Here is a 64976-nt window from a genome sequence, read left to right as displayed (position 1 = left end):
CAAGAGGCATTTAACCCCATCAATATGTAGTGGAATACATAATTTAGGAAAGTACTGTCATTTCCCGCATGACATGCTGTCAAGGATATACTTCAATTTAGCAGATTTGGTGCATATGCTCTCTCCAGATGTCTTATACTGTTCCAATATCCTTGCAAAGCAACTGCAATTAGAGCCCCCCAAAAACAAGACCTGAATTATTCGAAAGATTAATGTAACATAAGGGTTAAAGGGGTATTATAAAATGGATAATTCAGGTTTTAAATATTAATTTTATGAGCAACGTTGTAAAATACTAACCATGCATTATATTAATGCATTAAGTTGATATGTTTCTTGGTAACCTCAAACAGTCAGTTAGACTAATGAACGATATAACATGGCAAAATAATTGCAAATTCTGATTATTTACAGTACATTTACAAATGCAATTTTTTAACTTTGTTGTTTTTTATCATATTGCATCTTTTTTTTTTCTCCCCAATTTGGAATACTCAATTCCCAATGCGCTCTAAGTCCTCGTGGTGGCGGAGGGACTCAATCCGGGTGGCGGAGGACGAATCTCAGATGCCTCTGAGACAGTTAATCCGTGCATTTTATCACTTGGCTTGTTGAGTGCATTACCGTGGAGACCTAGCTCGTGTGGAGGCTCACGATTTTCTCAGTGGCATCCACCCACCACATGCCCCACCGAGAGAGAGGACCACATTTTAGCGACCACAAGGAGGTTAAAACAACGTGCCTCTACCCACCCTAGCAACCAGGCCAATTGGTTGCTTAGGAAGCCTGACTGGAGTCACTCAGCACGCCCTGGATTCAAATTTGCGACTCCAGGTGCGGAAGTCTGTGTATTTACTTTCTAAGCTACCTAGGCCCCTATCATATTACATCATAAAGGAATAGTTAACTCAAAAATTCGAATTCTCTCATCATTTATTCACCCTTATGCCATTTCAAACTCGTATTACTTTCTTCTGCGGAACACAAAGATATTTACTGATGAGAAGATGCATGATGCTTGCGCAAAGCAATGTACAGTGCATCTTCATGCATCAAGCGTGAGGATGTTTAATCAAGCTTCAAATCATGATATAGGTTTAGGTGTAGGGTAGGGAGGTAGGTAGGTTTTGTCTATTTAACTCGATAGAGCATCATGTTTAAAAACTAGTCTGTTTTTCAGCTCATTTGCTTTTTATTACACAATCAGTTAGGTTTAGGGTAGGGACCACGCAATGCCCTTTTGAAAGAATTTCGCCAGTCACGTAATTTTCATGAGATTTCTCAATACACGCGTTTACAGAACTACAAGTTAAGGCAGAGCTCTATCTCTTGCACATACGCTGCAGCTTACACAATTACATCACTGTTCACAACAACACAAGCTATTTAGACACTCGTTGACAAATGAGTTTTTGAGCTCTTAATGGATTATGCTGTAATTGTGCCAGTCAGTTTTCAACAGTCTTTATGAGATGGCTTTTGGTTGTCTGTTTTTTTTTTCCCTCGCTGATGTTAACTGGTACGCTTGCAGCAGCTGTTGTCAGGATTATCTGTCAAAACAAGAGGGGACGTTTTGTCAGGGAGTTGCAGAGGGCTGAGGAAGGATAGGCAGTGTTGTGACTGCCACAGGTGCCTGACATGAGGAATAATGAAAAGTCCCAATCTGCATCCCTGGGCCTGTCACTCTGGAATGCCACAAAGAAATTTCCTCAAGCAGGAAAGGATAAGACAGAACATGTTTTCAGAGCTTTGGTTTATGGGCAAACGACAGCCAGATGACTGATTTAATGTTAATGAAAGACAAACAATCCATTTGTTTGTGGCATAATTGGCTCTGAAATAGAAAGGTTACAAGATGAGAGGATCAGTGTGACAGTTGCCGTAATGTGTCAGCCTGCATGAGCAGGAAATGAGAACAAAGGGTGAAAAACTGGATTGGAATATACACTCGAGAGTATTTAATGAGGTTGTTAACTTGAGGGCAGGAGTTGAGAAAGAGGGCATATGGGTTTTGGAGGGAAGACAAAAAGAAGGCATAAGACATTAATGCTTTTGAATGGAAACTCTAATATAATTTACCAGCTCAGTTCATGCTATTCAAAATGGTAATCGGTGCTTGCAATGTGCTACAATAAAATGACTGACACATAAAGTATATCTTTTAACACTAGTGGATTACTTACAATAGCTTGAAATTTAGGGTGTGATCTAAGTGCAAAGATATTTGTTTGAACAGTCAGAAACGGTCCCAGTGTCAAATTTATTTTTTTTACATGGTGCGGCTCATTTAGTTTAAATATCCAATAAAACCAATATACAATTACAATAGGCTACATTCAGTGTGCGTGTGTTTTTTTTTTTATCTAAACAAATGCTCATGTATTAGGAATTTAAACACCTTTGTGAAGCCAAGGGTTTAAAGGGATATTTCAGTATTATTGATGCTTTATATCTATTCAATGATGTGCTGTTATTCATACCTGAAAATAGCCTTGGTTGATAATTGTGCCAGTATCAGTGTAAAAACTCGTCACTAAAAAAGGTCAGACTTTGTCTCTTAGTGCTGTATTTATCCTCAGAACAGATGTACTGTACCACCCATATAGTTTATTTTCTGCATAAACTGTTCTAAAGTGGTTAAAATAAGTGTGAAATTATTGTAAGTACCAAATTGGAGTGGTGGTGGCGTAGTGGCTAAAGCACAGGGCTGTTAATCAGAAGGTCGCTGGTTCGAACCCCACGGCCACCACCATTGTGTCCTTGAGCAAGGCACTTAACTCCAGGTTGCTCCGGGGGGATTGTCCCTATAATAAGTGCACTGTAAGTCGCTTTGGATAAAAGTGTCTGCCAAATGCATAAATGTAAAATGTAAATGTAAATTAATTCAAGTTTTAATTTGTGTAGTGCTTTTCACAATACATATTTTTTTAAAGCAGCATGTTTTTATAAAAGCAGTGCTGTTTTATATAAAAGTATGTGATCCAAATAATTAAAATATGAAGAATTTGTATACGAGTAGTAATTTACATTTTCATAGTAGTTTTAATTTGTAGTTTTATGTGGAAATGTTACATACGCGAATATATCACTCAAATGTATGAAAGTCTGCAGCTGTGTGTCACTGTGCATTTTTTGATTGTATAATAATAATATAACTGTAACATATTTTCACATGCACATACATCACATTAACAACAGATTTTAATTGTTTTTAAAAAAGACCAATTGATATTTTAATGGGACCAACCTGGATAAATAAAGGGTAAGTAAATAAATAAATAAAATGAATCGTTGTTATATAAATAAATAATTTATTTATTTAATTTATATAAATGATTTTTTTAATTATAAATCAATTGCAATTAATTTATAATAAATAAATAGTTCTAGTTTATTTTCTCTTATTGGCACTAGAATCTTAACTTGGAAGGCGGGCCATCATAGCATGTTTCAAAATTCTTAATTTCGATTTGTTTATTTTTATCCAAAGTGACTTAAAGGAGACCAATTATGTCCCTTTTTACAAGGTGTAATATAAGTCTCAGGTGTCCCCAGAATGTGTTTGTGAAGTTTCAGCTCAAAATACCGCACGGATCATTTATTATACCATGTTATAAATGCCTCTTTTTGGGTGGAATCAAAAACACGCTGATTTTGTGTGTGTCTCTTTAAATGCAAATGAGCTGCTGCTCCCCGCCCCCTTTCCGGATGAGGGCTGTGCCTTTACAGCTCGTGCTTCCGATACTACCAATAGGGGCTGGCTGCAGACTACGGGGCGAGTGGAGCTCCATTCAAAAGTGAACGGAGCGCATATATACGTCACCTCCACTGCGACCGAGCGCATATATATATATATATATATTTATTTATTTAACCGAGCATATATATACACGTGACCTCACCCGCGAAGTGGAGGTGACGTATTTCCTGTTTGAGAGTGGAGCTCCAATCGCCCACAGTCTGCAGCCAGACCCTTCTCGATACTACAGCAACAACAAATCAGAACCAATATGACTGACAGCGTCAATACCGAAGTTCAGCCATATATGTATGAATATATATATATATATATCTGGTCTCCGTGACAATGTTAACTGTCAGTAAGTGTTTTTGGTTTAAAAATAATGACATATCTCTGGTCTCCGTGAATACAATCGGAGACATTGGTAATTTTAGCTGGAGTGGTGGTGGCGTAGTGGGCTAAAGCACATAACTGTTAGTCAGAACTGTTCAGACGGTCGCTGGTTTGATCCCCACAGCCGCCATCATTGTGTCCTTGAGCAAGACAGGTTGCTCCAGGGGGATTGTCCCTGTAATAAGTGCACTGTAAGTCGCTTTGGATAAAAGCGTCTGCCAAATGCATAAATGTAAATGTAAATGTAGCTGCATTAGCCGTGGAATCAGCTAACAAGCACATTCGGAAATTTGCAAACATTCACAAAATATAAAGTGTGATCCTTACAGCTTCAGGATATAAAGCTGGAACACAAACAGTTGGTATTGATCTATGATTGAGAATAAAGTTTTTGAAAATCCTGCTTTATATTGACACTCAATTCACAAAGCAGTCTGGTGTAAAATGATTTGCACAAACATACACACATTTTTGTGTGTTTTGGGGCACATTTCCTTCAAAACAAAACTTGTCCACTGCGTCTTCAGTGGCTCTGATGCCGGGAGTACATGAAGACTCTTATGTTCACTTTTACAGCAACAACAGAACACTTATGAGACATTATTCTTCTCACTGTATCTGCTCCAGGGTGGAAAAAAATGGCGGATTGTGTGTAGATCACTCAGGGGAGGATCTATGATAATAGGGTGGAGTCCGTGACCAGTAGTGGGCGTGGCCTGCTCTAACATAATGTCACTTTTGAGCAAAAATGAAAACCATTCATTTTGACACTGTTTTTGATTAATAGAAATATAAGGAAGAGGAGTGGGTGGACTTTTAACAATAATTATTTATTTTGTGTTCTTTTTTGTTTTTAATTACCTATGTCTTGCTGCTGTTTTTGGTATTGTTTGTATTGTTGTAGACAGGAAGCTCCTGTCACCTAGACAAATTCCTTGTATGTGTAAGCATACTTGGCAATAAAGCTGATTCTGATTGTAGGGTGGTTGTGTGCACACACTGCCGACTCACATTTATGTACAAACACCATGTAAAAGGGAATTTTAAATAGTAGGTCCCCTTTAAAGCCTTTTCACACCGGAGGCGACACGATTATGCAATGCACTGATGAATGACCCTTTCACTTAGAAAGGTTTGCGAATGTTCACTGTTAGCACATTCAAGCCTTTGCTAATCTTAGGTGGTGCTAAACGACAAGCAATTTTTACCCCGGTATGGTAGGTGGCTCAACACACCAAAAAAGCAGCTTGAAAAAAGAAAATGGAATTCTCTACCAGCTGTAATGGTGATTAAGAGTTTGTTGTTGATTTACTGAATGTGAAAGAATACATTCGAGACACTTATCAAACCATTTCAGTTTAACTGCTGGACAATTTGACTGGCAGTATTATCATGTTTACACAGTCTGATGGGTGATTTAGAAAGAATCCAGTGTAAAACAATAATGTTATAGATTAAAACATGTTAGCAATTGGAACAATAGTGCTATACCACTGCTAAGCATACTGTATATATGTGTGTTAAGTAGGCTACATTTGTTTAAAATCACTGCATAATGCACACTCATAACAACAGGGATAATCTACTTGTAGTAACCTGGGGTTATAAGTGCTTTTACTAATGGGCACAATGGTGGCAGTTCATGACTGTGGTTTAAACCTGCAACATTTGCTTGCCAACCTAGATCTTCAAATACTAAGCCCCGTTGGTTTTGTTAGAATTAAAAAATCCACACCTATCCAAATTATAATTTTTTACAATATAGGACATAATTAGGTTGTAACTCCTTTCTCATGCTCTGCCTTTTCGAATAGGACTGAATCACTGATTACTCAGATGTTAATGAAAATAGGATGAACTTTTGCATAGGTTTATGAATGCTATCTTATAAACAATTGAAACAAAGGTAATTAAATGGATTACAATAAAAAATGATCTATGCCAGATATTCAAGTATGGTGTGTGCTACGTATACGTGTGTGCCACATATGTTGTGGAGTGGTGGTGGTGTAGTGGTCTAAGCACATAACTGGTAATCAGATGGACGCTGGTTCAAGCCACACAGCCACCACCATTGTGTCCTTGAGCAAGGCACTTAACTCCAGGTTGCTTGTAATAAGGGCTCTGTAAGTTGCTTTGGATAAAAGCGTCTGCCAAATGCATAAATGTAAATGTAAATGTATACAGGCCCATTAAAGGATGGCTAAATAAAACAATTACAATAATTTGGATCTAAAGAATGGCTCAAATATAGATGGGACTCATTCCCAAATTGTCATAATAAACAATATACAGTGTCTGTAAATCTGTATCACAGTCAACATCGGCTGATTAAAAGAATATATAATTTCACCCTATTTTTTCAAGAGCGTGTAGTGAAACCGCATATGTGGATTTTATTTTCTGACTTTGATCAGTTTTGACGAATGTGTTACTGAAAGGCACGAAGTTTGACAAATGACACCTTAAAAAAAATCCAGCTAAAGTTGATGATGCAGAACAACTTGAATAGGCCTTTGATAGTTTGAGATGTGATGTTTCATTAAATTTGAATAAACATTAACTCTGAAAACAACCAAAGACAAATTAGGTCATATCTCTCCATATAACAACATTGCTGTATATTTTAATCAGGTATTGAACTCTCGTAACGATTCCTTTTTTTTGCTGACCTGAGAGACAATATCCGCCACTTCCCCTCCACTGTCGACGCAAAGCCTAAATCATCATCCCAAACGTTCACACGTCTCTCAATCAAACATCATATGTGTACTTTAAGCAGAGTGACGGATGTATTTTAAAGTTGGAACACCAAAAACAAAAACACACGTTTTCTATGCACGCATGCAACATTTGTGCAAGCCATTTGGAATACTAAAGATAGAGAGAGAGAGAGAGAGAGAGAGAGAGAGAGAGAGAGAGAGAGAGAGAAAAAGGGAGAGAAAGAGAAAAATGCTGTCATCTGAACTCTCTCTCTCAAACCGAGCCCGTTGCTACCCTGCCTGTAATAATAGAGAGGAAATTGAGCATTAAATACAAATCAACGGTTATTAATTTCAGTGTGACAGAAGGAGGGCACAGAAGTTCAGCCTTTTAGCTCTACAGTGCATGCAATTGCTGTTACTTCACCTCTGTAATTCTGGAAAGAGGGGCTGCAAGCATCCAGGATGCCAAGCCATGTTGAAGGGGAGAATGGATTTACACTTTTTGTGATAAACATTCAAAAACGTTCTTTCAAGTCAGTGATCAATCAGAGTTTCTCTCTGCAACTGCACATTATCAAGCACTCTGTCATCAGTAACATGCCACAGTCAGAGAACTGACAGAGAATGATGGTATTGATCAGGCGTAGTGTTAGGAGGCCTTGACCTTTGTCTCATTTTATAAACTGTGGAGGAAGTTGCGCTTGATCCCATTGTTTTCCAAAAGGCGCAGCTAGACACGTCCAGCGCCTGCAAAATGTCAATTTGTTTAGATATGAAGCAGAGACACTGATAGGACCATCTAGGCCTTCACTCATGACATCCAGCCAGACAGGGTGTTCACACAGCCAACACAGCCTGAAAATGGATGAGCGAAATCCTCCTTTGTAACAACTTAAGGAGAAAGCTCCTTTAAAAATAAATAAATAAATAAGTAAAATAAAGCATTAGTTAGCAATTAGTTAACGGAACCCATTCACCATCTAGCAAAAAATATACTTGTCTTCTGTAAATATTATTTTAGGTACGTTTTTCCACTTGTCAAAACAAAGATCTGCAGTTGCCATTAGGCTCTTTAATCTTTGCTTGATTGTCTTAAACACATCAACAAATTTTTCACTCCCACTCTCATCTGGAAAAATGCCTCTCAGTGCAAGCATGCATATTCCAGGAGCAGACTCTTTTCTCCATTGGATTTACCTCCTTTATTCTTAGAAACCTTTAAAAGGGATAGTTCACCCAAATAGAAGATATTTTGAAGGAGGTATGATATGCTTTTGTCCTGCAATGTAAGTCAATGGGTTCCAAAACTTTGAAGCTGCAAAAAGGACTTACAGAAAGCATTAAAGTAATCCATACAACTAGAGTTGTTCAATCCATGTCTTCTGAAGTGATACAATCTCTTTGGGTGAGAAACAGATACAAATTTAAGTCTTAATTCACTTTAAATCTTTCATTGTTTGTGTAAATACTATGTCTGGTTTGTGTACAAAGCTCTGTGCATGCGTGAAAGTGTGTAAATAATCTTCTCTTATGAACACTCCAAGGTGACTGCAGATGTCAAGATTTACTGTGTATAAGGACTTACATTTTGGTCACCCAAAGAGATTGTTTAGCTTCAGAGCGACAGGGATTAAAATAATATTCTGGGTTCAATACAAGTTAAGTTCAATCGACAGTTATCATGGCATAATGTTGATTACCACAAAAATGAATTTTGACTTGTCTCTCCTTTTTCTTTTTATCCCCTTTTCTCCCCAATTTGGAATGCCCAGTTCCCACTACTTAGTAGGTCCTCTTGGTGGCGTGGATACTCACCTCAATCCGGGTGGCGGAGGACAAGTCTCAGTTACCTCCGCTTCTGAGATAATCAATTCGTGCATCTTATCAAGTGGCTCGCTGTGCATGACACCACAGAAACTCACTGCAGGTGGAGGCTCATGCTACTCCACGATCCACACACAATTTACCACCTGCCTCATTGAGAGCGAGAACCACTAATTGCGACCACAAGGAGGTTACCCCATGGGACTCTACCCTCCCTAGCAACCAGGCCAATTTGGTTGCTTAGGAGACCTTGTTGGAGTCACTCAACACACCCTGGATACGAACTTGCGAATCCAGGGGTGGTAGTCATCATCTATACTCGCTAAGCTACCCAGGCCCCCATGCATCCTTATCTTTAAAAAAAATAGCAAACTCGAGTTTACTGTGAGGCACTTACAATGGAAGTGAATGGGGGCCAATTTTTTTTAGGATTTATGAGCACAAAAGTGAATCTTATAGTTTTATAAAAGCTCTAAAAAAATGTGTTTGTTAAAACGTTTGTATTTTTGAGCTGTAAAGTTGTTTAAATCTGATTTTTTAAATGATGAGGATTACTGGGTTTACGTCATCATGGCAACGAAGTTGTAAATTTGGTTCTAACTCTAAACAGAAAAGGTTACTACTCAATTTTATCAATTTTATATTTTTTTGGTCACGTATCTTTTTTACTTCTTGTGGCTATACTTTTGAAACAGTGAGTATTTAAATGTTTCCGGATTGGCCCCTTTGACTTCCATTGTAAGTGGATTACTGTAACCCAGATTTTTGCTATATTTTCATGATTTTCTCCCCTTTTTCTCCCCAATTTGGAATACCCAATTCCCAATGCACTCTAAATCCTCGTGGTGGCGTAGTGACTCAATCCAGGTGGCGGAGGACGAGTCTCAGTTGCCTCCTCGTCTTTGCCGTCAATCCACGAATCTTATCACGTGGCTTGTTGAGCGCCTTACCACGGAGACCTAGTGCATGTGGAGGCTTCACGCTATTCTCCGTGGCATCCACATACAACTCACCAGGTGCTCCACCAAGAGCAAACCACATTATAGCGACCACGAGGAGGTTACCCCATGTGATTCTACCCTCCCTAGCAACTGGGCCAATTTGGTTGCTTGGGAGACCTGGCTGGATTTACTCAGCACTCTCTGGATTCAAACTCACGACTCCAGGTGTGGTAGTCAGCGTCTTTACATGCTGAGCAACCCAGACCCCCAGATTATTGTTTTTTTTTTTTTTTTAAAGGAGGGACGAGACAAAATAAATTTTTGTGTTAGTCAACATTATGCCACAAATGCTGTCGATTGAGCTTAAAAGTCTTTAAACTTGCTTCATATGGATTACTTTTATGCTGGCTTTATGTCCTTTTGGACACCATGGACCTACTATTTTATGGAAAAAAACATAAAATACATCCTTCAAAATATCTTCTTTTGTGTTCCGCAGAAGAAAGAAAGTCATACGAGTTTGAGATATGAGTATGATGGTGAGTAATTGATATGAGAATAAAATGTTTTGGTGAACTTTCCCTTTAATTTCAAGTTCTACATTTCATCTGTACTGCACCTTTACTTGGAATGTATCATACCATATTGTTGACCCTTTAGGAAGGGCTCATATGTGTCTCTTAATGATATGGTGACAAATTTCTCTGACTTTCCCGTGGTCTCAGTTTCAGTGCAATAAATCAGTAACAGTTTCCATAACTTTGACCCCAATAAAAAAAAAAATGCTATGTTAAACAATTCAGCAATTATGCTTTCATAACTTATGTGCATCTACTTGGCACACTGTGACACAAAGAGCACAGTTTTTTCCCCCAGCTGTCCATTTTAAATTAGTCACTGTCAGCTTGGGTTAATGCCGTTACACCTTTCATGGGCAGACCCTGGCAAAGGGAACGAAAAAAGGGTGTGAAAAAATGAAAGTCAAAAGGACCCAACTTCACTCTGAAATTAGGTATGACTGAAACTGCCAAGGGCAAGGTTTGGGGAGAGGCAACCATCTGGCATGCCTGTGTTTGATTGGCACATAGTTAAACAATGATGCAGTTTGACAAATTTCAAGCGGAGCTTAAGAAAAGATAACATAAACACAACAGTTTCTCAGAGTAGTGCATCCACCTGTGTGCATCGCAGCAGAGTGTGAGGTACAGGCTAGGGCTGATGAAGGAAGCACTGGCTCGCTCTTGGATTAAGGTCTTTGTAATGTAAATCACTGTCAGATAAGGGGCCTGTGTTTACACGTACCATTAATATTTTGATCAGCATGTTTAAGAGACTCGGCTCCTTAATGCACGCGCTTCGGCGGGATGCCTTGGTGCAGACTGCCCTGTCGTCGACCGTGTTAATATGTCATCAATCTTTTGCCAGCTTCGGTGTGGCTCTACTCACCGAATCGTGAGATGTGTTTCTGTAAAATGTTCTTGGCAAATTCTGTGTTATTTCATTTAGAGTTTTTTGGCACATTAATACCCAATTAGGCAGCACTGAATGAGTCCTGTAAGGAACTTTAATACTTGAATACAAGCGTATGGGCTGGGTGGGCCTAAAAAAAAATCGACTTACCTTTTTTTTCTTTGCCATCTCTACCAAGTTTTTCCATTTTTGACTCACACTTGAAAGGTTGTTTGGTGTTTTCTTTGGAATCACTTTCATTCATCCTTCCTCCAAAACATGCTGTAACATTTCACAGAAAAACATTGGAGTTAAAAATTGAAGCTGAGGTTTCAATAACTGAAAATGGCTTCTTTTTTTGGCAAATATTCTGTCGTTCCCTGATTGGGGTCAGTTAAGCCATGTACCTGATGTAAAACAGCTGTTTAGGGGTGTAAACTGTCTCTCACTGGCTGTATTTGTCCATTGCAGTGTGATATAAACAGTCTTGATCATTCTAACCGACAGATTGATTAGCTCAGCCACTTGGCATTGTTTCATAATGCTTGGCGGGGTAAAATTCATCAGGCATAACTGGACGTATGTGTGTGAAAAAAAAAAAAAAAAAAAGGGGGGGGAGGGGTCCACTCAATTTCAGTGAGTAATATTTAGCTGTGCTGATAATTTCATAAGCGTTAATACCTTTAAGCTCTTGGATGATAATTGAAGGCATGTCTAATATGGAGATAGGTGGACATTGGAGTAGTTTTCTGTAAATTACACAAATGTATTTGAAGGTTATGTTATTTTCACAAACAGAATTAGTCAGCTGTTGGCTTGGCTGACCAGTGATGTGCACAGACCTTGGCAGGGGCATGAGCAAAAGGACATGGACAGAGTGTGAAGGGAAATCTGCTGTCAATAGCTGAGTGGGTTGGGGGTGTTGTGCTGTAGTAAAGTCACATCCACCTCCTCTTAAATCTCCGGGCTTTTAAAGGCACCTCTGCTTAAAAGGGCACCTTTACATTTGTGAACAAAAGGGGCAGCCCCTGTTCTGTGCACGTCATTGTGGCTGACATTACTAAACGATTACAGCTGTTTAAAAGTGACTCAACAAGAACAATTGACCACATTATATTTAGCATATAGGCTACTTTAATCCTACAGTTACTTACCATTTTTTAATCAGGCTGAAATAAGCAAACCTTTCATAATATTCATATTTGTTTAGCCACAATGCTAAGTGACTAAAATACTCTGCTAAAAATGTTTATCGATATAAAGGACAATCCACTGATCACTTATTGGAGAGAAAGAAAGACATGAAAAAAAAAAAGAGTAGGAACAACGATAACAACGATGAAGACTTTCGATAACAAATTTAAACTATCCATCATCTTAATTCTTTTAAAACATAGACAGTGAACAAAAAGCAAAAATAGAGTATTAGTAGCTCACTGCTATTTTACAGACCGTTCATTTTATAGAGCATTCACGAAATGAAAATGATCGGAAGTCCTGAAGTCATTCAAATACGTGAGATAACATCTCAGACAATAAACTGTAGAACAGGAGAAACAGTATTGTATTATTTCACTGCTCAACCTCTTAAAGACTGACATGCTGTTGACCACAACCACAGAGTTTTATACTGACCCACAGCATGTACTGTTTTTAGAGCATTGGAAAACTAAAATAACACTTTGTGCAATGGCCGTTTCTTATTGCAAAATGTGTATGTGGTTAGAGAAACCCGAAACAGAGCAAGCTAAGTAATATATTATGAGATCCAGACCTTTAAAAGCTGGAAAAGACATAAATCATTGCTAATATACTCTGGCTATAAATTGATGAAAGTGAAAAGAAGTGTGGTAAAGACCTTTCATTGCTGCATGCGGAGTGACTTGGTTTGAAAACTCATGTGGAAGTATTGTTCTGAGTGTTCGATCTGTAATTATATGACTTTGTGATTATTTGACTAATTTCATAGATTTCTCCCCAATTTGGAATGCCCAATTCCCAATGTGCTCTAAGCCCTCATGGTGGCGTAGTGACTCGCCTCAGTCCGGGTGACGGAGGACGAATCTCAGTTGCCTCCGCGTCTGAGACCCTCAATCCGTGCATCATATCACATGGTTTGTTGAACATGTTACCGCGGAGATGTAGCCATGTGGAGGCTTCATGCTATTCTCCACGGCAGGGCCACAATTCCAGCAACTTATTGTGAGAAGCTTGTGGAAGGCTACCCAAAAAGTTTGTCCCAAGTTAAACAATTTAAAGGCAATGCTACCAAATACAAACAAAGTGTATGTAAACTTCAGACCCACTGGTAATGTGAAGAAGAAATAAAAGCTGAAATAAATCATTCTCTCTTCTATTATTCTGACATTTCACATTCTTAAAATACAGTAGTGATCATAACTGACCTAAGACAGGAAATGTTTACTAAGATTAAATGTCAGGAAATGTGAAAAGCTGAGTTTAAAAGTATTTGACTAAAGTGTATGTAAACTTCATTGATTGATAGATCGACAGACAGACAGACAGACAGACAATGTATATACAATTAATGTCATCGTATATTGCTACTAAAATTATTGTCACTGATCATTTATCTTTCTGTTAATAACAAAAAACAAACCTTCCCTGACTGTTAAATATTTTTAGAAGGTAAAAAAGTGGTATGACAATATGGCGTTTCCCCTTCGTTTCAATTTTGTTGGATTTACAATGTGGTGAACTGTCATATCAGCCTTTTACATTCTTACGTTAAATTCATATAATACATTACTTTAAAACATCTCACTTAGAAAACATTTGAGCTAATAGAGTATGCATAAAACGTTTTTGAAGCCATACAAAGGATCCCCATAATACGGATATACAAGAACAACACTCAGATCTTTCTGCTAAGTATATGCTTGTCTTGAACTTGTTACAGAAAATCCAGAAATGTATATCCTCACAGCTCTAGTCATGTCTTACATCTGAAAAGTCTTTAAAAGCAGGATTGACTTTCGACTTGGATTTTGAAAGGAAGGGATTTTTTTGTGTAATAATTGCTATATAATGAGGGCTTCGGCCACCTCCTGCCACATTGTGGCCATGTTTTTTTATTTACTTGTCTGGTCAGAGCCAATAGCTCCGTTAAAGAGATGGAAAAAATAAGTCTTTCCAGCTCCTGGTGGAATTCGATTTCTTCCAACAGCTGTCTTGCTTTATACTACCATGATGTTAGGGAATCGCCCATCTCAAATCAATCAAACGAGGTTGACATTTCCTGCAAACTGTGCTCAGAGGATAAATGGAGTGGGGGTGGTGGTTGGGGGGGGCTTTAAAAGGAACATCAAATTGGCAGAGGATCAGCTGGAGTGATATTCTTGTTTATGTGCTCCAGTGCCTTCTCACATTAGTCTGATGTCTTTAAGAAGTAATTTGTTGCACTTTATGAAAGTATCAGCACTTGCATGGAGAAATATAACTTTCATGGCTTCATTGTGAATGAGAAATTAAGTATATTTTCCTTAATGAATTTAAGATTTCCGGCTTTTTCTCTTATTCCACTCCAATTTTCCAAAACGATACCTTCTCGCTCATGGTATGTCAAAACATTTTCTGTTGACTTAATGTAGGGAAATTGCTATGATGGACGAAACAGGTCATGACGAAAATGACGGCAAAGCATGTGACTCACACTATGAGCGATCAAAAGCAAAGGCAAAGACAGCACATGTTTCAATACTGTTTGTACAATGATGTAATAAAGCCTGTTACGGTCAGTAGCATGTACATTTCGGTCATTAGGAATTACAAACTATGGCTGTTAAACTTTGAGACACATACAAATTGTGTTTATTTTATAGCTTTGCTCTGGGATAGTGCCTTCTTGCTGGCACAGGCATGTAAGCGAACAGAAACAGTGGAGACCTTATTCACACCTCACTCTCTGGGCTCAACAAGTGAGATCTGAACAGCACCGCCTAGGAGCTTAGAGTGCTCAACCCAATGAATGGGTCATAAGTCTACATGTAGTAATGAGGCACAGAGACCCTTAAACCATATACACTTTAAATTTGAATTTTCCTCTCATATAAAAATGTCATCGCCTTGCCATTCTTCAGAGACTTTTAGTATGTGCTATGAAAAATGTGGCATAGTAAAAGGCATAGATGGCATAACGTAGTCGAATTTAGTCATTTTACTAAACTTTTCACAATGCATTTTCAATGAATATGACTTTTTATTTTAGAATACAGGCTAGGGGTGGGCTACCGGGCTTCCCTGAATGTTTTCAATAAAGCCCTGAATGTTTTTATCATCTTGTAGTGATGTCAAAAGTTGATACTAAAGCATAAACATCCACTGACCCTAGAACTGCCCCTTAATGCAGGCAAGTGGGCTTTGCCATTCCAACATCCAAAAGCAATAATAGCATACTTAATTCAAAGTACGAAACACACTTCTGACTTTAAAATATGCTGTCAAAAACAGTCCAGTGAAAACAGCAGGGAGACAGGGCGAACATTCAAACACTTCAAGCCTGAATCAAGTTTCAGCGTAATTGGGATCATACACAACATGTGCAGTTTTGGCTCATGAGTCCGATTAATCAGAGGGGCTTTAATCGTGGGGAATTCTCCTGTGTGTGGCTGGGCAGACGCTCAACTGTGGGCCCCTAAGTTGAGTTCTGTTTAAGTGTGCACCTTTTGACTCCACAAACACCCACCTCAGAAATTGGGGTCTCCCCTCCATGACTTCTTGCATCAGTGCACAGCATGCCACCACAACAGGGTCCACTTAATGATTAAATTGCATCTCTCATGGAAGTTCCAAATCACCAGATTCCTTGTTGCTGATTCTTCCTGCTGATTGCAATTTATGTTGGAAGTCATTGCTGTCCAACACTCTGCCTGCACGAGGTCCAGACAGGAAAGCTAAGACAAGAGGTTCAACCTAGAGCATTTAGCCGTGTGCTGAACGTATGGAGTTGGCATCATACTCTCTGTAAACACGGTACCTTTCACAACACATGATTGGTCTTGAAAACAGGTAATGAAGGTTGCCGTGGTTGTCAAGTTTCACATCAGTGATTTCCTTTCATGTACTGTTGCTAGATGTGCTGCTGCACCTGTTCTTAATCTGCATATAATTACAACAGCACCTGAATACAACGTGGGTGAATACTGATGAATGAGTAATCTGCTGGACTGAGATGTAGGGAGGTTTTGGGGATTGCAGATATGTATTAACAAATACTAACAATGCTCACTGATGGAAAGTAAAAAATTTGGTGGAGTTGCATTGAGTTCAAGCTTTTTGATCTCCCTAAAAGGGTTTGTCCGATTGCATAATGGTGCAAAATGTAATTTAGGATTTGCAGGATCATTTTAAAATGTAGTTACGACTTGATCCGAGAAACCTGGAATTTATCACGTCCAGGCTGAGAGTCTGTTTCTGGGATAAGGTTTTGTTCGCTGAGTGCATTAGGCATTCCTAATCATGACTTCATCCTCAATGGATTCCTTTCAATCCAAAGGACAATGCACACAGATTTCTTTTTTCCACAGGCTCTTAACCAAAAAACTGAGGGATATTTCAGCACCTGCATAGTATACCCATCTCTTTTGTATAGATGGAATCCATGCTAACGACACTGCAGACTGCAAAGAACATTAAATGTCCTATTAGTAAGAAAGAGCTGTGCAGAAATGAAAAGCAATTGTGCAGGGTTGATTTCCTAAAACTTGCACTGTTGTCACTGTGCACTTAACAGAATTAAGATCCTCATGGAATAAACACTTACACTGAAAAGACCATCCTGTGGTTTATGTCTCCTAAAGTCCTCCACTCTTCTCACACTGCCTGAGAGATCAGCAGGATCCCACTGTACTTCAGATTGGGGGCTTTCAAAACCAATCTACTAAAGAACAATATCCATAGACAAACAGGCTATTTCTCAGAACTTTCATTTGTGTCATGCCCTTCAACAAGTCTCTTAAAGGAGTATTCCAGGTTCAGTACCTCAAGTTAACCTCTATTAACAGCATGTGTGGCATAATGTTGATTTCCACAAAAATGTATTTTATTGTCCCTCCTTTTCTATAACAAATGCATAAATCTGGTTAACAGTGAGGCACTTACAATGAAAGTGAATGGGGCCAAGCTGTAAACATTAAAATACTCTCACTGTTTTACAAGTATTGCCAACATACTATGATTTTAGTGTGATAAAATTGCTTACTAACCTTTTCTGTGCAAAGTTAAATCCATTTTACACCTTTGTTGCCCTGACAACGTTACGCCATAAACACTGTAATCACAGCAATTTAGTAGTCTGAAGCAAAAACTATTTAAACAACTTAAAAGCTCAAATACTACACAAAATTTAGCAGAAGTAGGAAAGTGACTGCTTTTAAAAAATGATAAGCGTCACGTTTCTGCTTTTAAACTTCCATTGTAAGTGACCGGGTTATCAAATCAATGGATTTTATCTTCCCTGAAGGCACAGGCATATTCCAGGACAACAATACCAAAATTCATAGGACTCAAACTGTGAAAGAGTAGTTCAGGAAGCATGAGGAATCATTTTCATCCCAGATAATAACCATTATTTAAATCCAAACAGATCATTATTATTATTATTATTTTTTGGCAGGCAGTGTAACTGACAAAGACTATTTAGCCCAATACCACTTGTAGTCTATTAAAATGAATGGGAGAAATTGGGATGTCCAATAAGGAGGATGTAAAAAAGGAAGTTCCACCTTACAGGTAAAAGAGCCAATCACCTTTTTGATACAGATATCACCTGTCAGTAAACTTGAGAAAAGGTATGTGCGTTATCTGGACCACCCTAAAAAAAATTTTGGTTTTTTTTCTTTTTCTTTTTGTGTTTTTTCATACCGCTGATTTGAAATATGTTCTTTGATCGTAATTGACTGAATTGTGTTCAGGGGACAGCAGTTAATGAAAACTGATTTAAGTGATATATATAGTATAGTATCATGTATAGTATTTAGTCATTGGTCCATAGGCTAATACATTCTTTAAAAGGTTGAGGCCAGGAATAAAAAGACACTTCCAGCTATCAAATGTCCAGCTTGTTTCTATTAAGTGGATTTTAATTTGATTTTAAACAGCAGTTATTCAAAACCACTGCAGCATAAAGGATCAATGCCAGGGCCAAGCACACGTTCGTAGCACCTAAATTGTATGTAATCTCTACAGCACGTTACCAACAGCATTGCAAGTATAGTGCGTAGAAACGATAATAGAGAAACTAAATTCTTGGACTCACTCGTAAATTTATGACGTTAAAATGTGTTCCCAGATGGTTAGAGACAAGGAGACAAAAACTAAACGATATTAATGCATTATGTCATTGCAAAGCCAGTTTAGTCAACATTATATCAGAGAATTAAAAAGTCTAGCAAAAATCAACAAACGATACCTAGCCTAGCTACTTAGCAGTGTGTTCATCCATGCAGGCCCAATAGCCCTACATGTAGTTAAAAATGTATAGACATACCTAACTAACTGTAGTTAGTGTAGTAATTATATTCATGTTTTTAGGGCAATTGGGGCGGCTTGGATTGGGACAACTGTGACTCAGGTGATAGAGCGGGTTGTCCACTAATCGCAGGGTTGGCGATTCCTGGCCCACATGACTCCTCATGCCGAAGTGTCCTTGGGCAAGACACTGAACCCCAAGTTGCTCCCAATGGCAGGCTAGCGCCTTGCATGGCAGCTCTGCCGGCACTGGTGTGGTGTGTGTGTGTGTGTGTGAATAGGTGAATGAGTAGAAAGCACTTTGAAAACCGCTAAGGTTAAAAACGCACTATATAGGTACAGACCATTTAATGTCACAAGCAAGGGCATAGCCAGGAAATTAATTTTGGGATGGCCTCACTAAAAATCGATGGGCCAAGTTTTCGGTAAACTAGTTACCAAATTTTCCTTGACATCAGAGAACTGGTGCATTCAAACAGTTCTTTCACACTTTCAGAAATCAGAATGTATGCATTTTTAAATTCAATTCAAAATAAATATTTGAAGTCAAAGAATAATGTCTAATTTTCTGGGTAGGCCCAGGCCCAACCCAGCTCTCCCTTGGCTATGCCACTGGTTACAAGAAATATGTGACCTGTCATAGCTTAATCCAATTAAATATTTGATATAGTTTTTGCAGGAAAAAAGCTAAGAATTATGGATTCAGCATTATTGGACCTGACAGCTCTCCTAACAATGCACTGGTAACAGGCGTTTCTGATTTGAAACGTTATCGGGAAAGCAGGTTAGTAAGTTGATAGAGAAGATAAGGCTTACATGCCCTACTTTAAATATTAGCTTACACAAATATGGTTAAAAGCTAAAGTAATATACTACATTAGCTGCATTAGTTATGTAGTAGGCGTACACTATAGTGTTATTTAAATAATTGTAACTAAGTAAAGTTACCTACTGTAAGTAGGCTATATCCAGTAAAATAAATAGGCTATAACATTTGGGTTGACCGAGGGTGCTCAATTACAAGATATACTTCACTTTCCACTAAAATACAGTTTGTATAGGACGTATATACAGAACTTTAGATATATCAGTGAAATGGCAGCAACATCAGGTTCAAATGTGTGTGAGCCGGATGGAAGATGAGAGTATGCATCAAATGTTGTAAAATAAAATAAAATAAAATAAATAATAATAAAAAAAGTTAGCCTACAAAACTATACTTTGATCTGAGATATAGCTAACTGTTGTTGTTTTTTTAACATTTGAAACATGGCAAACATGTGTGTTATAAAATAATTATGCTTGAGAAGATCCCCAAAATTATATTCTCATTTTCAGCATAAAAAAGAAGTATGCTGTGGTGTGAGACTGCAAATGCACTAATTATTTTTGGTTAATATAAATATATCCTAATGTGAATTTATATAAGGTCTTTTCGGAAAAGGTGGATGACACTTGGAGCCAGCAGTTCATTTGGGCTGCGGCTTTTGACCCATGCCACACAACTAAATACTGCCTAATTCATGTTTTTTCTGTAATTGTACATAAACCACATATGGTTTTTAAACGATGGACCTGTCCTTGCATTAAAAACGCAACTTAAGGATTTATTTTTGGAGACACTTAAGCAACATTATTCTGCAGCGCATCATTCATTGGCTATTATTCATTTGGCTGCTCGCGCGTGTAATGAATAGTCCGCACATATCTCAGGTATATCTCACTGACTAAATGAAACCAGAAACACGTTAAATTAATTGTACCAAATTTGGGCACAGTGAATATTCCCGCTATATCAATGTCTTATAAACAGTCATATTCATTACACTCATATTTGTCCTCCAGGCTGTCAAGAACTTTTATCAAATATTATACATACAGTATTAAAACATATTAATATGTATTTCCCTGTACTGTTCAATGATGACCTTATGGATCTGCAGCGTTTATGGAATGGAACTTGTTCTTGGAGGTCTATTTTTGTGTTAAAACTGACATTAAATTGAGACGGGCTTAGATGAAAATCCCACCAACTGTGCCGTCTCGAATTTAGTTTTGAATGTCCATCAAAATAGCCGATATTTGCATCCCATCTTATTTTGAAACGGAAAGTTATAGAAACTAAATTGTGTTTTATTGGGCAAGGGTCCCGTCAAGGATGATATGGCAGAATAACAATTGGAATGTGCGTTTTGATAAAACATGTTTCCTCCTAACCATGCGACAAAGAGCACGAGAGCAGACCTAAGGGTTTGTAGTTATTTGGTTATACAGACAGAACAGGGGTCACTGGTTGCAACCTTATGTATTCGACTGTACCTGCAATTTATCAGCCTTCATTATTCTTTAATTTTCCGTTTTGGACATAACGTATTTTTATGATTTTTTATTTTTTGATTTGTGCATAAATTAAAGTGACCACACATAGTACAGTTCGCCAAACATTTTCTTATCTAATTTTGTGATTTGTTTTATTTTTCGATGGCTTGGAAATAAATTATAATCATTTAATATCACTAGCATTGCACTTCATTTTTTTTTTATATAATTTCAAGATTTAGGCATTTTAATTTCACAACAAAATGTAATAGGCTAATATTGAATTGAGTAATGATTAATAAAATAAATAAAAAAAGACACATTTTAAGTTTTATTAATTTAATTTAGTTAAACATCATACAATTAAATTTGATGCAATTTTGTAATGAAATTTAAATGTGTGTACATTTTAAAAATATGTCAACATTTGTTTTTGTTTGTTTGTTTGTTTTTGAGTGTCGTTCTATCGCATACCCGATGTTTATGACCGATAAATCAAGCAAAACATGATGCATCCTAACACATGTTTCCTAATTGTATTGGAGGATAATGCTGAGGGGTCATTTCAATAATGTTTAAATCTTATAAGATGCAAAATCCGCCGTTTTATTTTATATGAACTTACTGCATATTTCAGTAACATAATAAATATGTTTATTAACTTTATAAAACAACTTTCAATTGGCTAAGTCATTAACAAGCATTGTAAAATGTTTAATATATCAATTTGTAATGTCCATTACCTGATAAGCTGCATTATAAACTTCGATATAGGTATAATGTAATACTTTTTGTAATGTCAATAATTAAAGTTATTATCAAGTTTTACCCATCACTTTTTGGCGTCTTGACGCACGTGCGTGAGTGTTTATCTTTAGAACAGTTCCAATGGTATTAATGCAGCAGAAGAAAAGATTTATTAAAATAGCCACTTTCACTGTGCTACAGATGAATACACGTTCGCCACACTGCAAATAGCCCACTTCTTTAAATAATAATTATTGTAGTAATATCCTATAGCTATGATTAAAAGGATTCCTGTGCGCATTCCTTTGAAAATAAATAACCTCATTTCGAAAATATATTGTTACCCCATATTTACTTTTACTGTAAACACGCCAATGTGCGCAGTCGCAATAAGCCATAAACAATTCTGCATAACACAGCCAGCACCTGATGTTGCTCAGAGATATGGAGTAGGAAGTTGAAACAACGTGAAACAAAAAACAGCAACGACGAGGAATTCTTCATTGTTATTATTATGATCATTGGCTACTCGGAATAATGTTGTTTTTTTTTTTTTTACTTTTACTTTGCCATGTTAAAAAAACCTTCACATTGTTACAAAGTCATTAACTGTTTTTGAAAAAAAAAAAAAAAAAACATTTATTATTATTATTTTTAGAAAATTGTTGAGATAACAATGAAGGCAAAAAAAATCAAAATCCAAATAAATGCTATGATAACAGCCTTCAATGCAGAGGAAAAATAAAGACCATTCAACCACTGCTCGGAGTCTGGTCCCACAAGTTCGTAAAGACTTTTCTAGGGCTGCCAAAGATGGCATAATCAAACAAAACATATGCAGTATAAAATCAGGCCTAGTGGTTAGGTCTTTCTGTGTAAGTGCCGAAATAAAGGGTTCGTTGAGCAACGATCCACAGAGGCCGATAATTGCCCTGTTTGCGTCCTGGAAACGAAAGTACTAATCGGGATGGTCTCGTTTATTCCTCTTGGTTTGCATCAGAAAGTGATGAAGTATCGTCGGATAAACGGTCCGCATCTCGAGTCCTCTCCTGCTCCGTGAGCTGCTCACTGGTGGGTATGGAGTTTTTCTTTGGGCGGCCCTTTGGCTTGGTCGGAGATTCTAGTCCTCCTCCTTGCAACACCTACAACAAAAGCACACATCCATAAACGTCCACAGGTCAGATAAAGCCCTTCTTTTTATTATTAGAATATAGAACTTACTATTTTTTTCCATTTCATTCTTCTGTTTTGATACCACGTTTTGACTTGAAGCTGACTGAGGCCTAAAGACTCTGCCAGGTCTATTCTGTAAAAGAGAAAACGACAAATAAGCAGTCTCTCCGACAATACCAACATTTTAACGGCATGAGAACTGGAGGTCGATAATTATGGTTATAACTTATAGGCCTATATCAAAATTATTATTTTTAATGAATTATCCAGTTGCAAACGATCGTTTAATGCACGCGCGTTTAAACCCTTTTTAGATAACTTATTTATAGTCTATCCTTAATTTACCTCGTTCACTCTCATTCATTAAAAAAAAATCATATATATCTAAAATATTTGTTTACCTGTCAGGGGTAGATAGATACTTCTGTTTCTCAAATCTTTTTTCCAAACCCATCAGTTGTAGTTCGGTAAACACAGTCCTACTTCTTCGTCCTTTCTTCGTCTTGCTCACTGCATCACCTCCAGGATCGAGTTTACTCCGAAGGTGGAGGTCCAGCGGGAGATGATGGGATGATGAGCCCACCTGCAGACCCGCTGCCCCGGATAAAAGCGAAGAGCCCAGCGGCGCCCCGAGCGAGCAGGATATAGGAGACATTGGGAACTTCAGGATGCTTGTCTGGTCTGCTTTCAGTACTGGAAGTGAAACAATTGTGTGTTGGCCTTATGATCATGTAGAATTAAAACTATAAGTTAAGACTGAATAAATTAAATCAAAATGTATTCAATATAATTTTGGAGTTTGGGTGGACTTTGGGTGGACGACACGTTCATCATTGATAAAAGTGGAAATTATATGCAAGTTTTGATGTGTCTATGGCAATATATAATGTACTATAAATAGAATTAGAGCTAACACGCATGTTTCAATATTAATATACAAATAAAAAAATTAAAAAAATTCATGATTTTAAGGATCTTTAGGGCCTACGTAAGAACATCTTTTACATTTAGACTTTTCTAAAGGAAATAGTCTCTTAAAACGACAAAGATAGACTAATGATTATTTAAATGACAGTCTCGTTTGTATTACATATCAATGTATGTAATACAATGTGGTGCCATTTTACGCGAAATGGACACAGGTAGGACAACTTTACATATATGAATTTTTCAATGTATTTTCAAATTAGTTTGGATGTTGTTTATTGTGCTTACAGGTTGGTTTTCTTTCCTTGAGAATTAAAAACCACAAAGAAAGCATGAACGCCCTATGCCTGAATTGAACGCGCATTTGTAGCTTGTTGCATTCGAATGCACAGTAATTCATTCGTGGTTTTATCTTCCTTTCCTTCCTCCCTTTCCCCCTTTTTAAGCATGCTTTGTCCATTGCATTGCTTTTCTGGAGATATCAGATTTGATTTGTATTGTCCGCAGAGACAGCTCCCTGTGTAGGCAAATAGAGAGCTTCTCCAATTTGAATGTCCCTGTATTTAAAGAAGGATACGACTGCCATTGCTGGATTTCAAAATGTAGTCTTTGACATAGGTCACGGTACATACCTAAGTGGTTGTGAAATGGTCTGGCCGACAGAAGGGCATGTACTCCATATTTTAGGAGGTCTCCAGCAGGACTCGATACCTTGTGATCCGGATGGTCGGTGAGAATCTCTTCAATCATGAAACTCCTGTACCTGTGGGACCTTTGGTCTGGATGGGCATTCGGGGGATAGTAATGCGCCCCAATTTCCAGAGGATGTTGCATTGTTAAAGTTTAAAAAGTACTAAGTGTTCTCCGAACCTCCTGGTGTAGAAACCTGTCTTCCGGAGATGCGTAAAAGTCACATTGAGGATTCAGATGTCCTTATGATGCACCCGGGCATAAACGTCCTTTCAGTTTTTCGGATAAGATGAAAATCATCCTCACATTTGTGTACAGCTATTGTAATAAGCAAAGAAGGCTTCGACTCATAATACGAGTCAAGTTTTTTCTTTTCTTTGGGGGGGACTTCGGAAATGTGCGTTCCCGTCCACGGAGCTGGAGAGAGAAGTCTATTTCTGTTCTCACCGTACCAACTGAGCTTTGAATCCGGAACACAGACGTCTGAGTTTAAGGAGGTCTAACGCAACGCCACACCTCCTCTTCAGCATGCTTGGACACCCTCTGTAAATAAAAGGGAGAACACAGAGTCAAAATATTTTTGGCTACTTTTTAATGTCTTTTAAAGTCTCGTTTTATATATCAAATTAAATAGCATATATTTTTAGATTTGGTTGATGTCCTGAACCAATTCCGTAAAAGGTTTTAGCTGCATAAAGAAATAGGATATCATTTTCAATATCTTATTTAAGATTTAATGGCTTTCGAAAATAAAACGGAAAATATTCCCCCACATAACAAGACAAAGTTTTTTTTTTGTAGCAAAAGTTATCACGCATTTGAATTTCGATGTTGATGAATAGAAATGATAATCATTTTATTTCAAATATACAAATTAAGGGACTGAAGTCTGAACCAATTACGTTCATCATGACGCAAAAATGCCAATTGAGCGTCAATTGGATGATTGTGAAGAATAGTCTTCTGACTGTTACGGTGTAGCAGTTCTCCTTAATTAGACATAAGAAACAGATAAATGGTCTATTAAATGGCGTCAGACACCACTTTTTCTTGTGAAGTTGTGATAAGAGAAAGAGAAACTGAAAACGTTGTATCGTGAAGTTATTCACCACCATCCAAAAATTGTGTTTTGAGTTTTAGTTCATGTAGCTAATTTCATTATGGACAGTCTTCATTTATTCAACATGATGATGATAATCCAAATGTAACAATCTTAATATTGTTGACTAATTCCTTTAGAATACAGGGTCGTATTTTGAGCATAATAATACATTTTTACTTATAATTTTTATTTTAGTTATTATTAATTTGTACCTACCTAGAGTCAAGGTAAATATAATAAATAATATGATATACATTTTTAAAATGAGATCCTGGTCCGTGGTGAAGCGCGTCTAATTGTCTGGAATTATTATGGTTGACCGTTTTAGGGTCTTTTGAAACAAAGGACATTTATTTTTGTTCTCTTTAAAAACTGTTTAATAATAGTAATCAGGCCCATCGTTGACTTTTAACAATAATCGTATTCCTAAAAAACGTCATTATGTAGCATGTAGGCTATGTCTATTTTCTTATTCTTCTTAATCATGCAAATGATGTTGCATCACTTCTCACAAATCTAAAATAATAATGATAAAAAAAATAGTACGCCATAAGAGTTAGGATTTTTTTAAACGAAAATCCTGCTTTAAAAAAAAAAAATGTATCCCCTTTTCTCCCAATTTGGAATGCCCAATTTCCACTACTTAGTAGGTCCTCGTGGTGGCGCCGTTAGCCTACTCACCTCAATCCGGGTAGCGGAGGACAAGTCTCAGTTGCCTCACAATTGTAAATTGTGTTGCGTAAGTATGTTGTTTACTGTAATTGGTGTATGTCTCGTCACTGTCATGACTGCTATGTTGCTCGGAACTGCACACAAGAATTTCACCTACTGTTGCACTTGTGTACATGGTAGTGTGACAATAAAGTGATTTGATTTTGATTTGATTCTGAGATGTCAATCCGTGCATCTTATCACGTGGCTCGTTCTGCATGACACTGCAGAGACTCACAGCATGTGGAGGCTCATGTTATTCTCCATGATCCACTCACAACTTACCACGTGCCCCATTGAGAGCGAGAACCCTTAATCGTGACCACGAGGTTGTTACCGTTTTCAGAACACACACACACACGCACACGCACACACACACACACGTTGGGTTTCCATGTTTTATGGGGAATTTACATAGACATAATGGTTTTTATACTGTACAAACTTTATATTTATCCCCTAACCCCAACAGAAAAATGCTTTCTGCATTTAAAAATTTTCAACAAACATAATTTTGTAGGATTTATTTCCTCATGGGGACTGACAAATTGTCCTCACAATGTCAAACATTTCAGGTTTCACTATCCTTATGGACACACACACACACACACACACACACACACACACACACACACACACACACACCTCATTGTTGATATTAAGAAATATAATAGTGCTCTTCATAGCAGGCAATAAAGCAATAGTTCATCCAAAAATGTAAATTCTCTGGTCATATACTCACCCTCATGCCACCATGGATGTGTATACAATTTCTTCTTCTTCTGCAGAACACAAAGATTTTCAGAAGAATATTTCAGCTCTGTTGGTCCATTTTATGTAAGCGAATTGTTGGCAGAACTTAGAAGGTCCAGAAAGCACATAAAGGCAGCATAAAAGTAATCCATTTGACTCCAGTGGTTAAATCCATGTCTTCTGAAGCTATATGATAAGTGAGAAACAGATAAATATTTAAGTCCTTTTTTTTTTACTATATATATTCACTTTCACTTCCACATTCTTCTTTTGTTTTTTAAACTTGCATGCATTGTGCATGTCGCCACCTACTGTGGCAGGGAGGAGAATTTATAGTAAAAAAGACCTTATGTAATTATTAGACTTATTAAAGGACAATTGATCTGAGATAAACAGAGCTGAGATATTTTCTAAAAATCTTCGTTAGTGTTCATCAGAAAAAAGAAAGTCATAAACATCTGGGATGGCATTAGGGTGAGTAAATTATTTTTGGGCGAACTATACCTTTAAGGTTGAAACAGGACACCATCACCTCTTGTGGATGCACCTCTGTATTTCAGCCACTAGGCGACATTATGTAAACTGTGAATGCCACATTGCAAAGCACCAATGCATTCATGACAGAGCACCAATTCAATTTGTGTGATTTATTTATCATCATCCATCCATCCATCCAACCATCCAACTATGTGTGATAGTCTTATGAAATAAGATTTCATTATGTATAGTGGCAATTATCCTTATTCGTAATTGCATAAACTGTTTTAAATCATTAGTTCATGTATATAATGTGATGTAGATCACCATTAAGATGAGTCAGTAGCCTAATACTCCACAAAGTGCTTTGTGTCCACATCTCCTCAAGACTCACGCAATAGCCTTCATTTGCTCACATGACCATGGCTCGACCAATGAAAATCCTTATCTGTCTCCTTCAACCTGTCACAATGTAACATCCCATTGAACTACGAAACTGATACAAAAGCACGCGACTTTATCTGCCGTTGAGTCATGCATTCGGATTTCACCATGATACAAATGAAAACAAATATCTGCAGCTAACAAAATCGGGATCCAGGCACCGAGGTTGGACACATCAGCTTTAGTGTAAGCCTTTGCTTGTAGCATTATTGTTTAGCGAGCTGAGAGATGCAGAGCAAAATATTAACTATGCAGTCTTTTCATTAATGTATTTGAAACTCCTTTATTTTGCATTTGCGCTTCTTTTTGTTTTGATGTCCGTCGCTAAGCAAAATTGTTATATAAGGATCATAATCATTTAACTGCAACGTTAGATCGACAGAGCAAAAGGGAATAACAATCACGGCATTGTTCTCGTCGCGTGCTGTAATGGGTGTTACAACCAACCAAGAAAGAATGTTAGAAGAGTTGACACAGAAAACAATGCAAACTTTACAGCAAGCTTGTATTATAAGGCTGTAATGTTCTGTTCAGTATTTTGAAAGCTTGCCTTTGTAGAGTGTCACTCCCCCTTCTATTACATAGCGATGTTTAAGAGACAAATTTGATCTATTTTTGTTTTCAAGGACCATTTTTCTCATGCTTCTGATATGCAAAAGATCAGTCTCCTTTTCCAATCTTTTTAGTGCTCCCATGGGTTCCCAGTCTACTGTTAGTTTGCATTGACACTGCAGTGCTTGTTTATTATTACAATCTATTAGCACTTAAACGAATGACTGTCTAACAGTTCCCTAGAAAAGATTTGCAGTTTAACCATGCCAGCTAAGATGCAAGATTTATCAAAACAAATGCATTTATATTTCAAATTGTGTTTGCTTTATATTAGTTGTGCATGATACTAATGTAGTAACATAATAACAAAGCCTGTACACAATGCAATAACTGTGCTGTTTATCCTGCGCCTGAAGGATTGGTATGCAACCTGTGCAAAAAATCATAACAACAATAGACTGGACTAGAGGATGTAAGACAAGTCCTTAAAGGAATATTCTGGGTTTAATATAAATTAAGCTCAGTTGAATGGATTTGTGGCATATTTACCCCCCATAATTAATTTGACGACTCACTCCTTTTCTTAAAAACAAAAAAGCAAAAAGCAAAATTGAGGTTACAATGAAGCACTTACAATGAAAGTGAATGAGGCCAGTGTTTGAAGGGTTAAAAGGCATAAGATTATAATGTTATGAGAGCAATTATATTAACTCTTCTGTTAAAATGTGTTTATTATTTGAAATGTAAAGTTATTTAAATCTGCATTTTACGGTCGTTTTAAGGTTTATGGTGTTACATCATCATGCTACAAAGTTTTTAAATTTAATTGAACTTGACTCCAATGGGTTTCCCGAAGCACTAAGTAGAATGTTAGTAGCACTTAATTAGTACTTTTTAAAATTATTTGTTCGCTTTCCCCCCCCAATGTGGAATGCCCAATTCCCAATGCGCTAGTCCTCATGGTGGCATAGTGACTCGCCTCAATCCAGGTGGAGGAGGACGAATCTCTGTAGCGACCACAAGGAGGTTACCCCATGCGACTCTACCCTTCCTAGCAACCAGGCCAATCTGGTTGCTTAAGAGACCTGGCTGGAGACACTCAGCACACCCTGGGTTTGAACTCGCGACTCCAGGGGTGGTAGTCAGCGTTGATACTCACTGAGCTACCCAGGCCCCAACTTAAGTAGTAGTTAATCTCTATGTTATGGTTCGACTCGACTTTACTCGCTTTACTTTTCTGAGTTTGCTTTTCCACTGCAGTTTAGTGCCGCCTCAACGTGGGTGGGATTATAGGATGATCGTCATATTTGTACCGCCTCTACTGCCGTGACATCATCTTAAATGCGATACAAAACAATAAACAATAACACAACCGCTAGCTGTTAGCTACTAGCTCATTGTGCTGCATAAAGCAGTTGTTGCATGGTGATTTTACACAAGTGTAACATTTAAATTGGCCTGGTTGTTTCAGAAGCAAGCTTTCCAGTAGCTGGTCAACTAAATAAAGTGAAGCTTTCAAGCAGAGTATAGAGTTAACGTAACAAAACTTACCGTCCTCCATCGTGGACTCCAGTCGTGTCTGAGTCCAGGGCACTCTCCCTCCCATTACTCGCCAGTCTAGATAGCATCCATTTGGTCAAAACTCTTCCACTTTTCCTTCATGGTTCTGTAGTCACTTATTTTATTTTTTGTACTTTTCCCTACACTGTTGGTATGTCCGGTGATAGAAGTGTGTGGCCAACAGCTGATACACTTCCTGAAATCCTTTTTTGTTTTGTGACGTTTTGGTCATCGCTAATGAGTGGAACATCTGCACCTCATTTATTGACCACGGTTTTGTGCACTGCATTTCTTTTTACAATTCGAAAGTCGCGTGAACAAATTATACTGTCGCTAACTTTAAAACTAGCTGGTTGATGTCCCGTGTCGCAAATCCAGTGACGCTGGTAGTGACGATTCTCTCTGACCAATCAGTGATCTGCAGGGTTTTGACGTCACATTTAGTATCTGCTCGGCTCGCTTGGAACCTCGACCGAGGTTCCAAGCGACCGAGGTACCTGGTACTAAAAAAAGTACCAGGTACTATCCACAGTGGAAACCCCCCAAAAAGCGAGTTGTACCATGCAGTGTAAAGCCCCATAAGGCACTTTTCCTAAAAGCATCGTTCTCTGAGTAGTTCGTAAAAACGTTCGTAAATCTCGTAAAACTAGAGCTTTAAAATCTTAAATAAATGAAGTACAACTTAACATTACATTGGTACACGTATCTTTCTGGCATCTTTCACAGTTTATCAAAAGACAATAGGACACATAATAAATTGTATTAATCTATTTTGATCCTTGAAAGCCATTGTGAACTATTTCAGAGGATAACTTTTTTTTTTTTAAATCGCTATGAAATCAATATAGGCAGTCTCCGCAGTCTGCCCATGTGACGTGATGGGTCTAAATTTGCAAGACACATGATACTGTATAACATTACATTAGCCTTCTTTGGCATAATTGCTACGTGAGAGCCCGTTATGATTTACATCACATACATTCACTTACATTAATTTATTGCGTCACTTTCCTTAGTCTCTATGAATGAGCATCAATACATCTGAATCTCCCATCTTACTAAAGCCATCATTATTTATTTAATTCAATTCTGTAATAGTTAATACAGTTCGGTGCTTTGACATGGTTACAAACAACTTCCATGTTTGTTTGTTTTTCCTCATTATTTTCATGTTGAGAAGACAACCACCTAGACCTACTGGCCATGGCAAAAGTGATCAGCACCAATTTGTACTGGACAGCTCCTGTAACTAAGCACATATTTTCAACTTTATAACGAGTGATCTACGTGCTGTTTGGGAAACAAGCGTTACTCCAATGTAAAATAACGAGTGACGTTCGTTAAGATGATAATAAAAGCTTAAGTTGCAATGTTATCTGGGAACCCAACGCACATTAGTAAACGGGTTAATCACACTGAAATTGTGTTATTATTCATATTGTTTAGGACTTGTGGCAAGACTTTTGAAACAGTGAGTATTTTAACATTTATGGATTGGCCCCATTCACCTCCATTGTAAGTGACTCACTGTAACCCAACTTTGAGCTTTTTGTAAAGAAGTCAAAATTAATTGTTGTGGTAATCAACATTATGCCACAAATGCTGTCGATTGAGCTTAACTTGTATTGAACTCAGAATATTCCCTTAAAATGTGCCTTCTTGCTTAGATAATAACAACAACATATGTCCTCTTCTTGGATTTGAAGTTCATAGTGTAGTTAAGTTTAAATAAGCCTTAAAGTAATGTAAATAAACTTGACTCCTTGCTAAATGTTTCCCATGATAGATCTCTGCATAAATCAGATGTCGAGTGAAGAAATTCTATTGGCAAGTACTCATCAGTCCCTAAAGTATAGGGCATGTGAAGGTTCACAGTCAAATCCAGCAACAACAGCACAATTTCTCTAAATGGTTCAGTGAGTGCTGTGATTGGCTGAGGCAACACTTGAACTCAAGCTCTGTGGCCATATCTGAATGTCCACATAGGCCTAACTAAACATCTCACTATGATGAAAACATTCAAACTGTCACAGTACTGTGAGAGAAAGTCTGTTGATTAAAGCTACAGTATTATAATACAAGGAGTTAGAAGCCAGCTCCCCGATAAGAGGTGCTCTCTATGTTTTAATGGCTGCCGTGATGAGGCTATATTCACATCAGGTGTGCCTCATCAACCGCTGCCCAAACGAGGCTTATTAAATTGCAGTTCTGCTCTCTCCTGCCCACTCCTGGCTGAATGACAGCCCTCAGAGGCAGAGCGACAATAACGAGAGGGATGGGCGGGTCGTTTCACCCACATTAGTTATATTTAATGTATTTAAAATTAGGGCTGCAACTAACGATTATTTTAATAATTGACTAATCTAATGACTATTAGGACGATTATTCGACTATTCGGACGATTATTACAACGATTAATCATTAGCTCTTAACCTGACTATTCAGCTTCTGCCTTGAGTTAAAAGGTTGTATTAAACGGGCTTACGAGCAATGAAGAGGACAGAATCATCTTTTAAAAATACCTCTAAATGGAAATAAAAACATTTTTATTCAGTTTAATTCAGTAAAAAAAAAAAGAGCGCGTGAGGGACGAGCATCCCTGCCCCAGAGTGTGCATCTTCCGGGTGCCGTTTCAATCTCTCCCCATTAGATCGGGTCTCTTCACGCGACTCATAGAAGCGTTGCTGACCGCATAGAGAAATGCCAGTTTCTGAGTTTATACTTATTTACATGACCTGCTTCCTTATTATTTGAACTTTAATAAAGGATGCATTAAAGATATAACGCCAGGGTGTTTCCTTTAAAGATGCTCGACACACAAGTTTTGCTTAAGCGGAACGGCAACTCCGGTCCGATTCATTTCACAACAAGACTTATGTTTTATTTTTGTATAATTCTCTCATACTTTGCAATCTACATCACCTGAAGCTGTTTTGAATGTTTGGAGTGCATATGTGATTTTTGCTCTCCTAAATCAGGCACAAGCTGAAGTGCTCCTCTTGCACCACCATTAGAGTTTCATATGGTTCATATGAGATCAAACAACTATTCGACAACGAAAATACTTGTCGACAATAATTTTTATTTTCGACGTTGGCGATAATGTCGACTTATCCTTTCAGCCCTATTTAAAACTGTCGATTTCAAAGTGTTAATTTAGTGGGATTAATTATATGGAGTGGTGGTGGAGTAGTGGGCTAAAGCACATAATTGTTAATCAGAAGGTCGCTGGTTCGATCCCCACAGCCACCACCATTGTGTCCTTGAGCAAGACACTTAACTCCAGGTTGCTCTGGGGGGATTGTCCCTGTAATAAGTGCACTGTAAGTCGCTTTGGATAAAAGCGTCTGCCAAATGCAGAAATGTAAATATGAAAAATAACATGTTAAAAAATTACCTCAACTAATCATGTCCACTGACCTGTACGTAAATTCCGTAACAAGGAATGCTTGTACTGTCAGAGATGCAGCACCTTGATGTTTTTGAAAATCTGTAGCAGTAGGAGGCATTCAGCGCAACTCCAGCTGCAAGAAACTTTGTCAAACCAACCCACAGATGATGAACTCTTGCACTCAAAGACAGCTGGACCGAGCACAACAGAATACAGGTGATCTCGAGACGTGATTTTCAAAGTTTGAAACTACGTTTAACTTGACACAGAGCCCTAAAAATGCAATGTTTATGACTTGAGGTTTAATCTTCACTAGCCTCATGAATTGATTATATTATGATTCAAAGGGTAAAGATTTGATTACAAAACGATTCTCGATGCATCACCATATATCTTGTCCTACAGTTATTTTATCAACACACACACACACACACACACACACACACACACACACACACACACACACACACACACACACACACACAGTATTAAATTATTCATTTAAAATTAATCGATCCCTTGCCTCAACCACAACTATTGGTTGCTAGTGGATATCTGCTTCTTTGAGAGTGCAGATGGCAGCTTCTCCTTTCCACACCACAGTTAATAGTAAAGTGACACAAATAGCAGGGTTGCTGCTTAAGAAATCAATCAAGTATCTGGTATGTGACAATGAGTAACAGCTAAAGAAATAGAGAGTGCAAGAGGAGAAAAAGGCATTGAGAAGCAGGAGACTACAAATAATTAGAAAATAAAAACATCACCCACGTCTCCCGAACCGCTGTCTCATCGTTATTTTCAGCAGTTCTTTCCCCTTTCTGTCTCTGGTGCACACATACCTGTAAGCGTCACTGCACTGTTACAGTTTTAATTGAACTCCAAATCTATTAGGAATAGATCGTTGGAGAAAGAATCGCAATGCATCGGAGAATAGATTTTTTTTCTCCCACCCCTATTTATGACTAGACATGCCTAAAATAGGGAGAGGAAATGCAACTGAAGAAAGATGCTCCAGAAGCATCTGCCTGACACGTGATTACATAGACCAACAGTTAAAAATGGCTCAGTTGGAAGTAAGCCAATAATAGTGTTATGTTCAATGATATTTTGAACTTCTAAAGCTGCTTTATGTATATGATGTAATGTATTTAAATGATCAGAATTATAATATTATATAGTATATTAAATATATATTTATTAGATTATATTAGATATAATAATTAAACATCATAATTGTAATTATTATATACACAATATGAAATATTGACTACATGCAATTAATCGGATTAGTCTGTACATATAATTAATTTTATTTCAAATTGTACTCAATTGATCACCCTAATTTAATATAAATACACAAACTGAATGCACAAATTTAGAAACAAGACTATAAAGTATGCATACACTGTTTTTGACAAATCTCTCAGTTTGTTTTACAAATGCTTTGAAAAATAGGTTCAAAGTTTAGATGAAAATGATCGCCGCCTTTGATTTAAATCCAGTGGGTGGCATTCAAAGATTCACCAAAGCTCAGACTCAAAGCTCCTTTACAGGTGACAGCTGAAATATTGTTTACAAGCATGTTGCATGATGTAAATTTATTGAAAATACATTTATGTTAGGCTTATCCATAAAAATAATAATTTTTTTTTTGGAACCATATTTACATTTAACCCTTAAGCATACCTCGGATCTTTAGAGACCTAGGACCTCATTTTACCCCCTGTACCTCATCCATTTTTTGGAGTTGTGCCCACACCTCTTTAGTATTCCTCAATCTATCTCTTATAAATGGTGTAACATGAAAAAAATGGCAAAATTTCTAACAAAAATATGTTTTTATAATGGTTTATGAACCAAAAGTGTATAGGGTCTCTAGAGACCCGATGTATGTAAGAGTGATTTTTTTTTTTTTGCACTTCCATAAATAATAGATTTTTTAATTATTAATATGGCTATTTTAGATATCTAATTCTTTGTGTCTTACTAGAGAAATGAGTAGTATATTCATACAACTAAATAGTAGATCATGTTGACTTTCTGTGCAACAGTGAATTATCAGTATTTTATATGAGTACACAAACATAATATACATGTCATTTCTTACTCAATATGGCGCTGTTTTTTCAGTGATTGACTTGATTTACATTTGACATTGCTATTTGACGAAGAAACAACATCGAAGTAAACTTATAGCAAGTATAACACATGAACAGTATGACATGACTATTGTCATTTGGGTGAACTATTGAAATAATATAAGTTGAGTATCTATTTCGACTCAAATAGTGCAATGTGAAATACACATAAAATGGGTTAGATACACATAGATTACACATTATTATGTGTTGTCAGGGTTGGGGAGTAACGAAATACATGTAACAGGATTGCAAAGTTACAAAATATAAGTAACTGTATTCCACTACAGTTACAATTTAAATCATTGGTAATTAGAATACAGTTACTTTCAAAAAGTATTTTGATTACTGAAGAGATTAATTTGCATTTTATTGTCATTTGTGTAATTTAATATTTAGTCCTTTCAGATGGAAAACATTTATACATATAAATGATGCGATCCAAAGTGCATTTGAACAGCAGTGAAACACTTTCTTATGATGAGTTACATTCATACGAGCAGACAGAGAAGTAAGTTTGAAGTAAGTTTGGAGCAGAAGAAATAGAAATAAACCTTGTGTAAATTGTTAGCTTTATGCTAAGCTAAAATGCTATTTCTAGCCATTTTACATGCACATGTTACTAGACACGATCATATTTTTTTATCAAGAAAAATCACGTTGGATCATAATTACTTTTTCTAGGAAGACCTTTTGATTTTAGGGCAAAAATCGTAATCTTGATAATAATTTATTTATTGTTTTCCTGTAAAAATATCAAAAAATCCTTAAAACAAGATAAATTAGATTTATCTTGTTTTAGAAACAACATTGCATAAGATATTTAGGTTTTTCAGAGAATGTATTTTTAACATGTGTATTTTGTCTTACTGTACTGGCAGTTTTTATAGTCAAAACAAGTTAAATAATCTACCAGTGCTGAAGAAGTAATCCAAAGTATTTCCAATACGTTACTGACCTCGAGTAATCTAACAGAATACATTACAAATTACATTTTACAGCATGTATTCTGTAATCTGTAGTGGAATACATTTCAAAAGTAACCCTCACAACCCTGTGTGTTGCTCAATATGTGTTTGACAGCCAGTTGCATCTCTTTCAGTGTGAAAATAATTATGAATCCTGTTCTTGATTTGTCCTGATTTGTTGCAGTATCTCTTTAATTTATGAAAAATCAAATGATATTGTATTTTATTGTTTTCTAATTGTCTTGAAAATATATTTTTAAATTGTACACTATCTAGGCAATTTGTACATCCAATTTCAGGCAGGTCTCTAAAACCCAAATATGTAAGAGTGTTTAGGAAAATTACCATACACATTTAAGGGTTAAACGTGTGTTTTGGATGAGCTGACAACCAGCAAAATATGGCTTAAAAACTCTTATAATAGAGGCTACTTATGTCCCACACATGCACACATCTGTAGTCTGTGCAATATACACAGAACATATTTTGTCACTTAGCTATATGTGTTTTATCTGATTTGATTCTAGGTTATTTCCATTAGTTTTAAAGGCAGCATTGGCTTCCATCCAGAATAAAGTGAGTGTGATGCCATCTCATGGATTTGAAACAGCAGCACATAATTGACAAGATGATAACCACCTGATATTTAAAATCAAAATTAATGAATTAATGAACAAAAATGTATTTACAAGTGGACATAAAATAAAAATACAAGCTGGAGTTTTAAAAATGTGAGACTTGAAATCATTAGAAATATGCATCTGTTTTCTATCGCTGTTTTGATTAGGATTAGGACAAATCCGTTCCTAATCAGATGAATAGTGCACAATGATTGACTAGTCTCAGGTTGAGTTTTTGGACAGCTTGGAGTGGGGTTTCACTTGGTCTCTGTGAGATCAGTGTGTAAGAAGTGTACGTTACAATGCAAAGGAATCTCGTAATGCCACTCCTCTGTCCTGTGTCCTCTCAGTTTACATCATTGATCATGATGATGTATCAAGTGAATGGTAAAATCATTCATATTTCGTCCAATATTGCCACACAAGCCTTGCACAAATAGGCATTACATAAGGTATTATTGTGCTCCAATTTATCTTACTGTTAAATATCAATAAATCAACTAGAAAAGGAAAGTTTGTCAATACAAACAACATATAGATGGATTGTCAATTTAGATGTGCTTCTCATCTGTTTCACAGCATGTCCAAATCAGGCACACTAAAGAAGTTCCATCAAGTCCTTGTTCACGCATATGTATGTGTTTTTTCCAATTTTCCAATGTAACAGTTATTTCCTTTCAAAACCCGCACACAACTGTCACAGTTTAAACCTCTTATTTCAAGGGTAAGTGGGTGGTGCTTTGCTGCTGTCACAGTTCAGCACGCATCAGGACAGATTAGAGTTTACATGGCAAAAGAAATGTGGTCACATGCATTTTGGACTACCTCTGTATGTGGTTTTTGTGATTGGTCACACAACTGTTTTATACCACGTTCAGCTGAAACCACTTGTAATCAGATCACCCAAAACACATCTTAATACCAGGTGTAAACAAGGTCATAGATAAATACAGTTCACAGAAAGACAGACAGATAGCACACTCAAAACAGTCTGTAGGACTGTGCCAACTTTGCCTCAAGCCACCATAATTAAGCATGCTAAATATTAGCCAGCTGATTGTCACAGTTTTCCATTAGGAAGTTTACAATCATCACCACTCCTACCTGTGATTAAAGGAATGGCAATAACAGTTGCAATGGTAATGTGAGTAGTCAACAGTTGACACTTGATATGTTGTGGAATGTTAGGTAAAATGGACATGTTGCATTTTCTATAGCCTCTCTGTACATAATAGAGCCTGTAGCTTAAATAGCATAGGTGCAAAATCCCTCACTTAGTAGGCTGTATAGACAACAGTGGGGAAGAGCAGCGGTCCCCTCAATACATGATAATGACTATTCCTGTGAGGAGGGAATTCTTGATTGCCCTATGGTTATTGGTAGTAGCTTGAGAATGTAAAGGAATATTTTCCTGAATATGCAAATGTTGTCATCATTTACTCACCTTCATTTTGTTCCAAACATTTATGACTTTCTTCTGTGGAATCAAAAGCAGTTGTTAGGCAGAATGTTTTCATTTTTGGTTGTTAGATCTCTTTTAAAGATGTAATGTGAAATGTATATTTGAACTCGCTCTGTCTTATCTTAAGCAAATGGAAGGAAGACGTAGCCTTGTCGCTAATTATAAATGCCACTTGTCCCTCTGTGACCAGGCAGTGACATTTAGATCCAATGTGTGACACAGCAGCACACTTGTACATTTTCCTCCCAGGAGAGAAAACTCCCAGGCAACCACGCTTGAAACTTACTCATTTTTGTTGTGTCTTATCTGTTTACTCTAGCACCATTGCTTTGTCTGAGGCTCTGACACCATGTTTGCTTCCACCTTACAGTGTCGGCCATGGCAGCGGGCGTCAGTTTGTTGAGTGACCTGCCTTACTGCAACGGCAGTTCAGCTAACAGCAGAGAGCCGACCACTGTCATGAAGCCAGGTATTATACTGCTATTTCTCTAGCTGTGGTTGACTGCTATTTTTAATGGATAAATATTCAATTATTCTATGTAGGAGAGTGTTCTACTGTGTAAAATCACCGGAGTCCTAGTTGTTAGTTACGTTAAAATGTCATTTTCAATTTAACATGTTAATTTAGTGTGATTTAATAAATAAATATATATATATTTTAGGGCTGTCAATTGATTCAAATTTGTAGTCAAATTAATTACACGATGTCCCGATACAAATATTTGCTATATATTTGTATAAAGCCCCTCATATAACAATAATTCAATATATAATGATGAAATAATTATACATTATTTCATACAAATATTAAAAAATTATCCATCCATCCATCCATCCATCCATCCATCCCTCCATCTTCAACCGCTTATCCGAAGTCGGGTCTCGGGGGCAGCTGCTCCAGCAGGGGGCCCCAAACTTCCCTATCCCAAGCCACATTAACCAGCTCTGACTGAAAATGGAGGGTGAAAGAAAGAATCACAATCTTGGGAATTGAGAAAATGACGTATCGAGGCGGAATGATTATTTACATCTTAGCTCTCCTGCTGCTTTCGCTCCGTTGCTGCTGGCTTGGTCGAGCTGGCGGTGTTGCGCGGGGAAGCGTTGTTGTCTTCGCCCAGCTGAGTCATCAAGCTGTGTATCAAAATATACTGAGCAATGGAACGGCTAACTTACCAACTACTGTCCGGCCACGCTCTAGGATGAAATCTTCAAGCCCAAACTACAAGCTAACCAGCTACCTACTAATCACGATCTTACTGGCAGGTGACGTTCATTCAAATCCAGGACCAGTTTGCAAAGTTGAACGAAAGCCATTTTTACCGGATAGCGCTACACCTCAGCTTGTAAACGCCACTGAACTGCATCATGGAAGTGACAATCGATCTGTAAGTCCGATCGCAACTCCACAAAACACTATTCTTAACTTGAATGGCTGTAAAGAACATTTAAACAGAATGATGACTAAAAGAAAGTTTGAACTTTTTCAACCAGTAAACCAGTCTAAAGTATTGTGGGATAAAAGACTAAAACCCAAAGGCCTGCTCGGCGGACATTTGAATATAAGAAGTATTGTATCAAAGACAGAGCAAATTGAGGGTCTGCTGATGGATTCTAATTTGGACTTTCTTCTTCTCTCTGAATCATGGCTAACTGAGTTATCACCAAAGACTGCTTTTGCTGTACAGGGATATCATGTTTTTAGGAAGGATAGAAAGTCAGGTAGAGGAGGAGGAGTCCTTCTGTATGTTCGTAATCATTTTAAATGTGTGGAGGTCCATCTTAATTCAACGCAAGATCTAGAATGTATTATTGTTACTATTGTTTTATCTCCTCAAATGTCTTTTACTGTGGTTGGATTATACAGACCCCTAATTCAACAAAGACATTTTTTGATAAATTGAAATCTGTACTAAAGGAAATTGGTTCAAAAATGGAATTAATTGTTCTAGGTGATTTTAATATAAACTGGGCAGGAAAAAGCTAAGAGATATCAACTTAAAAGCATATCAGATCAGTTTAATCTTACACAAATGATCCTTGGCCCAACAAGGATTACTCAATCAACACAAACTCAGATAGATTTAATTTTTACCAATAAACCTGAAAGAATTACAAAATCATTTAATTTGGTAACAGGTATGTCAGACCACAACTTGACCTTAATCGTAAGAAAGTTGACAAAAAAAGGTTTTTATACAGACAAGAAGGCAAAAGCTTTTTAATATTATACCAAAATCCTTAATCGGCCAATTCGAGGAGAAATTAAAGCACTTGGACTGGAATGATATTATGCAGTCTGGTGACATAGAACAAGCATTTATCAATATGATGGATAGAGTTAATACGACTAAAAATGAATTTAGTAAAAATATATCTTACTCGCGTAAGGTACATTTGCCATGGTTAAATGAACAGCTTTGGAAGCTAATGAAGCAGAGAGACTTGGCATTAAAGGCTGCTCTTAAATCTAAATTACCACATGATAAGAGAAAATTCCAGAATTTGCGAAATAAAGTAGTAAAAGAATTAAGACAGGCAAAAGCTAATTATTTTATTAAATTAATTGAGGATTCTAAAGGAAATTGTAAATTAATTTGGAAAAGTATTGATAAAATTACAAAGAAGGAGAATAAATCAGTTCAAAATTGGATAATACTGGGACCAATCGAAATTAATAGAAGATAAAGAAAAAATAGCTACAATTTTTAATTCCTTCTTCTTGAACTCTGTACAGTGTCTGGCTAGGAAGTTTGGTGCGAGATTTGGAGTACTAGAACCCATAAACAATGAAACGCCTGTCTTCACTATTGAAAATGTCTCAGAATCTACTGTATTGAAAATAATTGATAATTTAAAAGGATCTAAGTCTAAAGATGTTTATGATACTGATGCACGATTTTTTAAAACTTATAAATCAATTCTTTGCAAACCTCTAACACACTTGACAAATCTGTCAATTACAAACTCATATTTTCCAGATTGCTGGAAAGCGGCAGTAGTGACACCTATTTTTAAAGCAGGTGATAGGACTCTTCCATCAAATTATAGACCCATAAGTATCCTTCCAATAGCATCAAAAATTGCAGAAAGAGTAGTTTCTGATCAATTAGTTTCTTATTTAAATGAAAGTGAAGTAAATCTACACCAAATGCAATTTGGGTTTCGAAAAAAATATTCTACTGAAACTGCTAATTGTTATTTTGTCGAACAAATTAGAAGTAAACTTGACAAAGGTGGTGTTGTTGGAGCTGTGTTTTTAGATTTAGCAAAGGCATTTGATACAGTGAATCATAACTGTTTAATGTCAAAACTTCAGAATTTTTATTTATCAGATGCTGCCTTGATGTGGATGAAATCGTACCTCAGTAATAGAAGTCAATGCACAAGAGTGGCTGATAAATGCTCTTCATTTGCTAGCTGTCCTACGGGGGTTCCTCAGGGGTCAATTTTAGGACCGATTTTATTTAGTATTTATATTAATGATCTGCCTCAAGTATGTCCAGGTATAGATGTTATAATGTATGCGGATGATACTGTGCTTTTTACTCATGCAAGAACTAAAGAACTAGTTGCAAACAAACTGTCATCTGCAATGGTGAAAGTCTCAAATTGGTTGAATGAGTCTTGTTTGTCTCTAAATGTAAGTAAAACTGTATGCACGTATTTCACTGCACGAAAACAAAACTCTGTGAATCCAGATATCATATTTAATGGTGAAGCAATCAAATTTGTGACGCATGTTAAATATTTAGGAATAATAATAGACCAACACCTGTCTTTTAAAAAGCAAGTAAAAGGGTAATAAATAATGTTAAATTTAATTTGAATAATTTTAAAAGTATCAGGCACCAGCTCTCTGAATCAGCTGCACTTCTTTTAGTACATACTTTGATTCTACCTCACTTGTCGTATTGCATAACAACTTGGTCACAAGCAGATGCAACTACACTTAAGCCTGTGTACTCCCTTCATAAACAAATTATGAAAGTGTTAGATAAAAACCAAGGGACTACCATCACTGTACTATTTTGAAAAGGTTAAATTTTTTAAATATGAATAATTTTGTTTTTTATACTGATGTGTGCCTGATTTACAAAATTATTAATAACCTTGCTCCACCCCCTCTTCAGGGATGCGTGATCCATAATGGAAGTGCAGGTAGGACTAGAGCATCTGCCAGGGGAGATTTGGTACCGCAGTACAGAAAAACAACCTTTGGGCAAAAAGCTTTTTCAGTTAGAGTAGTGGGGTTGTGGAATTCCCTACCTACAAACATTCGAAGCCTCAATAGCTTCTCAATTTTTAAAAAAAGCTTAAGTACTGGCTACTATCACAACAGATCTGCAACCACTAATGACTGTGTTGTATATTATCTGTTTTATATTCTGGTTTTAAATTTTATATTCTGTACATGTATGTATTGGGATGTTTTATGTGGGGTATATGTAATGTATGTTATTTTATTTGTTTTCCTGCCCAGGGACAGCAGATGTAAACTAGCTATTAGCTAATTCTGGCGCAATTACTTTTAATTGTGCATTGTCCCTGTAAAAATAAACAATAAATGAAATGAAACTGGGGGACCCTGAGGTTTTCCCAGGCCAGTGTGGAGATGTAATCTCTCCACCTAGTCCTGGGTCTTCCCCGAGGCCTCCTCCCAGCTGGACGTGCCTGAAACACCTCCCTAGGGAGGCGGCCAGGGGGCATCCTTACCAGATGCCCAAACCACCTCAACTGACTCCTTTCGACGCAAAGGAGCAGCAGCTCTACTCCGAGCTCCTCACGGATGACTGAGCTCCTCACCCTATCTCTAAGGGAGAAGCCCGCCACCCTTCTGAGGAAGCCCATTTCGGCCGCTTGTACTCGTGACCTAGTTCTTTCGGTCATGACCCAGCCTTCATGACCATAGGTGAGGGTAGGAACAAAAATTGACCGGTAGATCGAGAGCTTTGCCTTCAGCTCAGCTCTCTTTTCGTGACTAACGGTGCGATAGAGCGAGTGCAATACCGCCCCCGCTGCCCCGATTCTCTGGCCAACCTCCCGCTCCATTGTCCCCTCACTTGTGAACAAGACCCAGAGGTACTTGAACTCCTTCACTTGGGGCAATACCTCCTTCCCTACCTGGAGTACGCACTCCATCGGTTTCCTGCTGAGAACCATGGCCTCAGATTTAGAGGTGCTAATCCTCATCCCAGCTGCTTCACACTCTACTGCCAAGCGATCCAGTGAGAGCTGAAGGTCACGGACCGATGATGACATGAAGACACATCATCTGCAAAAAGCAGCGATGAGATCCCCAGCCCACCGAACCGCACACCTTCCCCACCCCGACTACGCCTCGATATCCTGTCCATGAATATCACAAACAGGATTGGTGACAAAGCGCAGCCTTGGCGGAGACCAACCCCCACATGGAATGAACTCGACTTTGTGCCGAGGACCCGGACACAGCTCTCGCTTTGCACGTACAGGGATTGGATCGCCCTAAGAAGGGACCCCATACCCCGTCCTCCCGCTGCATCTCCCACAGTCTCTCCCGGGGGACCCAGTCATACGCCTTCTCCAGATCCACAAAACACATGTAGACCGGATGGGCATACTCCCAGGCCCCCTCCAGCATCCTTGCGAGAGTAAAGATCTGGTCCGTCGTTCCACGGCCAGGATGAAAACCGCATTGTTCCTCTTCAATCAGAGGTTCAACAATCGGCCGAACCCTCCTCTCCAGCACCTTGGAGTACCATGGAGGCTGAGAAGTGTGATACCCCTGTAGTTGGCACACACTCTCTGATCCCCCTTTTTGAAGAGGGGAAGCACCATTTAAAAATGATATGGAGTAAACAGGTGGTACTGCAAGCTTGCATTTCTCAGGAATCTTCCTTATTACAATAAGGGGTCATTGCGATTAATTGCGTTAATTGTTTTAACATGTTATTTTTAATAAAATTAATGACACTGAATTAACACGTTAAATCGACAGCCCTAATATATATATATATATATAAAAAAACAGATGCCCCAAAAGCATCTGTCTGACCTGTGTGTACATAGACCAACAATTAAACAGCAGAAGGAAGTGGGCCAATAATTGGGTTATGTTAAATGGAATGGAAATAAAACAAACAATAATTTAGCCATTTATTTGTATTGTCTAATATATTATTATTTATTATATCATCGCTGTCCGATGAAAAACACGTATCTCCACTTTTAGCAATTTTGACTTTTTACCATAGACAGAATGTGTCTAATGACCTCTTCCTACTGTTTGAATTGTGCATCGAAATGACCAATGAAAAGATGTTTAATCAGGATGTCTGTTTAACAAGTATCTTGTAAGATTGGTTATGAGAAATAGAGTTTGTTAATATTGATGTGTGATTAATTGTGATTATATAGCTCATACAATTCATTTGATTAAAAAATGTGATCGATTGACAAATTAAAAAATAATATATAAAAACATGAGTAAACATATTTTTTCTGGCATTTTAAATGCGATAAAATTATGTATTAAATATGTTCCTTAAATAGGTTTTAATTAACAAAACAAAAATGAAAAGCACAACAATTCAGGTTTTTATAGACTGCATTTTATTGTACTACACCATTCATTATTATCTCACAAATTGTACATTTTGAATTTATTTTCTTAGTAGGATGCACATCTGATTTATTTTATTATATAAGGTAATAACAGGACACAAAATGAGTCCGTTATCATGCCAAGGGTGGTTCAAACATTGTAAAGGCTTTTATCATTATATTTTTTTCATCTAATTTCACAACTCAATTCAATCAGAGTTGGCTCCTGCCAAATTTATATACTGTGATAGTGCACTTCTTTGAATTTCCTCTTAATTAAAATACTGTTGGTTAGTTGAGAAAGCCTCTTCAAATGTTAAAGAGGGAGACTACTTTTCTTTCATGCCATATATCAATGCTGAGTTATATAACACCTTTGTATTCAGCACACCAAATGGAATACATCATTTGAAAAGGTGTAATTCTAGCCTCATTTTGTTGAAGTGCATGCAGTGTTATACAACCACAGCTTTCTCACATAAAACACATCATCCTGTCTCTTTTACCTGAGACCACACACACACACACACACACACACACACACACACACACACAGCTTCTGCACAGCCTCCCACTAACTTTGGACTTGGTCACTATGGAGACCCTCTTTCAAGTGCAACTAATGAACCAGTTGAATTGTATTGGTTGCTCATGCCTCTTTTGTGCAACTGGATGATTGTGTGGCGATGATTCACCACACTGGGGTCAGCGCTTACTTGGTTGAGACAGCAGGAGGATGTGCTGGTTGTATGATCATTGGCGCTCTAGGCGAGAGACATGCAGAGACAGGCTGGCTGTTTGGGAAAGAACCGGCGACACTCGGCCTCTGAGATCTTGCTGAAGATCTTGAGGAGGAGGCTTAGCTCTGCTGTGGAAGCTCTGATTTCCTCTTCGCAGAGGGTCATTGTGGCGGTTAGCATGTCTAAGGCACAAACTGACATCAAGGGATGCAGATGTAATGTCTCACGTTTAAATTTGAGTTACTAAGTCTGATTACTAATTCTTGAAAATCATAATTCTCTCTTTCTTTCTTTTTTTGGTCTCAAGTCAGTGTCCGAGTCCCCACTTCGAAGTACACCAAGGTTGGCGAGACTTTGAGGCATGTCATCCCAGGACATATGCAGTGTTCCATGGCCTGTGGTGGTCGAGCATGCAAATACGAAAACCCTTCTCGCTGGAGCGATGAAGAGCAAGCCATCAAGGGATTGTATTCCTCCTGGTAAGCTGCCTCCTTACTCGCTTGTCAGATAATACGGAGTAGATGGTGGATTGCTTGAAGTGAGCAAATTCATATTTAGTCAACAATGTTTAGAGTCAATGGATCCACCCGAGACACAATTCAGTTACATTGCTAGTTGATAAATATATATTCATTGATGTTCTTTTCCAAGTCAATTTGACCCAGAAACACATTTTGGCTCTAATTGTTTTTGCTTTCAAATGATATGAAGTATTATGTTTCTTCTCCAATCCATTGCCGATATATGCTAATTATATTAAATATAGGCACAGACTTTCCTTTTTTACTTCAGTGCATTTAATTCACAATGTGTTTTTCTGGGTTAAAACAGTAGCAGGTCACAAGTGATATTTCTTCTTTCTTTTGTAATATTTAGGGATGCACCGAAGCAAAATTTGTTTGAAGATACCGATATCTTATTTTTTTTAGAACAACATCTACCAATGCAGACACTGATATTTCACTGATAATTAATTTCACAACAAACAATAACTTTGTTCTACTGCGTTCTTTTATCGGTGTAAGGCCATAAACGTCTTAAGAATAACCTGATCCACAAGGGTCGATTTTTGCCCAGTATGCCGATTTCGTGTGCCTTGTAAACACCTTTACTGGCATTCTTACCAGCTTATCCAGTGTGGGCACATTTTGAGCACGTGCCTCTTCACAGTTTGATGGCAAAAGCAGAGAATAACGTGATTATTTCTAATGTAAACGTGGATTTCTTGCTTTGTCAGATGCGCTATGTCTCCGCGGTAACGAGTTCAACAAGCCATGTGATAAGATGCGCGAATTGACGGTCTCAGACATGGAGGCAGCTGAGATTCCTCCTCCGCCACCCGGATTGAGGTCACTACGTAACCACGAGGACTTAGATCACACTGGGAATTGGGCATTCCAAATTGGAGAGACAAAGGGGAGAATATCAATAAAAAATTTTTTTTTAAAGCTGATTTTTATGACTAATCAGCGTATTGGCCTGCATGTAAACACGCTGATTGTCAACAAATTCAAAGTAATTCCATACAAGAGAGATTTTCTTTCACACCAGCACGAGTTGGCTAATTGTCCAATGTGTTTTTTTGCCCCCTGACTGGAAATAATTGGCCTGATCTTCGGCTGTTTTTAAATAAGTGGCCGGTGTCAGATAGCGCAGATAACTGCTTTTATCGACCAATACAGGTGTTTGGCCGATATATCGGTACATCTCTAGTATTATTCACAGTTATTTACTCAATGTTTTTTTGAATTCTATCCCTTACTTTGTTTGTAGGATAACAGATAACCTGTTAGCAATGGCAAGGCCTTCGACTGAAATCATTGAAAAGTTCAACATCATGGAACAGTTCCAAGCGTATGTTAAACTCCAGCATTGTACCATTAAGTGATTACCAAGCTGCAGCATTGACAGCTTTGCTGACACATTATTTTACTTTCTTTAAGGTGTGGATTGAAGACAGTCATCAACTTGCAGCGTCCAGGGGAGCACTCCAGCTGTGGCAGCACTCTGGAGCCAGAGAGCGGTTTTACCTATAACCCAGAGGTTTTCATGGAGGCAGGGAGTGAGTAACCCGCCCCCACCTGCACACAAACATGCACCTATTTCCCCTCAGTAGTTAGGGGGCTAGCTCATGATATCTCATACTGATGGAATCAGGTTAGGATAATCCTGAAGACTGTTATGACATCAATTGGTGAAGTTTGTTTGACAAGTTAAAGAACCTTTTACTGTAAGCAGTATTTGCTTTCTAAACATGCAATGATCATGCTTGGCAGGAGCTCTTCAGACTCCATTCAGGTTAAGTCTTAGGGGGATTGGCAACCCTTAACAAGCTCTCCAGAGAGTGGTGCTTTGCTTATAGCCAGCACCTTTTGGGAAACTATGCATATCATGTTTTTCCGCAGAGCACAGCATGTCATAATGTGCATTAAATGTCTTTTGAATTAAGAGTCGGCACTGATGAGTTGTCCAATTTATCCTGTTATTCCAATGATCTTGAAGTAGAAACAAGAAAAATGTGTCTGTGGTTTAAAAAAAAAAAAAAGGTAATTGGCTCCAATATTTATTCAGACACATAAGCCACACTAAAAATGTTTTATTGAATTCGATAAGAACATAACCAAGTGGCATCTATAAACAAATGCTGCTAAAGCTTTTCTCAGAAATAATTAACATTTTCTTAGCCGGGCACCAAGGTAAAAACTCTGTTTTTGCTTTTAAAGTGAAATGCCACTTGTTTTGAATTTTTTTTTCTAATGCAGTGGTATTCATAATTTTGTTTGGCCTATCTCTACAAATAGTAGAGCAATTTGCAGTTTTATTTGGCCTGTTATACATCTTGACATTTGTGTTTCACATTTTTCAGTCTATTTTTACAACTTTGGCTGGAAGGACTATGGTGTGGCATCCTTGACTACTATACTTGACATGGTGAAAGTTATGTCATTTGCCATGCAAGAGGGAAGAATTGCTGTCCACTGCCATGCTGGACTTGGCAGGACAGGTCAGTATCTTTGATTTTTGATTCCGCATCTTGAATTTTTATATTTTAACTGAAGATTATTTAGTTATTTTGATCCTGAAATGAGGCAGTACCACACAGACAAGAGCGCTATTGTCCCACAACCGAATCACATCCATGCTTACATTCAGACCAATAGCACGATTGTGAATGTGACATTGCTTTTATACAACAGTTCCACAAACAAATAAATGAAATTAAACAAATTACGTTTTACACATTAATTGGCCAGTTCTTTTCTTCTCCGCCAGCGAAAATAGATCCAAAAGAAGACAAAGCATCAAGCACATCTCTTTTATTATTAAATCCGTATTTTTGAAAGAATCTTTTAATTAAACAAATCCTTCACATTCATTTTCACAACGAATTTCGTTTAATGAATCAGTTAAGTCAATGATTAACTCACTCATGACAAATGCGTAAAGATGTAATCTGCAGAAATGGTCAATTAACAAACGAGTGAATGGTATTAAAAATAAAAAACACTGAATCAAAACCCCCGCCACTATTTGTAAAACGCCAAACACAGACAAGAGATGTGTCCCAGTGCTGTTATATTAAATAGCAGCACTCTTGGAACACTGCTTGTTGAGAATTCGAGGACTGGAACTAACTGTTGTGTAAATTCACTTTGAGACAGTGTAGCAAAATACGTAGACTGCTTATTAGTTACCCTTCATGCCAATACATTTGTCTTTTTATAGGTGTCTTAATTGCATGCTTCTTAGTATTCACATCCCGGATGAGCGCAGATCAGGCCATTTTATTCATCAGAGCTAAACGACCGAATTCCATCCAGACTCGCGGTCAACTGTTGTGTGTGCGAGAATTTGCCCAGTTTCTTGTGCCACTGCGGAGTGTGTTCTCCTGTGCCGAGCCCAAAACTCATGCAGTCACGTTGTCACAGTTCCTGACTCGTCAGCGGCATCTGCTGCATGGCTATGAAGCACGACAAATGAAGAACATGCCAAAGATCGTACACCTGGTCTGCAGGCTACTACTGGACATAGCAGAGAACCGGCAAACTGTGGAAGAGGAGGTGTTGGACATCCCAGACCTCACGGAAGAAGTGGAGAAGACAGTCTCCCTGCTAGCCATCCAACAACTGGGCAAGGAGATGAGGGGTAAAGGGATTCCCATATCCTCACCTCACTCCCCCGAACAACCCAGCGGTCCTCTTGAAGTACAGTGTGTTCCACCTCATGACCGCCCAGTCTGCAGCGACCAGGAGTTTGACGTGCTTTGGAGATGGCCGACTGTAGACGACACTGAAAATTCTCAACTCATCTTGAGAAAATGTCTTAGCTACAGTGACTCAGCCTTGCATAAACTGGACCCGAGAATGCAGGAACTGCAAATTCCCCAAAATACTCTTGGCATCAAATCCGGTTTAAACTTTTCTGAACACTATGCTTCGCAGAGCAGATTAGCTGATCTTCAGAAGTCTGGATCTCCATTGACATCTGAAAGCAACAGCAGTCCCAAAAATGTCTCTTTAACCAGTTCCTGTAGCTCTCTGGTACAATCCAAAAAAGGCCAAATGCCTTGCTCTCCTATCTCCACACAACAGGTACCTCTGAAGGAGGCAAAGCGTAGCATGTCCTATGGATTACTCGGGAGGACCAGTGTGGACAGCAGTTTAATGCTTTTTGTGAGGTCCACAGAACATGCTGGAAATGTTCAAATGTGTAAAGACAGCAAAAATGACCTCAGTCCTATTGAAACAATAACCTCTGATGAAGGAAACATTCCTATTTTAACACTTCAAAGTGAGCTCACACCTGAGACTCGCCGTCTGTTTGTGGCCAAAGCTCTCACGATGGACATCGATGAAGAGGAACTAAAGAAAGCTGTCTTGATGTGGCAGGTAGGAGTAGTACTGTCATTTTTTACGTCCAATGAGCAATATGACAAGATGCTATAAGCAGTACATTGTTTTAGAGATGAATTGAGCCTCTTGGAATTATACACACAGAGCTTAAAGCTGATGTGTGTAATTTTTGTATGTTAAAATTACATCTGTCAACTGATTAAATGTTTTTTATTGAATAAATTACATGACATGACAATTTAGCACATATATAAATATTTGCAGAGACCCCCTTAAATAATACAGTAATTCAATATATAATGATTAAATATATTTAAATAGCTAAAATATACATAATAAATTTAATAATTCAGCTAATTAAAATGATTCACATTATTTTATTTTGGCAGATGAGTAAAGCACAAAAAGTGGCTTTAGAAGGCAATATATAAATATATATATATATTATTGAACATAAGCCTAATATTAGCCTACCGTCTACAGCAGTCCTTTTTGCAAAGGAATACATACATTTGTCAGAGACAGATTTATTATCGGATGCTGTAGCTAGTGTCAAGCAAGCTTGAGTGTAGTTTGTTGTCTGTACAGCTGCACAACGCATTGCCTATAGACCTTATTGACGTTAGCACATCTTTTATTTTTAATGGGAATTACAACGAGGCTGTAAGGGATCGACTTTCCATCTCTTCAATGGCATGAACGGTATAAAGATGTGTAAAGCTCCTAGATCACATATGATTTTCCACAACTCGTGTTGTCTGAAGTTCTTTGTATACTGAATGTTCTTGAACAAATATTTTATCAATGTTTTGTCTGCGGAACAAATATACTTTAAAACTGCAGTACAGCCCATTGAAGAGACTGTAAGTCTACGACTCACAGCCTTGTTGTCAATGCCATTAAAAAAGATGGCGGTAGCATGAATAAAGTCCATACAACTTGAGTTTCGATTACTGCCCCCTGCTGAAAACAGGTGGTACTTCAAACTTTAATTGCTCTGATGGTAGGAATATTTCTTATTAGGATCCAGGGACATGATTTATTGATTTTTTTTTACTTATAATTTTTTATATAAATATTCGCACTGAATTAGCGCGTTAAATAAACCGCGCTAGTTAAAATGATTTCTTATATGCCAGCTTAATGTGCAGACACATCTAAAAGTAAGCTATTTATGGGATGATTTGAGTGTGACTTTGTTGCGCAATCAAAACATTGCTCTGTTTGTTTCAGTGGCCCATCTGTGAATTTCAGAAACGTGGCAGGGGAAGAGTCATTCTTATTTGAGTAAGAATGATTTGAGTAAGAATTTGCGCTATCTGATTTCTTAGGGTAAGTTTGGGGGTTACGGTTGGGTTATAGTTGCTCCAGCCAATCAGGTAGCACTTTATTGATATAAATATATATAAATATAAATGACTTCCCCTGCCATCCTACCCGACAAGCAACATTGACTCAACCAATGTTGTGAGTTTGTGGTGGGACTGTGTGTCATTAAATGATGAGGGGAGATTTCTTTAATCTTTTTTAAAACAGTGATTATTTTAGCAATTCCGTTTGGTGACGATGGTGGTGCAGAAATGTCACACACACTTCTGCTTCAAATTCATATCCAATCTTATGCTTGTTGTTTATAACACAACCTCAGATTTTTATTCTGTAACCTCCTGCAAGTAACAAACGGTTGCTTTTGCATCTCAGGCAGAGCTCAACTCCCGTGAAGGTGCATGGGAGCGATTGTGCACAGAGAGAGATGCTGTGGTGCTCTGCACACTCATGTGGTCTTGGCTAGAGCATTTGAAGGAGCCAGTCATTGCAAAAGATGATGTAGAGACTTTGGCTGGAAACAGATGCAATCCCCAAAATGCTCTGAATTCACTGGACAAGGTACCAAGCTACAGGGAAAACTGTGTCTTTTTAAAATGCAAAATTATTAGACTGTATTAAATGGATAATTTGCAGAAAATACTTAAATGTCTTTGTGATTGATTGTGTCTTATTTAGGGACAAAAGCAAACCCTTCTGTGTGTTCTTGACTGTGCCGCTCATTTGCTTAAAGTACCAGAGGAGGTTGAGATTGCCTTCCTTGATCGTACAATCAAAGCATTTACTTGGGTAGGTCATGGTAACAAAACAGGCATGTTTCAGACTAAAGCAGGGACACTCAAATTACATAGCTCAGGGACTTCTGTTAGAATATGTGGGAGGGACCAGGGGCCTATGAACAAAAAATATCAGGGAAAGGCGTGGTCACATTTACTTTTGAATGGCGAAATTCCGCGGATGAAGAGAGCGTGGGTGGAGGTTGAAAGTGTGTCAAACCAGCAAAGAATTATTGCCAAGCAGCCACTTTTTAATGCTGCACTTTATCCTCTGGGATAGTGAAGTTAAAAAGAAACTCACCGCTAAAATAATATTCCTGTCCATTTTGAATATTAAGTGTAGCTTTGTACAAAGCATTGCCCAAACAGAGGTCACTGCCAAACCAAGCAAATTACTAATGTTCAGCGAATTCGCCTGTCAAACCTGTTTATTTCACCAAACTTGAACTCCTTGCGAAATCTGCGTTTCGCCCACAGAATTTCGCCGTTCAAAGGTAAACGTGACCGCGACTTTATACTTGATTTTCATTTGATTTTATAACGTGTAGTAACCCTCTCATTATAAGCTACATTGATAATAATAGGATCACAACTAAGGCAAATTCCAATTTGCACTTTTGCAACCTGGAAGGGAACTGCAGAAAGGGGATGCAATTTCTTAACAAAAGCCTCTTCAAGCTTGTTCGTGAAGTGTACATACAATGGTCACTTTAGGAAGTAATTTTGCCATCTGTGATCATGTGTTACTGGGCTGTGGATCTTTGCAGACTGATCTCATTGTAAATTCGGCAACAGTAGGTTGAATGTTCTTCTGCTGAAATCGAGCTATGCTTCTCAAAATTCGAATCACTGCCCCTAGTGGTCGAAGCTGGAAGTGTTGAAACATATGGGCTCCAGTTTCTGGGTGAAATGTCCACAGAGTGGTGCCAAAAGAGTTGTAAAGCGAGTTGTTGTTTTAGTTTAGTAAATTATACTGTAAAATAGGGGGCTGTACTTTGAGGATCCCTGTATTAAAAGTACAAAGATGTAAACTGCACCTTGTAAAGTTTTGCAGGTTCAAACCTAAACTCATATAGTTTCTGTTTAGATGGTTTTCTCCAACTGATGTGATTTCTGATTATCTGTTTCATCTTATCCAGATTTCCTCTGATTCAGAGAATGGACAGTTAATCTATAAGACTCTAAAAGATGTCATGATGCCAGTCCTCAATGATATGAGGGCAAAAGCTGTGGAAGAGCTGGAGTTGACCTGTCACTGTACCCACATATCCTGATCAATTCACCAAGATAGTAAGACACTGGATCTGGAAACAGACTTTTGGACTGAATTTTCAAAGGATGATTTACAAAAAGGAGAAAAGGAAGAAACATACAAATAAAAGGCGTACCCTAACAGGTTTAGTAGGGTTTTTTTTTTTCTAGGGCTGTTTTTGTCCTGATAATTTATTTAAATAATGTAATTTTAACATTTTTTAATATTGGTTTATACAGGTTGTTTGCAACAATTTTTGTGTTTTTTTTTTTATAGAAAAATATTTACTGCTATGTGTGTGCCACAAGGTTTGGTTAAGCTATTTTTCTAATTTGTCCTTAATATTTTATTTTCGTTACACATAATCTTTTTTAGCTAACTTGACAACTATTTATTGAGAAGTATGGCATTTATTTATTATTGTTTATATTTGGTTCTTATAAATAGATAGAAAAGCATATCAATATAGAAAGATACTCTTGTAATATACAGTATATTCATATTTGACTTGAGAGATAGATTGTTACATTTGTACATTGTTATTGACTAAACCAAATAATAATATCACTGTGCAACAAGTCTTATTTTATGAATCAATATTTAATGCTTTATTGAATCAAGCAAAATGCCAGATTTGCTTGTTCTTGCCTTTGCAATTTAAAGGTGCAGCAGAGGACAACTGAATGATTTGATTTATAATACAATGCAGTTTATATTAGAGATAGCTCAGCATGGCCTTTAACAATTTTGAAAATGAACATTTGAGAATGTATTGTCAGTTCCTGCTAAAACAAAGCAAATGACTGCCCTATAGACAGGCTTTTGCAGGATGCTCTCTGTCTTTCATTGGCATTATTTGTGACTAATCTGGTTCTTTGAATGAACTTAAAAGAAACAAAAATATGGAAGATGTATGGGTGAAGGTTTGTCATGTGTTTTAGTACTGTAGATGACACTGTAGTGTTTAGAAATTCAACTTTTGACCTCATTTGTCCACTAAAACGCTAACATTGTCTTTGTAAGTAAATATACTGTAGTCAACACAGAATATATGTTCATTCATGATGTCTGTGGATGAATCGTAACATGTTTTCTTGTCTGATTTCAAAAACCTTATTACTGTGGACTATATATTTTTATTTATTTAATCTTCATTCAAGTCTTTAAAATAAATATTCTGAATGTTATCTTTTTACATACTTTCTTATTAGCATACTCATTCACATTTGCATCCATTTAACAACAGTCTGGATATATATACTATTAAAGCATCTTGTTTTATTTGCAACTATGTGTTCCTTATTACCATTTCTTGAAATAAAACATTACCCTTGCAAAGACCTAGGAAGATGTCATCCCTAGGAGGAGAGAGAGAGAGAGAGAGAGAGAGAGAGAGAGAGAGAGAGAGAGATGGTATAAAGTTGCTAGTTCTTTAGAAGTGTGAGCAGTAAATCAAGATTACATCAAGTTTTAAAAGTAGTGTGCATGTCTGAAATGTACAAATGGAGGCCCTTATGTCTTGATGTAATCACTCTAGACATATATAAACATTGTAAACATCTGTTTATTTACTTCTCTGATTCTTCACACCAGAGATGAATGCTCACTGAGATGCAAGGATTTTATTCTCCTGCCAGTTGCTTAATGATAAGAAGCATCTGCATAAACTCATCTCATGGTTCAACAGATTTTGACATAGTAAAACTGGCCTCTATTGCGGTAAATAACACTTCAGACTACTGAAAGAATTTATACACCTTGTCTTTAAAAATGTTATTGCATCTATTATTATCTATTATAATATAAAGTGAAGGCGAGAAACAACAGCATGTGTTCTTACGACATTTATTTGCTGTTCTTTCGTTATTAGGCCAAGACAATGGAGTGGTGGTGGCGTAGTGGGCTAAAGCGCAGAACTGGTAAGCAGAAGGTTGCCGGTTCAATCCCCACAGTCACCACCATTGTGTCCTTATGCAAGGCACTTAACTCCAGGTTGCTGTTATTACAGATTGTCCCTGTAATAAGTGCAAGACAAGTGGCTTTGGATAAAAGAGTCTGCCAAATGCATAAATGTAAATGTAAACAATGGCAGTTGTAAAAGCAGCAATGGGAAAAAAAGGTCTTTATCCAAAGCATTTAGGCTTATAGCAGAGCTTAATAAAAAAACATTTTTCTTTTTTTTCTGCTCTAGCTTATGTACTTCTATTGGAATTTGGTAGTGTGATATTGCAGAAGCTGTGGGCATTTGTATGACTTTGATTGCTATGTTCCTTATTTGTAGGTCACTTTGGATAAACGCATCTGCAAAAATGACTAAAATCATTATAATTCTTTTTTTTTATTATTATTCAGACATCTGAAACTGACTGAATATGTTTTATTCATGACTCGGTTTAGTGAAAGCTGATTGTTTGTGTCAACAGTGAGTGTTTTAATAGACTTTTAACTGGGTAGAGATCGTCTATCTTCTAGTCACGACCTCAAGCAAGAGTGTCTCCAGGTAAACAGCGCCACCTGGTGTTGGATAAAACATCAGCATTACAAAAGGGTCATCAAAAATAAATAACCTGACTTAAAGGCGTTTACAAGAAACGTCATTGATCGTTGCCCTTTCTAACTAACAGCTAACTTCAGGTTGCTCTACATATTTTACAAGGTGTAGCCTATTGTCAGTGTATAATAAGGTTAGGTCTATAGGCAACTGTAAATTGCTTTGAATAAAAGCATCATTATATATATATATATATACACACACACATACAGCTCTGGAAAAATTAAGAGACCACTACAACATTATCAGTTTCTCTGGATTTATAGATATGTGTCAAATTTATATTTTTATTTATTATATAAAGTACTGACAACATTTCTCCCAAATTCCAAATAAAAATATTGTCATTTAGAGCATTTATTTGCAGAAAATGACAACTGGTCAAAATAACTAAAAACGATGCCGTGTTTTCAGACCACAAATAACGCAAAGAAAGCAAGTTCATGTTCATTTATAAACAACACAATACTAATGTTTTAACTTCGGAAGAGTTCAGAAATCAGTATTTGGTGGAATAACCCTGATTTTCAATCACAGCTTTCATGCGTCTTGGCATGTTCTCTAGCAGTCATTCACATTGCTGTTGGGTGACTTTATGCCATTCCTGGCCCAAAAAGTCAAGCAGCTCAGCTTTGTTTGATGGATTGTGGCCATCCATCTTCCTCTTGATCACATTCCAGAGGTTTTCAATGGGGTTCAGGTCTGATTTGGCTGGCCATGACAGGGTCTTGATCTTCTTGACAGAGCAGAAGGAAGCAAGTTTTCTTCCAGGATAACCTTGTAGGTGGCTTGATTCATGCGTCCTTCACAAAGACGAATCTGCCCAATTTCAGCCTTGCTGAAGCACCCCCAGATCATCACCAAAGCCTTGAAGGCCTCTCCAGGTCTAAACATTAGACGACCAGGTAAAGGATCGGTGATGATCTGGGGGTGCTTCAGCTAGGCTGGAATTGGGCAGATTCGTCTTTGTGAAGGACGCATGAATTAAGCCACCTACAAGGTTATCCTGGAAGAAAACTTGCTTCCTCCTGCCCTGACAATGTTCTCCAACTGTGAGGATTAGTTTTTCCAGCAGGACGATGCTCCGTGCCACACAGCCAGGTCAACGAAGTTATGGATGGAGGACCACCGGATCAAGACCCTGTCATGGCCAGCCCAATCTCCAGACCTGAACCCCATTGAAAACCTCTGGAATGTGATCAAGAGGAATATGGATGGCCATAAGCCATCAAACAAAGCTGAGCTGCTTGAATTGTAGTGTCAGGAGTGGCATAAAGTCACCCAACAGCAATGTGAATGACTGGTAGAGAGCACGCCAAGACGCATGAAAGCTGTGATTGAAAATCAGGGTTATTCCACCAAATGTTGATTTCTGAACTCTTCTTAAGTTGAAACACAGGTTCAGTGGACATACAAGTTGGGTTCAGCTGAAGAAAGTCATACACATCTGAGATGGCATGAGGCTGAGTAAATGGTGAGAGAATTTTAATTTTTTAAGTGAACTATCCCTTTAAGACAGCATCCCATATGTTGATTACTACAAAAATCGTTTGGACTGGTTTATTTAAAAAATATAAATAAAATGGTGCTTAGCCTAGGCTATAGTAAGTCACCTACAATTAAAGCGAACGGGTCGTAAAATAGCCAGCGGTTTCAAAAGTATTGCCACAAGACGTGTTAATATGATTTTACTGTGATAAAATCAGGGATTTACCTGAGTTACAGTGTTTACCAGAATAATGTTGGATATAACTTCACACAGATTAGGTTAGTAGGCCTAATCGATTTTATCAAACTAAAATCATGGGAACACGTAATTGTATTGTGGCTATATGTTTGAAACAGTGTATTTTAATGTTGATGAAATGACACCAAACACTTCCATTGTAAGTGCCTTACTGTAGCCTTACTGTTTTCTTTTTTCCTTTTCTCCTTTTTATAAACGAGAAACGAGTCAAAAAAGACCTCGATTAACCCGGAACATTCCGAACTCCGTACACGGTTAGGGCTGGGAATCGACTCCAAAAAGAATCGATTCCTCGACTCCGAGGCATTGGGAATTGAGAATCGACTCTAAAGCTTGGAATCGATTCCGCTGGGGGAAATATTTAAATGTGTGTGACCAGCACTGAACTACTACACATACCAGAAGCTTTAACAGCACTATTTAAATTCACAAAAGGATTATAAAATTACTTTGACACATGACGCAATCACACAAACCCCTTCAACACATCGGACAGCTGCTTTCCAGACCTAAACTGTAGTCTGCCAGTATTTTACTTTGAATCAAATAATAATCCAATAAAATGCCAAATTTGTGATCGAAAATGGTTGTATAGTAACAACTTCACCGATGTCAAAACACCTGTCAGCAACCAGGAGATGACAGAGGACGTAACAGTGAGTTAGCTTCCCAGATCACATCAGTTAATCTTTAAAGTTTAAAAGAAAGTTTAAATTCATAAAAGCAAGAGTCTATCACTTCTCTATTTATTCTCAATATGTATTTTTTTACAGGCCTATCTTTTAAAGCATTTTGCATATTTGTTTTCCATAATTTTTACACAATTTATACAATAAAATTATTCTCTAAATATGCATTAGGAAGAATATTGTAATATTATATTAAATAAACTAGTACACAAAATGTATGTTTGGACATCATTATTTAGTGTACAAAAGGTAGTAGTGGACAACTTTATACTAATATAAACCTTTTTATAACAAGATAAACTAATGGTTAGTAAGTAATTAAATTACTTTTTCCATTGAAAAAGTAAATTAAGGGATTACTCTTAATTCTTAAGTAATTTAATTACAGTTACTTCTGATGTAATTGCATTAAAGACTGTATAAACTAGAGCAATTCTATATAAAACAATAGTGATTTTAAAATCGATATGTAAAGTCTAATGTTAAAATATATGTTTTCTAATTAAATGCTGCTGAGTTTATATTATTTATTTGAAATAATTAAAAGAACAGTTTCATCCCTATCCTTGTATTTTCATCTGGTCAGGGTTGATTAGGGTTTGAGAAAGTAATTAGTAATAAGTAATGTAATTACTTTTCAGACAGAGTAATTAGTACATTAGTAGGCTGGCCCAGACTCTGTTGGTGCCCTAGGCGAGATTTCAGATTGGCGCCCCCAACTCCCCACCCCCTTTTTACTTTAACTCCAATTTACTACAAAGCGAGATTTCAGATTCAAATGCTCCTTCGGCTGACATTTCCTTATCACTTTTAATACATTTAGTAAGATTGTCGGATTTTTTTCAGATTTTTTAATGTTTTTTTGCCATTGACATACAAGCACCAGCTTTACAGGTCACATAAAGAGGTTGCACTACAATTACCTGTCGTGATATGGTCCTAGCTGTAGAGAGAACATCAATATGAAGACAAAGCTACATCCCGGACATTTTTAGCCAATTTTGAAATCCCGGCCGGGCGCTTTTTTCAAGTCGAAAACGAAACTGAAAGGATGTTAGTGGCATAGGAAGAAACCTATCTGAGGGTTGTCCCCCAAAATATCATTAAAATTATTATTGTAAATAATATAATGATATATTCTTAAAATAATTGTTTAAGAAATAAAAGAATACAAATGCAAACGGGGCAACAACAAAAAACCCCTTCAAAAATTGCTCTTGAGAATTGTTATGTTTAATGTCCCCCCCCAACATTTTGATGAAATTTTCGCCCCTGGTTAGTGGAACATATCCCTCAACACAGTACCCCTGTAGGGGCGCATAGTCGTCATGAGAGGGCGCACTTCGGACCAAAAAATAAATGATCTCATGCGGCACCCCTCTGTAATTTTGCACCCTAGGCAGCCGCCTATGTCACCTAAACCACGGGTCGGCCCTGAGTACAGTAATCTAATTACACTATGTAATTAGTAGTTAGTACTTAATTACTTTTTTAGAGTAACTTACCCAACACTGGTAGTAAAAAGCAATTTCTATTTAAATAAAATTTACCTGAAATGAATCCCAATTGAAGCGTTGCACTTTGGGATGTGCATCTAGGACAGAATTTAATACTAATATAGACCTATAAATAGTAAATGCCATCCATTCTATCACAAACAGTGCAAAGAACGCTTTAAAATGAGCTGTTTATTATTAGATTCAACTTTACCTCGCTTTTTTTAATGGAATCGAACAAATGAGTCAGGAATCTACTCTTGGAATCGATTCCGAAAACTAGGAATCGGAATCGACTCCAAAATGTCTGGAATCGAACGCGTTCATCCGGGTCTTTGAGTCACAGCACAGACTCATCGCGCTGACCGCGGGTGTTCATCAGTACTCAGCTATATTAGCCGACTAGCCTTCTGCTTCCATTGAGGACACATTGAAGGTATGATATAGAGAGAGAGAGAGAGAGAGAGAGAGAGGGAGAGAGGGAGAGAGAGAGAGAGAGAGAGCGAGAGAGAGAGAGAGAGTGAGTGAGTGTGTGTTTAAAACATTCTTCTCGCTTTACCGCCGAAACAGCATCGGGTTAATCGCGCGTGTTTTCGTATTTTCCGAAGTCAGGTAAACGTTCCAAGGAGTTTGGGTCGCTCACTGCATTATTTAAGACCAATGCGTAAACTACATTTCTGGCTAGCATGTTTTCTGTACAGAGCTGTTATGTTTCACGTGCGGTCGACTTATCATGTTTTAGTCTCGTGACTCGTGTATGTCTAAAATCGCCGTATAAATTCAACTTGTTCCGGGGGATAATTTTAATCAGGGATCATGTTTTAGCAGGCTAGCCCTAAAGCCACTGGAGAACGCCATTTTTATGAATTAAGCGAGGGAAATTTGACAGTACAAACTAAGAGACTGTAGAGTCCACTGTTATTATTGAAAGCAAATGCAATGATTGACTGCATTACAGCGTTTCTCTGCGTAAAATTTGAATCGTTATACGTTTGGATGTGCAATCTCGCTGTGCGTTTGAGTCCAGAAATCTGTAGATTATTGTGCAACAGTAAAACAGGTTGTGACAGTTATTTACAGACCACGTGTCTTAAATCTGCTAAATCATGTTAGTGGAACATATCATAAGTAGTGGCATTTCAGCTGCAAATCTGGTTTATAGAGAAAATGTTTATAGAGCCATTTGGCTTTTCTGCAGCATTTATTCGCAGGGACATTTAAGAGCACACATGCCAGACTGCAGGTGATGAATTCACATATTGTGTCAGACATGCACTGCATATAGCATTTGCTGTCAAAGAAGCAACTTCTGTGTTTAACTAAAAGTGTTACCATATTGTTAAACTGATATAGTTGCAAGGGAAACCAGCCATCCAAATATTCAGCACCAAGGTTTCTATCAATTAGGCATGCATGCATATGCAGAATTGCCTGAATTTACGGGTTGTCTTGTCAAATGCCAAGTGAGCAAATGTTATTGGTTCGCTGCCAGTGCATTGGAGTTGTTAATTTGCTACTGTCTCCCTATGTTGAGGAGTTTTGGACAAGAACCTGTTTCCTGTCAAAGTGGCTGAATAACCATCTATTTTTCTCTTTGCAATAGTTTGCTCCTAGTCTGTTGTCACTGTATTGGATTTAGAGGTCAGCTGACAGTGGATTTTGCTCATACCAACAACTAAGGTGGTGGAAAAGGAAGATAAAACAATACATTGGCCATTTTTAAATCGTTTTATATAATATTGAAAAAAAAAAAGTTATTCTAAGCTTTTCCTTATTATAACAGGCACAGACATAGAGGTTTAATGAGTAAAAAATTAGTAAAATCCCAGATACAGTTTATCGTGCAACCATAATCCCAATTATAACCAGACAAGAATTAAGAATATTAGTATAATACTGGAAAATGAACAAGCCCCAAAGACATCTACTTCAGTATTTACCAAATTAATATTTTTTAGCCTATATATATATATATATATATATATATATATATATATATATATATATATATATATATATATATATATATTCACCAGATTGAGGATTTTGTATATTTATTTCATCAGATAAGTTTATTTAATTATTATTCACAATATATTTGAAGCTGAATCTGGATTTTTACAGCTGATCCCAATCTCGATCATTTCACCTTTTATCAGGATTTATGTAACTGGCTATAGTTAAGCTTTCTGCACACTGCCACTATTAACTGAATTTCCCATTTCCTAGTAATATCCCTTTGCCTAGATTTTGCTACCAAAAAAAGTTTAAAGGCTTATTTAAAAACAAATATATATATATATTTTTTAAATAAGACTTTAAAACAAGTATAGGCTAACAAAATATTCTCTATATTAAGATAGATAGCCCTATACAAATTAAGCTTAGTGTCAAACTGAAGACACACTGATAACTCATAGGTGCAATTAAACTTAATGTAACATTTTTTGTTATTGATTCATTGTCAATATTTAATACAGTTGTTATTACTTTATTTCTATTTTATTATTATATTTAATGCATTATATTATGGTAACTTAATTTTGTGTAAAGTATTATTTAGTTGGATGATTGTATTAATAGATATTTTTTACTTCTTGCTGCTTACACTTTAATGGGGAGCGCAGGCGCTCTCTCATGAGGGAAAGAGCGCTTGTTTCTGGACTCTGCAGGTGCTACTATTGTTACTACCGTTTGATCGGCAGATATTTAAGATATTTAACTCACATAATTACTGGGTTGCCTTTGCCAGGGGGAGATTGAGACACCGTTTCACAGCTCCCTTTGCCTTTTCGTATGTGAAATGCCACAATAACAGTACAGTACACAAACTTGCCATACCTCACAGACTGCATCGCTCTTAACTGCTGAATAAAGTTTATTGTCTTACAACACTATGCCAGTATTCCCGACAAGCTGTGATGCCGTAACAGTGCTTCTGAAGTTTTAAAGCAACTCTGCATCTTTTGCGACATGAACGATCGGTATATGCAATCGGCCAATTGACTGATCACCGATTAGTAATAGGACGTGAATATCGGACAATACTTGTTGGTGGCCGATCGATCAGAACATCCCTAATTGCGACGCTTTTTGTAAAGACTGTTGCAAGGTTAGGGCTGTCACCATGGCTGAAAAACTAAATTTCAATATTTTAATTACAAATTTTTTATTATATTCTAATTTAAAAGACTATTTCAAGTAGGGGAAAAAAATCTACAAAATTTATTTTTTAAATCGCTGTTTTCTCCTACGCACACAAGAGAGTGCAACAAATCAATATAACTAAAGCCATCAGCAGTGTGTTGTAGAGATTGTTTATTCAAAATAACATATCTTGCCGTTTACACATGTGCGTAAAAATGCTAAATTCAAAAGATATAGCCAGTTAATATTCTCAAATAAAAAGTGATAGGGGGGCCTGGGTAGCTCAGCAAGTTAAGACGCTGACTACCACACCTGGAGTTGCAATTTCGAATCCAGAGTGTGCTGAGTGACTCCAGTCAGGCTTCCTAAGCAACCAACTGGCCCAGTTTCTAGGGTGGTAGAGTCATGTTGGGTTAACTTAGAGGTTGCTATAATGTGGTTCTCGCTCTCGGTGGGGTGAGTTGTGCGTAAATGCCGCTGAAAATGGCTTGAGCCTCCACACGCACTAGGTCTCCGCAGTAACGTGCTCAACAAGCCATTTGATAAGATGTGCAGATTGACTGTCTCAGACACGGAGGCAACTGAGATTCGTCCTCTGCCACCAGGATTGAGGCGAGTCACTACGCCACCACGAGGACTTTGAGAGCATTGGGAATTGGGCATGCCAAATTGGGAAGAAAAGGGAGGAAAAATTAAGATGCTGTATCAATTAAAAAATAAATTCAACCTTTAAAGAAGCTGTTGTCCCGAGTTACCAGTGTTCTGTTTTATTCATTGCACTTCGCCTGTTTGTCCGGGAATGTTAGTCATCATCAATGCTTGGCACACAAATGTAAATGCTAATTTTAGCATTCGAATATTCAAATTTAGAATTTTTATTTGACAACTTTACTCAAGATAAACTATTTTAATTCAAGTTCAAAACCAAAATTGCATTTAGATGAAATAGATGCTTAGACGATACCTATAAGATGGCAGCAAACAAAACAGCAAGGCTTTAACTACCTTGGTTCCCACTTCCACTCTTGAGCCAAACTGGGCCCAAGTCCGAATGCGGTAGCATTTAATCTTGACTGAGATGTTAGTATGTAGCCAGGTCACACACAATGTCAACATGGCTTCCTGGTGCTGAGAGGATGCCAGCAAATTGGCCAGCCCCTCCATTTTGCAGCATTACACAGGGTGTCAGATGCAGTATGAGGAAGCATTTTGTAGTCCCAAAAACCCCTGTTTGGGATTGT

At 37.4% G+C, this 64976-nt stretch overlaps 2 protein-coding genes across 2 annotated transcripts; one reads left to right on the top strand and one right to left on the bottom strand.

Moving 5' to 3' along the window:
• Positions 1-22232: 22232 nt before the first annotated feature.
• Positions 22233-24841, bottom strand: LOC127632929 (homeobox protein BarH-like 1). The gene is made up of 4 exons (XM_052111774.1): positions 24341-24841; positions 23183-23474; positions 22830-22914; positions 22233-22750 (listed from the first exon to the last, which is right to left on the bottom strand). Exons 1-4 carry the CDS (start codon positions 24540-24542, stop codon positions 22586-22588), a joined length of 744 nt encoding a protein of 247 aa, XP_051967734.1. The 5' UTR covers positions 24543-24841; the 3' UTR covers positions 22233-22585.
• Positions 24842-27932: 3091 nt separating this feature from the next.
• Positions 27933-55351, top strand: LOC127632860 (protein tyrosine phosphatase domain-containing protein 1-like). Its single transcript, XM_052111671.1, has 10 exons — positions 27933-28071; positions 38947-39045; positions 46206-46377; positions 47672-47752; positions 47842-47960; positions 48765-48902; positions 49625-50787; positions 52453-52638; positions 52756-52866; positions 53993-55351. The coding sequence occupies exons 2-10, from the start codon at positions 38955-38957 to the stop codon at positions 54125-54127; spliced, it is 2196 nt and encodes a 731-aa protein (XP_051967631.1). The 5' UTR covers positions 27933-28071; positions 38947-38954; the 3' UTR covers positions 54128-55351.
• The last annotated feature ends 9625 nt before the right edge of the window (positions 55352-64976 follow it).

Source organism: Xyrauchen texanus, chromosome 39 (assembly GCF_025860055.1).
Source record: "Xyrauchen texanus isolate HMW12.3.18 chromosome 39, RBS_HiC_50CHRs, whole genome shotgun sequence".
Taxonomy (NCBI): Eukaryota; Metazoa; Chordata; class Actinopteri; order Cypriniformes; family Catostomidae; genus Xyrauchen; species Xyrauchen texanus.
Note: the sequence above shows the minus strand (reverse complement) of the source record. Positions and strands in the feature narration are given on the sequence as shown.

Coding starts and splice junctions, on each gene's coding strand:
- LOC127632929 (XM_052111774.1), bottom strand. CDS start 24,542: ATGCAACATCCTCTGGAAATTGGGGCGCATTACTATCCCCCGAATGCC. Junction 23,475..24,340: donor ACCATTTCACAACCACTTAG/GTATGTACCGTG, acceptor TTTCACTTCCAG/TACTGAAAGCAGACCAGACA. Junction 22,915..23,182: donor TATCTATCTACCCCTGACAG/GTAAACAAATAT, acceptor TCTCTTTTACAG/AATAGACCTGGCAGAGTCTT.
- LOC127632860 (XM_052111671.1), top strand. CDS start 38,955: ATGGCAGCGGGCGTCAGTTTGTTGAGTGACCTGCCTTACTGCAACGGC. Junction 50,788..52,452: donor AAGCTGTCTTGATGTGGCAG/GTAGGAGTAGTA, acceptor TTTGCATCTCAG/GCAGAGCTCAACTCCCGTGA. Junction 52,867..53,992: donor CAATCAAAGCATTTACTTGG/GTAGGTCATGGT, acceptor CATCTTATCCAG/ATTTCCTCTGATTCAGAGAA.